At 42.0% G+C, this 72089-nt stretch overlaps 2 protein-coding genes across 2 annotated transcripts in view; one reads left to right on the top strand and one right to left on the bottom strand.

The window, feature by feature from the left end:
* The first annotated feature begins 18856 nt into the window (after positions 1-18856).
* On the top strand, positions 18857-48515 carry SMYD1 (SET and MYND domain containing 1). The gene is made up of 9 exons (XM_075848825.1): positions 18857-19038; positions 29277-29453; positions 30593-30806; positions 32476-32606; positions 40678-40870; positions 41763-41855; positions 43307-43470; positions 44490-44658; positions 48133-48515. The coding sequence occupies exons 1-9, from the start codon at positions 18917-18919 to the stop codon at positions 48289-48291; spliced, it is 1422 nt and encodes a 473-aa protein (XP_075704940.1). The 5' UTR covers positions 18857-18916; the 3' UTR covers positions 48292-48515.
* A 21237-nt stretch (positions 48516-69752) lies between these two features.
* The window catches only part of LOC142744995 (fatty acid-binding protein 1, liver-like), a 6243-nt gene continuing 3906 nt past the window's right edge, over positions 69753-72089 (bottom strand). The window contains exon 4 of the mRNA XM_075854865.1: positions 69753-69803. Coding sequence (XP_075710980.1) covers positions 69753-69803 — 51 coding nt within the window. The remainder of the gene's footprint in view (positions 69804-72089) is intronic.

Below are 72089 nucleotides of genomic sequence, written 5' to 3'. Positions count from 1 at the left end.
GAGAACCGTGGATTAAACCCAAAATTACAGAAAAAGGGGGAGACCCCTGACGAGTTACTGACCCGGTTATTAAGGGAAAATTCGGCGAGGGGAATGAATGAGACCCAATCATATTTACAGTCAGAGATAAAACACCTTAAATTTTGTTCTAGAGACTGATTAGTCCTCTCGGTTTGGCCATTAGTTTCAGGGTGGAAGGCAGAGAAGAAGGACAGATCAATCTCCAACTTTTTACAGAAGGCTCTCCAAAACAAAGAAACAAATTGTACCCCTCTGTCAGAAACAATATTGACAGGGAGCCCATAGAGACGCAGGATGTGTTTGACAAACAAGGTAGCTAACGTCTTAGCATTGGGTAGTTTTTTGAGGGGCACAAAGTGGCACATCTTACTGAAGCAGTCTACTACAACCCACACCACCGACTTGCCTTGAGATGGAGGCAAATCGGTGATAAAATCCATGGAGATATGTGTCCAAGGTCTCTGGGGAATGGGCAAAGAACGTAGTAAGCCCGCTGGTCGGGACCTGGGAGTTTTGGACCTAGCACAAACCTCACAAGCGGCGACGTAGGCCTTAACTTCTTTAGGCAACCCAGGCCACCAATAGTTTCTGGCAATGAGGTGCTTGGTACCCAGGATGCCTGGATGACCAGATAGTGCGGAGTCATGATTTTCCCTAAGTACCCTTAGCCGGAATTGCAGGGGAACAAACAGCTTGTTCTCAGGAAGGTTCCCGGGGAGCTGAACCTTGATCAGCAGCAATTTCAGAGACTAAATCAGACTCAATAGAGGAAATGATTATACCTGGAGGCAAAATACAAGCAGGATCTTCCTCCGAAGGAGGGCTGGCCATGAAGCTACGCGACAGTGCATCAGCCTTAATATTTTTAGACTCAGCCCTATAGGTAACCAAAAAATTGAATCTGGTAAAAAATAACGCCCATCGAGCTTGTCTCAGGTTTAGCCTCTGGGCCAATTCTAGGAAAACCAGATTCTTGTGGTCGGTAAGGACCATTACCTGGTGCCTAGCCCCCTCCAGGAAGTGGCGGCGCTCTTCAAATGCCCATTTAATGGCTAAGAGTTCGCGGTTGCCAATATCATAGTTACTCTCAGTGGGCGAAAACTTCCTGGAGAAGTAGGCACAGGGACGGAGATGGGTGAGGGACCTGGTACCATGGGACAAGACAGCCCCCACTCCCACCTCGGACGCGTCAACCTCCACTATAAATGGCTCCATTTGGTTGGGCTGAACCAACACCGGGGCCGAAATAAAGCACTTCTTAAGGACCTCAAAAGCCTGGACAGCCTCAGGAGGCCAGCGGAGGAGATCAGCACCCTTGCGAGTGAGGTCCGTAAGAGGCTTAGCGATGACCGAGAAGTTAGCAATAAATCTCCTGTAATAATTAGCGAACCCCAAGAAGCACTGTAACGCCTTCAGGGAGGCAGGTTGGACCCATTCCGCCACAGCCTGGAGCTTGGCGGGGTCCATGCGGAATTCATGAGGAGTGAGGATTTGACCCAAAAATGGTATCTCCTGCACCCCAAACACACATTTTTCGGTCTTCGCAAACAGTTTGTTTTCCCGAAGGACCTGGAGCACCTTCCTGACATGCTCAATGTGGGAGGACCAGTCCTTGGAAAACACTAGTATGTCATCAAGGTACACTACAAGAAATACCCCCAGGTAATCTCTTAAAATCTCATTTATGAAATTCTGGAAGACCGCGGGAGCATTACACAACCCAAAGGGCATGACGAGGTATTCAAAATGACCTTCGGGCGTGTTAAACGCAGTCTTCCACTCATCCCCCTCTTTGATGCGGATAAGGTTATCCGCCCCCCGTAGATCAAACTTAGAGAACCATTGGGCCCCCTGAACCTGATTAAAGAGAATCAAAGGAAGGGGACACTGGTTCCTTACAGTGACCTTATTCAAGTTACGGTAGTCAATGCATGGCCTAAGACCACCATCCTTCTTCCCTACGAAGAAGAAGCCAGCACCTACCGGAGAAGTAGAGGGGCGAATGTGACCCTTGGCCAGGTATTCCTGGATATACTCTCTCATGGCTTCACGTTCGGGACAAGAGAGATGAAATATCCTACCCTTAGGGAGCTTAGCTCCTGGTACCAAATCGATAGCGCAATCGTATTCTCTATGAGGAGGTAACATTTCGGAGGCCTCCTTAGAGAAAACATCAGCGAAGTCCTGAACTAACTCAGGTAGCGTGTTCACCTCAGGGGGAGAAATAGAATTAACAGAAAAACATGACGTCAAGCATTCATTACCCCATTTGGTAAGATCCCCAGTATTCCAGTCAAACGTGGGATTATGCAACTGCAACCAGGGAAGGCCTAAAACCAAATCGGACGATAATCCCTGCATCAACAGTACAGAGCACTGCTCCAAATGCATGGAGCCAACAAGGAGTTCAAAAACAGGGGTATGCTGTGTAAAATAACCATTAGCAAGAGGAGTGGAGTCGATACCCACTACCGGGACAGGTTTAGGCAAATCAATCAAAGGCATAGCTAGAGACATAGCAAATTCCACAGACATGATATTAGCAGACGACCCTGAATCCACGAAGGCACTGCCGGTAGCAGACCTACCACCAAAAGAGACCTGAAAGGGAAGCAAGATTTTATTACGTTTCATATTTACGGGAAATACCTGTGCGCCCAAGTGACCTCCCCGATGATCACTTAGGCGCGGAAGTTTTCCGGCTGCTTATTCTTACGCCTAAGACAGGTGTTCACTTGATGCTTGTCATCCCCACAATAGAAGCAGAGACCATTCTTCCTGCGGAACTCTCTACGTTGTTGGGGGGACACGGAGGCCCCGAGTTGCATAGGTACCTCCGAGTCTTCCGTGGAAGAACGAAGCAACGGAACCTCGGGAGGCATCATGGGGGAGTCAGAGGAGAAAACACATAAACGTTCACGTTGTCGTTCCCTGAGACGTCGGTCAAGTCGTACCGCTAAAGCCATAACCTGGTCTTGGGAGTCAGAAGCGGGATAGCTAACTAGCAGGTCTTTCAGGGCGTTCGACAGACCCAACCTAAACTGGCACCTTAAGGCAGGGTCATTCCACCGAGAAGCTACGCACCACTTCCTAAAGTCAGAGCAATACTCCTCAACAGGTCTCTTACCCTGACGTAAGGTCACCAGCTGACTCTCGGCAAAGGCAGTCCTGTCAGAACCTGAGGAGTGGGGCTTTAAACGGAAATAGAGCCTAAAACTCTACCGAAAGGAGAGAAAAGTCTTCCGGTCCCCTGAGAACCGGTCAGGCAACTTGAGGTGGGGTTCAAGAGGTGAGGTGAGGGGTACTACCATGGTAGCATCAGGCTGGTTGACCTTCTGAGCCAGGGCCTGGACCTGTAGGGAGAGACCCTGCATTTGCTGAACCAGGGTCTCAAGGGGGTCCATAGTGGTGTGAGGGACCAGGGTAGAGTAGGTATATGGGCTTGTGATTATGTGATGACAGGGATAGGGAAACAGACAAGTGAGCCCTAATCTACCCGCCACTCAGTCCCTGCCTACTTGCAATGACCCGCCCTAGGCGACGGGGTACAACTGGGCGACGGTCCCTACACTCAATAAGTGCACGACAGACAACAGACAAGTAAACACAGAACAAAGGGAAACGGGGCAGTTGTCCACGGCAACACCGTGAGCAACAAGAGTAGTAAACGAGCCGATTCAAACCAGGAGAGTACGAGGTGCCAAACGTAGAGCAGAAGAGTAGTGAACAAGCCGAGTCAAACCAGGAGTGTACGAGGTACCAAACGCAGAGCAGAAGAGTAGTCAGTAAGCCAGGGTCAATACGAAGCAGGGACAAGTAGTTCAAGAAGCTGCAGCAGGGCCAGGAAACCAACAGAGAAGAATCACAAGCAAGGAGGAACAGGAGAGGCAGGTATAAATAGACATAGGGCGGGAGCTAGCTCCGTCTGGCCAGGCTGTGATAGGCTCTCCCACTCCTAAGCCTGCCATCCTGAGTGGTGGAAGATGGAGTCAGTCTCACAGACATAGAAGCAGGTGCAGACTGATTACCTATGGGCGTGGATACAGAAGCTGTGCCTGGCAGATCCTTAACAGTATGTTGGAATAAAATTCTGGCCAAGGCGATTTATTAATTACAACCTCTCTCTGTACATCCGTACAGAGACCCCAAAAATCTTAGCTTGCCATATAACATAACCTGTTATCCAAACCAATCATAAATGAACATAAATTAACATAAAATTAAACATTTTACCTGGAAGTGGATGGTCTTCATGCCCCACCCAGTTTACAACTGAGTGAGCATGCGCTCAGACACCCTTATTTCAGCCTACCACCCCCCCCCCATGCTGACTAACCCCCGCCAAGAGCTAGCCCTATGACACCTCATGCCGGCTGCGCTCCCCCAACCATCACCAAGGCCTCTTCCAGGCCGTTCTGCAGCCCTACATTGAATATGTCCAAGCCAACATCCGTCAGATGGACCCCATACGGACGGAACAAACCAGTCGTCCCACCTTCCAACAGACGGTGACGTACCACCACACCCCCAAGGAGACGCACAAAAGACCCCATCTCCTTGTTAACCTTGCTGTGGGACCAGCATAATGACCCAAAGTCCCTGGCGTATATCTCCACACCTTCCGAGGCACCATCGCTGACCATACTAATCGAACTCCAGGCAACATTCCCTGCAGGCAGACCACATCCCTCTTCATGGTTTGAAGCAGATCCCTCTAAGTCCGCTGTCCCAGATCGTTGCCTCCAACGTGTAACAGCAATATCTTCGGATGACCAACCATTCTCTCCAGACGAATCACTTCGTTCACGACGTCGTCCCACCGAAGGCCCCTGTAGCCAAACCAACTTAAATCCAACTTTTCCCTTGGAAAACCAAGCCTCTCTCTGTTCAGTTGTACTACAGCCCTCCAGTGAGCCCAGTAGATAAAAGAGTGACCAACCATCCACGCCACAGCCGGAGAGGAGCCTGTGAACAAAAGCCACCGCCAGCAAGCATAATGCCCCCAGAATCACACAACATACGCCACTAGACCACAGGAGTCCACACTCGCGCAGGACGAACATAACGTTTGTATGCCCCGGACTTCCATCTACCCACTCGTTTTACCCCTAGCACTCCCAGCCCCGGGCGAGCCGTTTCAGTAGCTGCCCCCATCCTCAATTAATGTGTGCCAAATTCTGTTTCCTCGCCCCCAAATTTACCAATACCTTTCCTGAGTACCGCTAAAAATTGGTAACGCGAAAGAGGGGAACCATCGTCATGAACGAACAGCGTACCCGGAGGAGCAGCCCCACGGGACCGTATGAAGCCCTCAAAATTGGCCACTGGGCAGATCCGGGAATCAGAAATGGCCGACAGGACCACCGCCACCCCTTTGTGGAGTTGATCCATTTTTGACCCCCGTAACCATATTCTGACAACCCCCACGCCCCTTGACACGTTCTCCATCCGTATACTCCCAGGGCGGGTCCTACTGTCGCTCACCAACTCCCCTACCCGAAAAGGCCCAAGAAAAAACTACCAAAAACAACCCCACCTCATACCCCGACAGACAAATCCCATTCAAGCCGCCAATCAATCTTCCCAAGAGATCCGCCGTAATCGGCCGCCTGGTGTCCACCAACTTCTTTTTTCACCTCAACCCATTCAGGGCCTGCCGTATCCGAAAATCTTTGGTTACGTCATCCCATCCCACCAATTTAAAGTGGAAGGCCGGGGCTGATAAATTTCGTTCCACGCCAGCCGCCGACACCCCCAATTCGACCAAGTGCACCGCAAAGGACTCAAGAGCATCCACTAGACACTCCGGCCGTCCTTCCGAACTCCAACACTCCTTTCGCCAAGCCGTAAATGCACCCCAGGCCTTGTCATAAAATTTCCAAGTAGAAGGCGCCAAGGAATTCCGCAGCAGTTCGTCCATCACGGAATGACCACGGACCACAGGCAGGGAGGGCAGGAGCATCCGACTTCCTCGGCCTCTGGCACCTCCTCCCGGAAGCGCACCCACTGAAAACGTGAAAGGTCGTCAGCTGCAACATTCAACACCCCGGGCACATGTTTAGCCCGGAACAGCACATTCAAACGTAAACATTGCAACACCGACACCCTAAACAAACGAACCACCGGGTCAGAACCAGAAGACAAATTATTAATCGCATGTACTACTCCCATGTTGTCTGACAGAAACCCCACCCGCCTATTCCTGAATTCCTCCTCCCAAACATGCACCGCCACTAGAATCGGAAACAGCTCCAAAAAGGTAAAATTCTTCAGCAGAAAAGAACCAGACCAGGAAGAAGGCCATTTTGACGTGCACCATCTAGCGCCTAGCAGAGCTCCAAAGCCCACAATACCGGACGCATAAGTCTGAAGACCCAACTCCACTGAGCCCACGAAACTCGATTGAAAGACCAAAACCCCATTGAAGGATACCAAAAAATTGTCCCAAACTCGAAGATCCTCCCAGTGATCCTTGGTGATTCGTACATAATGATGGGGAGCCGCCACTCCCGAGGTCGCCTTACACAAACGTCTGCTACAAATCCTCCCCATCGGAATGACTCGGCAAAGCAAAATTCAACTTACCCAAAACAGATTGAAGTGACTGCAGCTTCACATTCTTGAGGCCTTGAAGATTTGCTGTCGCGGATCTTTGATATGACAATTTATTGTCCGGTAAATGACAAACTCCTGCCACCGAATTCAATTCCAACCCCAGAAAGGTCAGACACGAAACAGCACCCACCATCTTGTCCTTTGCCATCGGAACGCCAAACTTCCGAGCAACAGTTATCAGCGTGTCCAGAATGTGACGACAAATGCCGGACCCACGCATAAGACATCATCAAGGTAATGAATGATGCTATCACAACCCGACGATTCCTTAACCACCCACTCCACGAATGTGCTAGAAGCCTCAAAGTAGGAGCATGACAACGAGCAACCCATCGGAAGGCACACATCCACAAAATAAGCCCCATCAAAGAAACACCCTTAAAGATGGTGACTCTCGGGATGAATCGGGAGAAGGCGTAAAGCAGACGCCACGTCGGCCTTTACCAACAAAGCCCCCTGGCCAGTCTCCCGAACCAAATTAACGGCCCGATCAAAGGACGCATACAATACTGAATATAGTTCCCTATCTATGTCATCGTTGACTGAAGACACACTAGGGAAGGAAAGACGATGAATCATCCTAAACTTCCCTGGTTCCTTCTTTAGAACCACCCCCAAAGGGGACACCCTCAAATCTACCAAAGGAGGGCATAAAAAAGGGCCCACCATCCGACCCAAAGCCACTTCCGCGCTCAGTTTGGCTCTGACCAAATCCGGTAATTGAACCGCCAACTTGAGATTACCCGAACCACCCGAATCCACGCGCCCCCCACTACCAGGAATTCGAAAACCCGTCCTGCAATGACGTTGCATGCCATCTGTTACCGTACCGGCCTAACCACGGCAGCATCGTGCCAAGGTTCACCAGAGTCCTTCCCATTCCCAAACTCCCACGGACGTTTATCGGTGAGCTTAAAGCATTTTGAGAAGGGGTGCAAACCCCCACAACCAGAGTATTCGTGACGGAATTTATACGACACCCTTGACTTTCATTGGCCGTTGTTAAACGGCCAACATACTCCTTTCTTGTTAACAGCCGCCTGGCCGGAGGGCTTTCCTCCGGCCCCGGGCTGAAAGGGGGCCGGGCGCTGACCCATCATCAACCGCATCCACAACAGCAGGCCCAATTGGTCCCACCTCATAGACGGGCAAGACACCAAACGTTGACTAAATTGTTCATCATACTGCCACCACGCTAACCCCCCCCATAAGCCTTACAAGCATCCCAAATACCCTCCACATAGCAAAACTAGGATGCGCACCTCTCCGGGAATTTCTACCCCCATACACTCTCAAAAACACAAAAAGCCCGCAACCAATTCCCAAAAGTTGTTGGAATCTTCCGGTAACTACGTTTTAGCTCCTCCTCCCATTTCTTCTGCTTTTCCGCTCCGTCAGCTTCCTTGGTTTTCGGGAATTCGTCCAGTGGCAATAGCGAAAAAAATTCCACGTACTCCCCCTTCTCAATCTTCTCCCGGAACTCGTTCTTCAGATGAGCTCTCAAAGGACCTAAGAAAGCAAAATAAAAACCCCTCTGGGCCACGTCTGCCACGGGTCCCACACCCAAGGCCTGGATATCCACAGCCTTCACTAACGAAGATTCCCTGAACTGATACAAGCACTCCTCCTGATCCGCCCCACTACCCACCAGGGAAAAAACACAGAACCCGGGACCGGCCTCCTTGCCCCCACCAGGATCAACTGCCGCGGCTGGGCGGGCACCCTGAGATGATAACAAATCCCTCACTTCACTTAATACCTTAACTAAGTCCCCAGATGCGCTACAGCACTCACCTCCTCCTCCTGAAGCCCGACCCAATTGTCCATTGCCGCTCTCCGACATCTGAAGATCCGTCTGCCTCCCCAAGATCCCTTGACCCGGATCGCCATGACTCTCCCCATCGGTGTCCATCTACGCTGAGCGACCACCCTGCTGCACAGCTTATAAGGTCTCTCGACCATACACCGAAGACCTCCTCCCCGGGCCCTCCCCGGCAGTCACAGAAACCACTTGCCTGTCTCTGATGGGCGACGTACCACTCCTCCCAAGACCACGTCCGGATGCCGGCCTTGACTCCGGCCGCACCTCTCTGCCCGCCATTCTTCGTCTCCTCCCGTCAGCCCGCTTCTCTGGGCTCACGCTCCTGCGCTTCCTGGTAGGCCGCACGAGTCTAGGGCTCAAACGAACAGGCGGCCTGGAAATCCTCACCGGTCACCCCAAATCCACCGCTGCGGACCTCATCCCGGACACCTGCATCACCATCCAGACAGACCCACGATTCGCCACCAACACCCACACACACTCCATCAATTCCTCCATCGAATTCCTCACAGCATCTCCAAACACTCCTTCACTTTCCCTTCGTCCGGAGCTTCTGCCGGACTCCACCTCTTGGCACATCCGCAGCGTCTCCCAACCCGGTCAAGCCGCTCCTCCCCCGACGTGCCACGGCTTTGTAGCTTCCAATGCCTACTGCATTACACTGGCACCTCACTTACTGCATTACACGGGTACCTCACTTACTGCATTGCACCGGCACCCCACTTACTGCATTAAACTGGCACCTCACTTACTGCATTACATCGGCACCTCACTTACTGCATTACATCGTCACCTCACTTACTGCATTACATCGGCACCTCACGTACTGCATTACACTGGCACCTCACTTACTGCATTATATCGGCACCTCACCGTGTGGCCGGGGATTCCTCTTCTGGATTGCTCCGCTTGATGTCTCTGTCCATATAATCCCTGGTCACAGAGTTGGCAACGCTGTGGACGGAGATTCCGCTTCAGGAGTTACCCCTGATGACACTGTCCATATATGGACAGAGACATCAAGCGGAGCACTCCAGGAGCGGAATCATTGTCCACACGGGGATTCCGCTCCTTCAGGGAGCTAAAGTGGCGCTATCTACAGGAAGGGGGGTGCTATCTACAAGGGGGCTGTGGGCTGTGTGGCACTACCTACAAGGGGGCTGTGTGGCACTACCTATAAGTGGGCTGTGTGGCACTACCTACAAGGGGGCTGTGTGGCACTACCTACAAGGGAGATGTGTGTCACTACCTACAAGGGGGCTGTGTGTCACTACCTACAAGGGGGCTGTGTGGCACTATCTACAGGGGGAATCAGTGGCGGGCTGATGGTTATTTTACTGTGAGTGGCGGGCTAATGGTTATTTTACTGTGAGTGGGGGGCTGATGGTTATTTTACTGCGAATGGGGGGCTGAGAGTCTTCAAGTGGTTTCCAATTGAAATTAATTGGAGGCAGAAAATACCTGCGGCGCTCGTTTGGTGCTTTTCTGCCTGCATTTTGCATTAGCTTCAACGGCTTAAAAAAACCGCAAAAAAAAAGGTATCCTTACTGCATTACATCAGCACCTCACTTACTACATTACATCAGCACCTCACTTACTGCATTACATCAGCACCTCACTTACTGCATTACATCAGCACCTCACTTACTACATTACATCAGCACCTTACTTACTGCATTACATCAGCACCTCACTTACTACATTATACTGGCACCTCATTTACTGCATTACATCAGCACCTTACTTACTGCATTACATCAGCACCTCACTTACTGCATTACATCAGCACCTCACTTACTGCATTACATCAGCACCTCACTTACTGCATTATACTGGCACCTCACTTACTGCATTACATCAGCACCTAAATTACTGCATTACATCAGCCCCTCACTTACTGCATTACATCAGCACCTCACTTACTGCATTATACTGGCACCTCACTTACTGCATTACATCAGCACCTAAATTACGGCATTACATCAGCACCTTACTTACTGCATTACATCAGCACCTCACTTACTGCATTACACTGGCACCTCATTTACTGCATTACATCAGCACCTCACTTACTGCATTACATCAGCACCTTACTTACTGCATTACATCAGCACCTCACTTACTGCATTATACTGGCACCTCATTTACTGCATTACATCGGCACCTCACTTACTGCATTACATCAGCACCTCACTTACTGCATTACATCAGCACCTCACTTACTGCATTACATCAGCACCTCACTTACTGCATTACATCAGCACCTCACTTACTGCATTACATCAGCACCTCACTTACTGCATTACATCAGCACCTTACTTACTGCATTACATCAGCACCTCTTTTACTGCATTACATCGGCACCTCACTTACTACATTAGACTGGCACCTCATTTACTGCATTACATCAGCACCTCACTTACTGCATTACATCAGCACCTCACTTACTGCATTATACTGGCACCTCATTTACTGCATTACATCAGCACCTCACTTACTGCATTACATCAGCACCTCACTTACTGCATTACATCAGCACCTCACTTACTGCATTACATCAGCACCTCACTTACTGCATTACATCAGCACCTCACTTACTGCATTACATCAGCACCTCACTTACTGCATTACATCAGCACCTCACTTACTGCATTACATCAGCACCTTACTTACTGCATTACATCAGCACCTCACTTACTGCATTACATCAGCACCTCACTTACTGCATTACATCAGCACCTCACTTACTGCATTACATCAGCACCTCACTTACTACATTAGACTGGCACCTCACTTACTGCATTACATTAGCACCTCACTTACTGCATTACATCAGCACCTCACTTACTGCATTACATCAGCACCTCACTTACTGCATTATACTGGCACCTCACTTACTACATTACATCAGCACCTCACTTACTGCATTACATTAGCACCTCACTTACTGCATTACACTGGCACCTCACGGCATTACACTGGCACCTCACTTACTGCAAAACACTGGCACCTCACTTACTGCATTATACTGGCACCTCACTTAATGCATTACATCAGCACCTCACTTACTGCATTACACTGGCACCTCACTTACTGCATTACACTGGCACCTCACGGCATTACACTGGCACCTCACTTACTGCATTACACTGACACCTCACTTACTGCATTACATCAGCACCTCACTTACTGCATTACATCAGCACCTCACTTACTGCATTACATCAGCACCTCACTTACTGCATTACATCAGCACCTCACTTACTGCATTACATCAGCACCTCACTTACTGCATTACATCAGCACCTCACTTACTGCATTACATCAGCACCTCACTTACTGCATTACATCAGCACCTCACTTACTGCATTACATCAGCACCTCACTTACTGCATTACATCAGCACCTTACTTACTGCATTACATCAGCACCTCTTTTACTGCATTACATCGGCACCTCACTTACTACATTAGACTGGCACCTCATTTACTGCATTACATCAGCACCTCACTTACTGCATTACATCAGCACCTCACTTACTGCATTATACTGGCACCTCATTTACTGCATTACATCAGCACCTCACTTACTGCATTACATCAGCACCTCACTTACTGCATTACATCAGCACCTCACTTACTGCATTACATCAGCACCTCACTTACTGCATTACATCAGCACCTCACTTACTGCATTACATCAGCACCTCACTTACTGCATTACATCAGCACCTCACTTACTGCATTACATCAGCACCTTACTTACTGCATTACATCAGCACCTCACTTACTGCATTACATCAGCACCTCACTTACTGCATTACATCAGCACCTCACTTACTGCATTACATCAGCACCTCACTTACTACATTAGACTGGCACCTCACTTACTGCATTACATTAGCACCTCACTTACTGCATTATACTGGCACCTCACTTACTACATTACATCAGCACCTCACTTACTGCATTACATTAGCACCTCACTTACTGCATTACACTGGCACCTCACGGCATTACACTGGCACCTCACTTACTGCAAAACACTGGCACCTCACTTACTGCATTATACTGGCACCTCACTTAATGCATTACATCAGCACCTCACTTACTGCATTACACTGGCACCTCACTTACTGCATTACACTGGCACCTCACGGCATTACACTGGCACCTCACTTACTGCATTACACTGACACCTCACTTACTGCATTACACTGGCACCTCACTTACTGCATTACACTGACACCTCACTTACTGCATTACACTGACACCTCACTTACTGCATTACACTGGCACCTCACGGCATTACACTGGCACCTCACTTACTACATTACATCAGCACCTCACTTACTACATTACATCAGCACCTCACTTACTGCATTACACTGGCACCTCACTTACTGCATTATACTGGCACCTCACTTACTCCCTCACCCTGGAACTTCACTTACTGCTAGAGATGAGCGAAATTCCCAAAATTCATTTAGACTCCGATTTGGTCGAACTGGCCATCAAAAAATTTGATTTGATCTGAATAAATTTGCCTCGAATAGAAAGTGCCCCGTTTATCCTGAAAAGTCGTGTATGACACGCTGAGGTCCTCTAGTACTGTGTCCAACCCCTTTCAAGCTCTTTAATGCCAAGACAGCATTAGTAATGTCACATTGACAGCAACATATATGGTTATGGATAACCGGAAGATAGCCGGTGATAACTAGCAGCCTGTTTAAAGATACACTGCACTGTCTGATATTTTATGCTTTTTAAATTTAAAAATTGGTTGAAAAATTATCCCTTTTTAGTGGCAGATGCCTGTTGGTATTTATACACACATGGTCGTATTGGAAGAAGAAATGGCTTTTTAACCAAAATCATCCCTTTTTAGGGAGTAGGAACAGGGTTGGTGTTATTTTAAAGAAAAAAAAATGGTAAATATATATATTATCCACCACTTCCACCATCCCAACTACATGTGCCTGATCCTCCTGGACGGTGAAGAAGCGATGGCTTTTTACTTTATTTGTTTGAAAAAAAATGGTAAATGTCCCTTGGACAGAGACTGATGTATGACGGTGCTATATAACTGCTTGACGCGCAATCATACACCAATTTTTGGTGGCACTATTACTAGAAATTAGACATATGCAAAACAATTAATGACGTCACAACTGTGACATCTGTATCAGCAGGCAGTGACCCGCTATCAGCACCAGAATTAACATTAAAATCTATTTAACTGGTTGCCGACTCATCCTGAGCGGCGGGTACTTGGCGCATTAGGACAAGTATTCTCATCTTGTGTGCCAGCCAGTATCCGTGCGTCAGGATGAGCGGGGCAACGGCTGTAATACACAGCCGCAGCCCCGCTCTAACGGCGGAGAGAAGAGAAACCTCTTCTCTCGGTCATTAACCCCTTGAATGCCGCGATCAAAGCTGATCGCGACATTCAAAGCTAAAGTGAGAAGGGGTCTCCCCTTTGATCGCGTCACAGGAAATCCATGTGACACGATCAATGGCTATACCTGGTATGGGCAGACAGCCCAGGGGCCATTGAAAGACCCCAGGGCTGTCTGAACACATTTTCTGTTGTTAGGGCATACTGAGGTATGTCCTAACAACTGCCTGTGTACAATCAGTATATAGATACACTACCGTTCAAAAGTTTAGGATCACTTAGAAATTTCCTTATTTTTGCAAGAAAAGCACAGTTTTTCTCAATGAAGATAACATTAAATTAATCAGAAATACACTCTATACATTGTTAATGTTCTAAATGACTATTCTAGCTGCAAACGTCTGTTTTTTAATGCAATATCTACATAGGTGTATAGAGGCCCATTTCCAGCAACCATCACTCCAGTGTTCTAATGGTATATTGTGTTTGCTAACTGTGTTAGAAGGCTAATGGATGATTAGAAAACACTTGAAAACCCTTGTGCAATTATGTTAGCACCGCTGTAAACAGTTTTGCTGTTTAGAGGAGCTATAAAACTGACCTTCCTTTGAGCTAGTTGAGAATCTGGAGCATTACATTTGTGGGTTCGATTAAACTCTCAAAATGGCTAGAAAAAGAGAGCTTTCATGTGAAACTCGACAGTCTATTCTTGTTCTTAGAAATGAAGGCTATTCCATGCGAGAAATTGCCAAGAAACTGATGATTTCCTACAACGGTGTGTACTACTCCCTTCAGAGGACAGCACAAACAGGCTCTAACCAGAGTAGAAAGAGAAGTGGGAGGCCCCGCTGCACAACTGAGCAACAAGACAAGTACATTAGAGTCTCTAGTTTGAGAAATACAGGTCCTCAACTGGCAGCTTCATTAAATAGTACCCGCAAAACGCCAGTGTCAATGTCTACAGTGAAGAGGCTGGCCTTTAGGGCAGAGTGGCAAAGAAAAAGCCATATCTGAGACTGGCTAATAAAAGGAAAAGGTTAATATGGGCAAAAGCATACAGACATTGGACAGATGAAGATTGGAAAAAAGTGTTATGGACAGACGAATCGAAGTTTGAGGTGTTTGGATAAAACAGAAGAACAACTGAAAAGATGCTGGAAGAGTGCCTGACGCCATCTGTCAAGCATGGTGGAGGTAATGTGATGGTCTGGGGTTGCTTTGGTACTGGTAAAGTGGGAGATTTGTACAAGGTAAAAGGGATTTTGAATAAGGAAGGCTATCACTCCATTTTGCAACGCCATGCCATACCCTGTGGACAGCGCTTGATTGGAGCCAATTTCATCCTAGAACAGGACAATGACCCAAAGCACACCTGCAAATTATGCAAGAACTATTTAGGGAAGAAGCAGGCAGCCGGTATTCTATCTGTAATGGAGTGGCCAGCGCAGTCACCAGATCTCAACCCCATAGAGCTGTTGTGGGAGCAGCTTGACCGTATGGTACGCAAGAAGTGCCCATCAAGCCAATCCAACTTGTGGGAGGGGCTTCTGGAATCATGGGGTGAAATTTCTACCGATTACCTCAGCAAATTAACAGCTAGAATGCCAAAGGTCTGCAATGCTGTAATTGCTGCAAATGGAGCATTCCAAGACGAAAGCAAAGTTTGAAGGAGAAAATTATTATTTGAAATAAAAATCATTATTTCTAACCTTGTCAATGTCTTGACTATATTTTCTAGTCATTTTGCAACTCATTTGATAAATATAAGTGTGAGTTTTCATGGAAAACAGAAAATTGTCTGGGTGACCCTAAACTTTTGAACGGTAGTGTATATCCCAGTACATTATTGTTCAAAAATCAAAATGAAAAATCCCTCTATGGGAATAAAAAAAAAAGTTTTGTTAATAAAAAAAAATAGTAAAAATATACACAGAAATACACATTTTTTACAATAACTAAACTTTTCTAAATATAAGTCCCAAAACATGAAATAATATACACATATTTGGTATCGACACATCCGAAACAACCTGTAAAATAAATGTATAATGTTATTTATGATGATCGATGTATGGTGTAAAAAAAATAAAGAAAACTACAATTGGATCTGCTTTTTTTTCTACATTTTTGCCAAAATATAAATTTATAGAAATTAAACGATAAGGTAAATGTACCAAAAAATGGTACCTACATAAATTACAACTCGTCCTGTAAAACTCAATGTCTCATACAGCTTCTGCGAACAAAAAATGAAAAAGTCATGAGCGCCAGGATGCAAAGAGGGAAATATAAAAAAATTGTTCGGTCCTCAAGGCCAAAATTGGCTATGTCCTTAAGAGGTTAAAAAAAAAAATGGCACTGGACACAGATTTAAGTATAATGGCGCTGTATAAATGCTTGACCCAGAAAAATACACCACTTTTTGGTTACGTTAGATAAATGCAAAACAGTGAGTGACGTCTGTTTCAGAAGGCAGCGCACACTATCAGCACCATGATTAATATTATTGAAGAAGATTTGTGAATTATGTGATCAATATTGGTTATTCACAAATTAATGTAAGAATTGTATAGCTGCAGCAGCACACACTCACAGCAATGGCTGCCTGTACTGCCTAACACACTGACTGACTAAGAGGGGATTCCCCCTCTATTATGTCCATAGGGCGTATGGACAGTGGTTGTCTTCATAAGACAACCCCTTTAACCCCTCTGCTGCCAGCCCATTTATATGACACTAGCAATCAAACCCTTCATTCTATGTTTCTCAGTATCAGAAATTGACCTTGATAGTGAGAGATACAGTGACCGCTTGGACTGTGTCCTACCAATGCCCAAGGAAGGTGCCTCATGCCTCGGGGTTGTCTGCTTACTTGTGAATCCATACTATGAAAATCAAAACCGTTAGTGCTCCTTTTTTCCCAGACGCTAACAATTAGAAATGATGAACAATTTTAAGGACCTCACATAATATATACAAATACCTCATATGATTTTAGGTTTAAAATAACTGGCCTGTGTTTACTTTCCTATCAGATGATTTGGCCTCTGCACTGAATCAGAAATGACTTCTGAGAACATCAGACAATTACAGGATATTTACACGAGACACTAAGGAAAGTATTTGCATACACTGAGAATTAATCTACCTCTTCCATCCGGACACTGCAGCTGACTCTATACCAAGATATGATAGAGTAATGTATATCGTCCCGCTACATCAACGTCCACACATATCCACCATTATTCTAGTCAGGCAGGATGTAGATATTGATGTAGATGGTGATTTGTATCAACACAATGTTTCCATGGCAACACTGTGTCTGAGTGTACCATGCAACATGTACTGCAAATACTATATTATATTTATTCTACAGGTCGATACGATTATGGTAACACCATAAACTATATGTATTTTTTTTAAATAGTTAACTTTTTTTTTTTACTAAATAAAATAATATTTAATGTTAAAAAGGTTTATTTATTTATTTTTATTTAGGAATTTTGAAATTTATTTTTTTAAACGTTAACATTTTTTTGTGTCCCACTATGGGACTTGATGCTAAACTTGCATCTGATCCCTTCTATAATGCTTTGGTATATTCAGTGGCCGCTGAAGGGTTAAATGGCCAAGATTGGAGTTATCTCCGATCCTCACCATTAGAACAGAATGTCGGCTGCATTATATAGCTGGCAGACGCGGGTGATGGCGCAGGCAAAGCTCTTGTGCCCGCTCCATCACTTTGACATAACAGAACAGTGGTTCGTGAAAATGACCCACGAACCGTCACATGCTATTATTTCCTAGGGCAGGAAGAGGTTAAATAAAATCTATATTTCCTTTACATTTTTCACAGTGGTGCACGCTGCATGATAAAGTTGGCGCACCTTGCCAGAGATCCTAGTTACTTTTCTCTTCCTTACGCCACCTCTTGTTTGGGTTACTTTAGACCAATATATAGCAGTTTTGGCACATTTTAAGACACCGCCCATTTTGTTAAGCCACACCCTTTTCAAGACACAGTCTAGTGAGGTGCAAAACTTGTGTGAAACACATAATAAATTTGACGCAAAGCATATATGCCAGTTTTGTGTGTGCAAATTAAGCCATAATTGTAGTGCATTTTGCTTAGTAAATTTCCCCCATTGTGTGGACTGCAATAAATCTGAACGGGCAACTTCCTAGACGCCCTTCTTGTATATTGGAGGACAACGATCCCAACGTGGTTCGGAGTCTCATTGAAGTTGCATGCCCAAATAAATGTTTTGCTTTAGGTGCAACAATGGAGATGTGACAGGAACCGTAGAGTTGGCCATGGTCTTCTAAGCACAATGACACTCAGTGGGTGACACCAACCAAGTGCCGAGAATTGTGAGGAAACCTGGAGAAACTTCCAGAACGTCTTAAATTCCTCCTGACAGTTCCTTCAGGATATTCTATTACACCCGTTTCTATTTTAAGCATTATTACATTACATGGACTCTGCTGGATGTTTCTAGATATCCCTCGTATGTGTCTGATGCCTAAACTACTACTAACGCTGATCCTTTTATTGAAGCTGCCAAATAACAGCTGACACAAAAACTTTTATTTTCCTTTTATTATTTAATTAGAAGTTCAGAGACAGACCCAAGAGGGTGATGGACGGGGCCCACACTCCACCTGTTGTGACAGCTGTTGTCACTTCATATGGCCGAGCAACTGGTCTCCAGAAATAGATTGCAGAGAAAAGGTTTCATGGAGCTTTTGTATAAATGGAATATTGTATTATATAATTACGGGTGCAAGAGACTTGGCGGCGGATACAATATATGAAATAGTGTTCAGGCTCTTTGGAAGGTATTTCAGCCTGGTGCAGGGTGGTGGGACGGAGTAGCGAGGGAGGCTAGAACCTCTGAGCTGCGGGACAGGCAGAGAAGGAGGGGAGGGGTGATTTTCCTTTTATAGGACTGTTCTTTGGGAATGTGAAGGTGCTGAAATAACAGACGTGACTGAGGATTGGGGATGTCATTAGCACGGCCAGGCTGACTTCACTTGCTCTGGGTTGTGACACTTGCAGGGATGGAGAACGTAGAGGTGTTCAATTCTGAAGGTAAAGGACGGGGTCTCAAAGCCACTAGGGACTTATGGGCCGGAGATGTCATCTTTGCAGAACCGGCTTATGCTGCCGTAGTGTTTGACAAGTAAGTCATTATGGTTTTTTTCTTGCACGGGGTTTACACGTACAAAATTGGGTCTCAGATGGACATCCCGATAAACCATTATGGAGTTGATCATGTACGGTGGCTATTTCGACACAGGGATATTTTTCTAGCTATATAAATCCCTGATATTCCCCATAATTGGGTTTTCCACTTTGATCACCATCTACAGTCATCGGGAAAGCAGTGATGGGGTCACAAACTTTTTTTTTATATTTATGTATACAGTATATACTATCATTTTATCCATTTAAAAAAATAAATTATGGACATGTAAATCCTGCACCTATAAATTGAGTCATTTATTTCTTGTGGCTCATATAGCGCCAACATATTCAGCAGCGCTGTACAGAGACTGAATGTTATCACATCAGTCCCTCTACTCAGTGGGGTTTGCAATCTAACCTTCCTATGCACAATGCAAAGTAGGGCCAGTTTCATAGAAAGGCAATTAACTTATTTGTATGTTTTTGGACTGTGAGGAAACTAGAGAAATCCCACTGGGCATGGGGAGAAGACACATCTGTAAGAAACAAATTATAAATACTAATGTGTTTTCATGAATGTGTTGATAACTAATTACAAAAATAAGATGGAAAATGGAGCTCACTAAATTTAGCTGGTTTATATAGAAAATGGGGCCATGGGCAATCGGCAAATTAGCTCCTCTCTCTAATTTTTTTCACAGTTTTTTCGTAATTTAAAAATTTAGAGTAGTAAAAGGGTTGCAAATTCCCCGGTGGTCAAAGGCTTTGAAGGGGTTAATTTGCCATTCCTTAACAGTCTGGGGACAGTTAAGCGGACAAATGTAAAATTGAGGTTACTTCTGGGGGTCACGTCTTCGGGGGGCTCCCTAGGAGATGAGGGTCCTGGGCAATTGCCCAGTTTGACACCCCGTAAATTCGTCCCTACACTAGATAAACCACTTGTTTCCTCCATGTTTCTTTCAATCAAGATTTGGCCAGTGAAACTTACAATATAATTACCTCCCACAACCGCATAGATTTTAGGATCAACCCTTTAGGCATTAGGAAACCCATGCAAACAGAGGGAGAACACACCACCACCGATAAGATCTGGATTGGAATATTCCAAGAGTCCCAATAACATAATGCCACAATGAATGGCTTTGTGCTACAATAACAGGCATTCTCAAAAACATAGTCAAAAACATCAGGACAATCCCTTTCCCTAAAGCTGCTGATGAGCTGATCGCTGGGGGTCAAGGTGCTGGGAGCCCCAGCAATCAGATATTATTAATGGGGAAGCTGCTGGCACATACTGTACACATTGCCGAGCTCTCCAAAACTAAATTCGCTCCCAGCTCTGTCTAATAGAGGGGCTTTCCTAGTGAGGGATCCCTTGATGAAGCCCATATGCTTTAGTTGTACATATGGACAAAAGTTGTCCTAATGGGATAATCCCTTTAAATACTGGTGATGATGAGTCCAATGTATTACCTGTAATAGGGTAGTTTTAGTTTTGTGCCATATTTTTACTGTACTGGGTATGGCCCACCATAGCGATTGCATAGTCACTGGAGCAGCTTTGGCAAGATCTATATTGGAGCCCAATGTCCCTGTGGTCATTACTCTGTGATCTTGTTCTCTAAGTGCAGTGCAAGCTTAGGATATGCAAGCATGAGAATAACTGTCCCCTTAAATTATAGGAGTTAGTTAAGCTGTTAGGGGGCGTGTCTGACTACAATCTTGTTGACTGTTTCCAACGACATCCAGAAGAATTGTAATACAGTTCTTGAGTATAATATGGGCTGCAACTCCGGAATAGAGAAGAATAAGTAATGCAAAGTTACTCAAATGGTGGACATACCCTCTAAAAGTTGTCAGGTTTGAAGACATTATTAGGATTATGTTATATAAAGGAATCAATAGTCCAGCATAGTGTTTCGACCCTCAACTGTTGTCCTACTGGCTTCATATAGATTCTGTCAATGTGCTGCCGATGGATTCCGGTGGATACCGTTACAACAGATTATAACATTGTATTAAGGAATTGCTGGTTATGCGATTGCATAATATAATCATTAAACAGCTTGAACGAATATTATGTCTGAATACCTTTTTTATTGATCATCATTGAGTGAAGTTCTCCTTGTGAATGTATACAGGTCACATGTAATCTGTAGTGACCCAGATCAGCAGACAGTGGACAATGTTAACTGAATAGTCATTTATGGTATACGTCCATTAATATCTACACTCCTCAGCCGGTCATATGTCAGTACAGTAGTTATCTCTCCTATGACCTTGGGTGCTGTGCTATGAGGATGACATGGAAACTGTATACCTTGCACTCTGCTTGGCTTTACTTTGTGTATATGTCATTTTGTAAGACAGATTGTATCAGTCGATGTCACCACAGTCATCCTGCACATGAAGCCCCATGCGACTTCATACTATGGACTACTCCATGCACCTCCTTACCATGCTCCATGCTTCTAAGGAAAAATACCTCTGTAATATGGCATGCGATGAAGAAGGCCACGATTTTATTCCCAGTCACACCCATATGGTGTCTGACCGAAAAAAGTCTCTGTATGCCTCCTTATGAAATTGGAGGAATATGAAGGTACAGTATTGCCTCATTCACCTCTCCAGATTGCCTATTACAGCTCCATGTGCCATAGGCCTTATGAACGTGACCGTTGTAGCTTTGCTTCCGAATGTCATCAGAGTAGACGGATCACAACAAAAAAAATGGATGTCACCAGTTTAGTCCAGCTGCAAATCCAGACTGTAAAATGACTTGTCCTGAGTTTTTGCGGCCCGGATTTGCGGCCCCAGCACAGATCCGTGAAAAGCACGGATGAATGGAAATGAATGGGTCGACAATTTATCTGCAAAAAGTGGATAAATTGTGGACATAAAAGCATGGTTGTGTGCATGAGGCCTTAGGACTTTTTTTGCGGCGGCAGTTAGACGGCATTTTAACATCTGTATTGTGGCCGAAAGACCTGGACCTACCACAGTTCTGCTGAACTTAGATTTTCATAGGATTCTATGATCCTAAGATCAGTTCAGTAGAACTGCCGGGCTCCAGGTCTTCAAATGCATCCAAATTACGGCTATCGTAAGGGACTTTCAATAGAGAATGTTGACCGTGTCCCTTCACACATCTATAAAAACCACACTCCATGATCTGAACTACAGGGAGAAATATGCTGATAGTAACAGACAGTGGGGTCTACCAAACAATGACTAAATATTAGATATGCTCAAGGGCTCGGATATGCTGGATGTTAAGATTGTGCAGGTGCTTGGTGCCCTGAACAAGTTCTGCTCCATTTCCATGTATATTGAAATTCAAGTGTCAGACTTGACCATGGGAGGTCCGTTAACATTAATCTTCCTCACCACCATCCCGCTCCAGTGCCTCTGCTAATCACATTGTATCACTGATCATAGAGGAGTGGCTGTCAAATGACAGCTGCTTTTTTCCCACATTTTTGAGAACACAGAGATCAAGAAGGATTATGCTATAGTATTGGATACCAGTTATTGACTGGTGTAAATCAACTGGCACCAACAAATAGGACATCTGGGGTGACGGCACACCTACCAGAAAAATCTACCCCTTATAAAGGCACCAGTAGTGAGGCATAATGGAGGTGTGATATGGTGAGTGCCTTACTCAGGTCTGGTTGCACAGGGCGCAGGGCCTTCTGAAGGGGGCGCTTCAGATGTCCTGGATCTTAATATTTTTTGTGTAGCAGTATTATTTAGACATTGTATAGATCTTTTATTAGATTATTATGTATTTATGGAGCTGTTATTTGGTAACCATATGCAGGGGCGGACACAGGTAATAGAGGACCACTGTGCATGAACTGTGTACGGGTCCCATGTTCTCCAGTAGCTTGGCATTAAGCACCCTACCATGTCTCTTTCACAATCCACCAGTAATTTTGAGCAGTAAAAGTTATTATCTCAGGTCGTTACATGAAATATAATAGACAGTACAAACATTCTCCCTGCTTTTTAGTTGGCAGTGGTGCCCCTTACCTACTGGGACCCTTTGTAGCTGCACAGGTTGTCCATATGGCATGTCCGCCACTTACTGTATGTTGGCATTACTTCAGTAGGTATATTGCAGTATTTAGATTGTGTGGCACTGCTACTTTAGCACTGTATTGTATATTATTTTTGGACTATAGGATGGTATCGGTGGCACTTACTGTTATTAACCCCTTAAAGGGGGTTTTCAGAGTGATTAAAAAAATTGGCCACGGTGGGAGGGATGCAAAAAAAAAAAAAGAGCTATTGCTCACCTCACAGATCTCCAGCATTCTAGCACTCTGGCTTTGTATTGACATAGCTGCAGCGACGATGTGCTTGTATACCCACATGATCGCTGCAGTCAATCACTGGCCTCAGTGGGTATACGGCACAGGATCGCTGAGGCAAATTATTGAACTAACTCGGAAAACCCTTTTAAGGCTGAGGGTCATTTTAACCTTCAGGACGTAGCTAATTTTTTAGTTTTTTTCTCACTGCATTCCGAGAGACATAACTTTTTTCATTTTTTTGCTACTGTTGCTCTGTGAGGTCTTGTTTTTTTTTTCATTTCGTGGGGAGTTGTTTTTAGCATATAATGTCTTGGTAAATAAAAATTAGCATTTCATTTCTATAATTTTTCTCTTAAAACTGACCTTGCAAAAAAATGTATTCTTTTAAACTGTCGACCCCGGCGATCGCTATTGCCATGGCTGATGATCTGGTTTCAAAGGGAGTCCCCCTCCTTTGCAATCGCTATTGATTGAAGCATCACAAGGGTTAAACGAACGTGGGGTGGCAATGTCAATCAAAGCCGTCCACCCCTTCCCCACGAGTGATCACGCAGGCACAACTGTTATCCTGTGATCAGAGTGCTGTAAATCTACAGCACAGGGAGTTGACATTAAGGCCCTATTCACATGGAGTATTTTGCAGGCGGATTTTGACCTGCCTGCACGCTGTTTGCCGCGTTTTTCCGCCACGTCCTTCGAGCGGCGCAGGCAAAAACGCAGCGAAAACCGCTTTCTCTGCTTCCCATTGATGTCAATGGGAGGTCAGAGACCTAAACGCCTGAAGATAGGGCATGTCACTTCTTTTTCCCGTGAGCGGTTTTTACTGCTCGCGGGAAAAAAACGCCTCTGCCTCCCATTGAAATCAATGGGAGGCGTTTTCTGACTTTTTTGGCACAGGTTCCGCTGCGGTTTGCGCGTCAAAAAAGTGACAAAAAACTCTGTGTGAACTTCCCCTTACGCCGTAAGGAGGGAACGCCACAAGGAGGGAAGGTGTTAAGGCAACTGTTCTGAAGTGTTATTTGGCCAATGTACAGTATAGCACCGTACTGTATGCCGCTTATAATTAGACACTGTTGAGTATAATTATTTGTGCACTGTATGACAGTCCACTGTATGACAGTCCATCATATGTGGTGCCAACAGAAAGTACTGTACAGGGCATCGTCTAAGGAAAGACAGGCCCTGGCCTTTCTCATGCTGAATCAGCTGAATCGGCTCCCGGAGAGTAAGGGGCTCGAATACTGTGCTTTCACATGATTCCCACCCCCCATGAATATAGCAGTGAATGTTTGATGATTGAGCAGGACTCCATAAACACTTCACTAAGAGGAGACTCTGGTTCTAAATGTTACTATAGATATGGTTAATACAACCAAGGACATAAAATACTCTAGTTTTGGTGGCTTGGGTTAGAAATAGTTCAGCTGATTTTATGAATTGTGGCTGCAGGGTTTAGGGGAGAATTTTCGCTGTTGCATGTCCATATAGGCTGCCCTATGGACACACGATATATAAGGGTATGTTCACACGCTGTGTTTTCAAGCATATAACGGGTGTTAGCCCCCCCCCCCCCCAAATATGCCCAAAAAATGGTAGCTGAATGCCTACAAACATCTACCCATTGAATTAAATGGGAAAAACTGCGTTTGGTTAATGCCCGTTATATGCTTGAAAACACAGCGTGTGAAAATCAGAGGTAGTTTCATCTGAAAACAGCTCGGTAATTTCCAGCCGTTCTTGACTCAGCGTGTGAACATATCCTAATAATTATAGCATTTACTGATAGAATTTTGAAGCATGTATCATACATTTCCATGGCTCAGAACCAATTGTTTTTAGTGCCACAGACATAACATTATCGTCAATCGTTGGGTCGATAATGACAATTCTGACACTTTCAATTATTCGAAGTTCTAGATTTGAGGTGATATATTCAGGATGTTACATCTACACCGGGAGTATTGTCCACATTCAGACACCAGTTTACATACAGAATGAACAGTTGAGAAGCGTTATATATACTTATCTTGTACTGATCCTAAATTACAGTCCGTATTATAGTCCAGAGAGTTCTTCAGGCTTCAGAGCTGAAATCTCGCAGCATTCCCTGCTTGCTTAATGCTTGCACAGAACTTGTTCTGGTGATTTGCATTCTAGAAAGTGTAATTTTTACACCAGACACTGTGAACTGATGTAAAGGATAATAACTGTCTAAGGCCCTGTTCACACAAATTAAATTTCAGGTGGAAAAATCTGCCTCAAAATTCCTTCAGGAATTTTGAGGCAGATTTTGACCTGCTTGCCTGCTCTTTTTTGTGGCATTTTTCGCTGCGTTTTTTCGTCTGCGGCCATTGAGCGCCGTGGGCAAAAAACGCAGCGAAAACCGATTTCTCTGCCTCCCATTGTGAATGGGAGGTCAGAGACGGAAACGCCCAAAGAAAGGGCATGACGCTTCTTTTTCCCCATGAGTGTTTACTTCCACTCGCAGGAAAAAAACACCTCCGCCTCCCATTGAAATCAATGGGAGGCTTTTTCGGACGGTTTTTGGCACAGTTTCCGAGTCAAAAAATGCACCAACTCTGTGTGTACAAGGCCTAACAGTATTATTAAAGCTCAGCTAAGATGTTAGGGGAGTGTTCAACAACAGGCGTGTTGACTGTTTCCAATAACAACCAGCAGAATTATGAATGCAGCTCTGGAGTGTAAAACAAGTTGTAACTTAGGATCAGTAATGCATTGTATGTTCACAGTTGCACTTTTTTTTTTATATAGAATACATACTGTACTTAAATATATAATTTTAACATAAACATTAGTAACATCATAACGTTGTTAAACTCTTTAGACAGATATACGCAAATTATAGCCTAATAGTTTAACCAATAGTGTCCAAAATTACGGTATATTTAAATGAACACTCAGAACAATCCTGAAGCAATGGTTTATGTCTAGAACATGACCTGACATGACATGACACAGGGATTTAAACACTAAAGTAAGAATTCCTTTGTCATGCTCCGCCCCCACAGGCCCTGCAACAGGCATAACACAATGTATCAACTTGCCTGGAATGTTCCTTTAACAAGCGTTACGAAAGACGAATAAATAGTCAAGTGTTAAACAATTTGGACATGTGAAGGGAGAAAGAACAAAGAGGTTTATTATGAATGTGTTACAGAGAAGGTTAAAGAAAAGTAACGTTTTTGTCCTTTATAAATCTGTCACTGGTTCATTCACTATGAAGCCAGACTGTCTATGTTTGACCTCAGAAAAATCCAGGGAAGAAGTCTTCCAAGTTTTAGCTGTGGTCTGTTTAGCATTCAAATATGAGAACAGATTCGTTCTCTGTTTTGTATGGGGATGTGTTACTTCTCTGTGTAGCCAGACTAAACATTACAACTTACACTTCTAGTTCTCTAAATTTGACAGTTTTGCATACTGGACACAACATTTTACATTGAAATTATACCTAAAGTTCCAGACAACATTGCCTTTAAAGGGCTGTTCCAACCTCCATTATTTTTTACCTATCCACTGGATTGGTAAAAAATGCTAGATTGTTGGTGGTCTGATCTCTGGGACCCCACCGTTCAGAATAGGGGACCCTGATCTTCTATTCCCCCCAGGTGTTTGAATGGAGCGGAACTCCCCTTTAAGGGGTTTTTTGGTTTAACAAAAAAAATATTCTAATACCCTATCAAGAAATAGAGGGAGAGTCCTCATTTAGAACCTTCATCTTTAAGCTGAGTAGAGAGCAGTTACAAAGAGTATTTTTGATTTCAATAAACACCATGCAATACTTTATTTCCCCTACGGTGGTGCTGCAGGGTAATTTAGTAATTGCTGATCGAATCTTTTATACCGCCCATAAAATCATTGTTGTCTGTATCAAATCTTTCCGTGTAAACATGAGATGTGCTGCCGACATTGACGCAAACTGTATGGGGACAGATTGTATAATCGATCGTTCGTCCTCTATACAGTTTGCATCTGGACATATAAAGGGCTTTTTAGCGAGTGCCGATTGACTTGTTATATCGGCGATCGGTACTCCTTATGGGCAGAAATCTGGCCATGTAAACCTTTATTCTAGCCCTTACCGTGTAAGAAAATTCTTGTGGGTCATTTTATCAGACTTTTACTTTCTTATGTACTGATAACACTTCTATCTACATCTTGGATTTATATTGGGTGACTACCACATGGCTTTATTACATTTTAATTGCTGACTGCTATGCAAATGTTCCAAAGTGCACAATCCCTGAAGGGCCTTTTACACCTGCCGACAATAGGCCGGTGCAGCTAGCGCCTATCAACGAGACATAGTTGACCGGCGCTCATTTGCTCCTGTCACACGGAGCTTTGGATGGGGACGAGCGGTCGTTACTCCGATCACTCGTCCCCATACATTATTATCATGTCGGCAGCGCGTCTCCCTGTTTACACAAGGAGATGTGCTGCCGACAACGATAATCTTTTAGTTTTTTAAAACGATACGACCAGCAGACGATCGAGCGTTTGCTCATTCATCTGCTGATCGCTGCCCTGTTTACACAGGGCAATTATCGGCAACAAGCATTCTATGAACGCGCCTCTGCATGATAATTGCCTTAAGGCTTCGTTCACATCTGCGCTAGGGCTCCGTTCCGACGTTCCGTAGTTGACTACGCTATTGATTCCATCAAAAGGACGGAACCCTTGCACAACGGAGACAAACGGAAACCATTGGCACCGGATCCGTCACCATTGAAATCAATGGTGATGGAAACGGAAACCTATGGTTTCCGTTCGTGTCTATCAGGGCTCCGCTCTGACGGAAAGCTCAGACGGAATGTCGGAACGGAGCCCTAGCGCAGATGTGAACGAAGCCTAAAGGGACTTCTCTTATTATATGCTGTATATATCAACTCTCTTCATGTAGAGATGTCCCATAGGCAGGGCCGGTTTTATAGAAAATGGGGACCGCAATAATAGGCAATTTAAGGCTAACCACTCACCATTTTCAAACAGTTTGTCTCTTTTTCAAAAACTTGATATATATCATGGGCCTCTTAGAAAACATTGGCCCTGGGCAATTGACCAGTTTGCCACTCCTTAAAAGAAACCTTGTCCGTAGGCCACAAGTGCACTGCCTTAAAGGAGTTATCTCATGGAGACAATCCCTGTCGATATATGAAGTAGGGCTTATGGATGTCATGGACGGAGGTCCCTCATCTGGGACCTCCCTCTATGAGCCAGAATGGATATCCTCTCTGGAGGTGCAGCTCATGTTTGGCGGACTCCAGCCGTTCAAGTATTACATGGACGGCAACTTATGTAAATCCCCGCCCTGCAATACTACATTTCCCCTGCAGCAGCCACTACAGGGAGAATACTTTGCTGGCCACGATTTACCCTGGGGAGGGCTTACCCTCTGAAAAAGGTTTGCCGGGGTTGCAGGGAGCCCTGTTTTGACTTGGGATGCCTTTGATGGGACCACCTCTTTTAGGGATTCCTGCAGCAGTTACATTCACCTGTCCAAATGGATGAATAGATCCATATCCCATGTCAGAATGATCAAGGCAATGTATAAAATTTAACTGCTAATGAGGTTTCATGCTTACACTAAGAGCAGGTCCTTCTACTGTTTATCAGTTGTGGGTGTTTGAGGAAGATCTGTTACCGGATAGGAATTGTTGACTTGGATGTTCCATAATATCATATGAAAGTGAGAGGTATAATACACATCTACATTCACAGATAACTTCATAAAGCTCTCACTGACAGCTGTAGATCAGATACAAGCAACATCCAAGAGACAAGGTAACAGGGGACATTTTAAGGAGACATGACAGTTGAAGTCAAGTAGCCGGTTAAGGTGTTGATGGCACTTTGGGTATTTATAGAAAATGTCATGTTACAATTGTCTTTCCAGTCTCACACATTGTGTGTGCCATTCATGCTTCAAGAGGCAAGAAAAGCTCCAGCGCTGTGGACAGTGTAAATTCGCTCATTACTGTGACCGCACCTGTCAGAAGGACTCCTGGGTAAACCACAAACATGAGTGCGCAGCTATCAAGAAACTCGGCAAAGCTCCGAGTGACAACATCAGGTAGGGTGACCGTTTTTATAAATTGTGTTTATAATGAAAACTGTCTGAAGAAACCTGTGGTCCATCAAAGTCATACATGCTATTCTAGCCTTCGAATTGCCTCTTCTGTAGTTTTCCTGATATTTGCCATTCATGGGCCAATCCTACCCCTTCAACTGAGAATTCCAATGGTAATGTTCAGTATACACGTAAACATGAGTGGACAAAACCAGAGGACTTACGTGGCAACATAGTCGGACCTCCATCTACCCCATAGACCAAAGTTGTTGGTATTTTTTGGATCCATTTTTGAGTCAATGTTGAAGCCATTTGTCCATCATTGTGTGCAGAATATAATACATGTCTGCAGTTGATATAATGTCCTTTCATAGGTGAGATGAATTGCTCTAAGACTGGAGATACATGGATCATATGCCACCTGAAACCCCAATGGGAAAATGCCCCTTGCTTTGGTCCTGATCAACACTTGGCCTTGTTGGATATAAATTGCCTTGATCTGTTAACTAAGGCAATTAAAGAAACAATGAGGCTTGATGGAATTAAATGTCCCATTGCCAACCCAATGGGGCATTGCCCCTAGATTTTGTTTGCACCTGAACAACTCAGCCTTGTCTTAGCACATTGTCTTGAATTGTTAACTGAGGCAATTAAAAAGACATTGGGGCTTGATGGCATTTAATATCCTATTACAATGTGCTGCATATGTCACTAAGTAGCCCCTGCCAAACTTGAGTGTCATCTTAGAAGACTTGCTTTTGAGAAATGTATTGTATATTATTATTTCAAAGGAATACAAAGCGTATGGGTGAGATGGGGCAATATTTTCAACACCCATCGAATTTTTGGGTCATTTAGTTATGACATTTACATCTTAAATTTTAATATGATAGGGCATTTGGAAGATGTCCTGTAAGGAGTACTTTTATGGAGGCACATTATATGTTAATATGTATAAGTATTTTGCTCGTTTAAATAAGAAGAAGTGCTGGTTTTCCATAATGGATTCGAATTGTCTATAATGCAGGGCCGGTAAACAGTTAAGCTATGATTACTTGGCACGGTTGAAGCGAATGGGTATCGTGCATTATACATTTAGAATTCCTGCCCTAAATAATGAATTATATCTGCTGTGTAACCAGGCTTGCGGCTAGAATCATGTGGAGGATAGAGAGAGAAGGAAGTGGCCTGACAGAAGGATGCTTAGTCTCCGTTGATGATCTACAAAACCACATAGAAGACTTTGATTCGGAAGAGAACAGTGGACTGATGGAGGACGTTCAGACTTTTCTGGATTATTGGCCCAATCAGAATACACATTATGGCATGCAGTATATTTCACACATCTTTGGAGTGGTAAGTCTTAATTGTGGAGACCAAAAGTATTGTTTATCTCAGGGCTGAACTTGGACCTTGGGCAAAAAAAGACAGCGGAAGGTCCTGAGTAAGAACAACTAGTGGACCTCTTGCTCTCTAGCAGCTGATTTGCTGAAATAAAGATATCGATCATATTACTTCTCCTTCAAGACTCCATATCAGCACTTGAGACCCTTCTTCTCAGTACGGGCATCTTTGACTGGGGACCTGTCTTAGATCTCATGCACATGACCATATTATGAATCCATGTGGTTCAGATCCATATTATGGTGCCCCTAGAATTCTACAAGCTTATAAGTATTTTTGTAATTCATCTTTTTGTTATCAATCTCAGTCTTTAAAAAAAAAAAAAATTGATGCATTCTCCATCATATGCCATGTTTCGACAATCTCCCCTTGATTCATTGCAAGTATATAGCGCCACATAGAGTGCCAACAGGTCACCAATGGACCTGTAGGGAGAGACTGCATGTGCTTTCTAATGACCATTGACACCTTTACAATCAAGGTGCTTGGATCTTGGATGTTTAAGTAGGTCAGATAATGAGATGCATTAGATCCAGTCATTATGACTATGAACACATTGTTACTGGGATCCAACATCCCCAGTTATGGTCCTTTTACAATGACCAATTTTAGCCATAAAAAAGAGCGCCGATCAACGAGACAGCTTGTCGATTGGCGCTCGTTTGCTCCTTTCACACGGAGCTATGATCAGTAATGTTTGGGGACTAGCGATTGTAGTCATCACGCATTTCCATCATGTTGGCAGCACATCTCCCTGTGCTGCCGACAACGATAATATTTTCTGCTGCATAAATGGTACAAACAGCATCGGCTGATCGTTGCCCTGTTTACACAGGGCAGTAATCGGGAGAGTGCGTTCATGTGAACGCTTGTTTGCCCAAAAATTGGCCATTGTAAAAGGGTCTTTACATTGACAATAACTACAAGCTAACCTAATCGAATTTAGGCCATTAAAATGTTATCAAGGGATCAGTATGGGGGTCATCAGACTACAATGCAATGACCTCATACTTCAGTATTTGGAAGGGAGTATAGAGGTAATTTTACATAGGCCGATGATCAAACTGGCGTTCATGTGTAAACACGGCAACGATCAGTCGATGAATGGATAATGCTCGTTCATTGGCTGATCGCATCTTTTAGGCAGCTAAAAAAATTATCGCTAGTCGGCAGCACATCTCTCTGTGTAAAGAGGGAGATATGCTGCTGACATGATGAAAATGCATGTGGACGAGTAATCATAGCAACGATTGTTCATCCCCATACTAAACGATCATTGCTCCGTTTAAAGGGAACGGTGAGCACCGATCGACAAGCTGTTTTGTCAATCGGCACTCGTTTCAAAAGTGGTAAACACGGGCGATATATGTCTGTGTAAAACCAACCTTAAGTTTATCTCTGTATTTCTCCTTGAATAAACGCCATGAGATGCCAGTAAGTGTTGGCATTGAGTGTTTGGATGCTTGCATGAATATTTCTGGCCTGAATTGTTGGTGGGTATGTCATTCAGCTTAAACATTTCGTTTATTAGACAAGATGCAGTATTAGTTCACACGTTTGCTCACTGACGGTTTCCCTTTTGTGTCTTCTTACCTCCCCCCTGGTGTTTTTACATGGAAAGATAAGCTGTAACGGATTTACTTTAAGTGATCAAAGAGGTCTTCAAGCTGTTGGAGTTGGAATTTTCCCAAATCTCTGCCTTGTTAACCATAACTGCTGGCCAAACTGCACGGTGATATTCAACAATGGCAAGTAAGTCAAATATTTCCTGGTAAAGCGTTAGAAAAGACATATTGTAGTGTTGGAAATTGTAGACAAGAAACTGGATACGGAGGAGCCTTGGGGTCATATATAGAAAACCAATATATGTCATGGCTAAAAATAGTTGCTTTATTATAGGTTTTAGCTTCCAAAATAAGAGCAGGGAAGTAATACCTTGCTATGGACAACACCAGAATATTCCTTTGCGCTTTGTAACATTGAGGCTCTGTTCACATCTGCGTTGTGAAACCAGAGGTTTCCGTTTCTATCACCATTGATTTCAATGGTGACGGAGCCGGTGCCTGTGGTTTCCGTTTGTCTCTTTTGTGCACCGGATCCGTAGTTTTGCCGGAAACAATAGCGTAGTCCACTACGCACAACAGACACAAACGGAAACCACGGACACTGGCTCCGTCACCATTAAAATCAATGATGATGGAAAGGTGTCAGCTCAGGGTCCCGCTCTGACGGAAACCTCCGACGGAACGTCAGAACGGGACCCCAACACAGATGTGAACAGAGCCTTACTTTGACTCCTAGACCCACTTTCTATTTACACAATTCTTTTCTGTTCTTTTCCATTTGAATTTATATCTTTTACTTTTTTTCTTTTTCTTTTTTTGTTCTGTTTACATACGCCAAATGTATCCATAGGGCCCCATTCACCCGTAGGATGCCAAAAGATCGTTCTTTTGCCATATCAGTACGTGATAAACATTTTTTCAACTGTATGGAATACAGTGGTTAACTACACTATTCCATATAGAGACATCCAATAAAAAACGTGTACCACAAGGTATATGGTTTTTTTTAACATGGAATCCTTGGGCGACATATGCCACTGTATACCGATACAGTGGCATATGTTGTAGTCTTCCGTCTGAGGTATAGGCCCAGTGTATATTCCGATGTATACCTCTGATGTAATGTGAAAGTGCAGCATGAATAGGCCCTAAATTGTTCCCATTTTAACATTGATTCAGATAATTCTTAGAGTGAAAATTGACATTCAGACAATTTTTTCCCAAATACTTTTTCTCAATATTTTATTAATTGAAAAATCCTAGTTTTTGTAGACTTAGAGTTGATGCACAAGGCAATGCCGTGTATGTGGTCTCTGTACGGTGGCGCCTGTAATTCGTAGTGTAGACCCCAAATGCACTTTGTTCGCCATATTGTCCTATATAATACCTTTGTAACACTGCAGGCAATAGAGCATGACACTTTTTTTTCCACTGATTGTGTAAAAAAAAAATAAGAGGTACTGTACACAGAAGTACAGTATGGGCTCCATAATATTCTATGGGTGCCATATTATGGATCACATAATCTTTAATATATCCATGTCCGTGTGCATGAGCCTTTACAGCTTGATTTAATCCCAAGAATTAAAATGATATAGAGTCCATTCTTGGATAAACTTTACCTCTCACATACTTTAGCTGGCTCAATATAATGACGGGGTTAATGGATATTTAATAAGTACAACTTTTTAAAGATACTCTGAGTAGCAATAAAAATCTAAAATCGCTTTCAATGAAAAGTAAGGGCTGACAGACATTTCTTCAAGATTACTCCTGTTTTCTTCGACTTTGTTTACAGATCAAAGAGATATTGTGTAATATTAAAGCTGCCCATACACATTAGATCTATGTCTGCCGAACCTGCTGATTTCGGCAAGACCGGCGGACCATGTGATGTGTATGGTGGTGTCCTGACTCTCCCCATACAGCAGATGTTGGGGGGAGAGAAGGATCGGGCATGTTGAATTTCAACATGCCCGATCCAATTATTTGTTATCAGATAAGCGGCTTCCAAACAAGTCTGGCAGCGGCTTTCTCCCTGAGAATACACTCCCCCATTAACATGCACACTCCTGTCGGCCAAGCTTGCATGTTTATTTCAATGGGGCAGCCACTTTTTCAAACTCCCCCATTAACATGCACACTCCTGTCGGCCAGGCTTGCAGGTTTATTTCAATAGGGCAGCTACTTTTCCAAACTCCCCCATTAACATGCACACTCCTGTCGGCCAGGTTGCATGTTTATTTCCATGGGGCAGCTACTTTTCCAAATTCCCACATTAACATGCATTTTCCTGTCGGCCAGGCTTGCATGTTTATTTCAATAGGGAGAGGGGTATGGGGCACCGCCAGACACCTCGGGAAGCAACTTATCTCCTGATGGCAGATGTCTCGGAAAAGTCAGGCTGCCCCCATATACACAAGATCACTGCCAAGTCCCGCTTAAGGCACCAAAGCCACCAGACATGAGGGACATCAGGGACTGTGTTTCCAAATCATTAAACTTTAGGTACCAGGGCACCAATGCAAGCTAACAATATGAGCACCATACCAATGAACATAAGGAATTTATTTGGTTTCAATACTACTAGACACCTGGCACTCGGCACTAAACCACTAGAAACCAAACCACTGAGCATCAGGAATTAGGAGACAAAACCACTAGAGCCACCACTGAGAATCTGGGACATGGGGAGGGGTGCTCTAGTTTGCGAGGGGGTCTTCTGGTTTAGCTTTTTAAGGCTTCAATATATGGACCGCCAGTCTTCATAATTTCCCCCTTAATGTGGAGATGGCATTTGTTATGGTAGCAGCTAAATTGGAAACAAGCCCTATATGAAACATATATATCCCAGTTAACACCCAATGTAAGACCTCATCATACAGTTCTTGCCAGTGGAGTGTACAGTGGGGCGATGTTCTGTAATACTATCACACCTATCATTAGCCAGTTCTTTTTTGGCTTGGTTCACTGTACTGGGCTGTGATATAGAAATATCTGTTCCTCTCTATTAGCGAGTTAGTTCAGCACATGGAGATAAAGCCAATTTACGAGGTGTATCGTCTGTGCTCTTATCCCTTGACATTTATATGACATTTCATTCATAGAGATGCCATCGCCCCCGCTTAACCTAGCTGCACTAAGAGACGACCCCTGTTACTAGCTGATAGGAGAAAGCAGGTGGGGATGAACAGAGTCTTATCTTGCACTGACCCTACCTTACATCATGCTTTATACTCCATTCACATCTAAAGCTGCATTTAGCATTATAGTGGTTTCCTGTTAGATCTCAGGCTACAGGACCTCATATCTCACTGTTGTTTCCTTTTTAGGGTATAGGGGGGGGGGGCAGAGGTAGCTATTGCACCCGACCTTGGCAAATGAGATGGCCCAAAAGCCCTCTGCTACATAAGAAGACAAGATGTTGAAGGAGCTTCATGTTACCCCTCTGTTACTGTTGCAAAGTATCTTTGTAGCTCTGCTGTGGTGTATTGTGGGAGTACTAGTGTTTACACCAGGCACTGTATAGTGGAAATGCTAAATATTTTAGAATATAATTTAACAAAGTGTGTCTGTCAGCAGAAGTCTGAATGCAGCTCTGAAGGTGAATGAAAAGTAAGACATGATATAACTGAAAATCAGTTCAAGATATCTCAGCTCCACCTCCCTCTACAATGACTACTGCATGTCACAGAGCATGCCCACTACACTTTTCCTTAGAAGTCAATGAGATGTTTTCTTTATCATTTTCATATGTCCAGTTGCCTGCTGTAAAGCAAATCTCTGCATCAGCTGTTTACAAGTGTTCCAATAATGGGGTAAAGAAAAGACAATTCCTTACAAAGTCCCCTTCCCCAACCAATCATCTATTCTAGTTCTGAGTAATGCACTTTGTTCGACCTGCAAAGAAGAGTGGGGGATGGGAAGTAACAATCTTTTTCTGAGGCAGGCATGTTCTTAGAGCAATTGTGACTGCCTTCCCATTATTCTGAATGTATTCATACTAAGGTAATGTACAAATATGGCATCCAATGATTTTAATGCACACTCTAATTATTCTTTGGGGATGTAAATATTGAAATGTCACCGGCTATGTATCAAAATCTTAATGATTTGGTAATTGTTACCCACACATCCAGATTTAATATATGAAAAAGTGAATGAATGGCAATAAAGCCATGTCTAAGTTCATACTCCAGTGCATTAACATAATGAAATTCTGCTCTTCTTGTGCCCAACCTGGAAATTGATGCATAGCCCCCATTTATATTGTGTTCCCAGAATATCCCACCCTTTAAATTGAAATTCTTGTACCCATTGTAGACTCTTGTTTTGTTTTTCAGTCATGAGGCTGTTAAATCAATGTATCATACACAGATGAGGTGGGTCGGTGTCACAAGCATCATTGTGAAATCCCTCACTCCTTCCCCCTCGTTTCTCATGGAATCAGTAACCCACACAACGTCTCCACTCCCATATCCCATTGAATTCTGCCAATACCTTCCTCCACGTATAACCGCACAATGTATGAGACCTCCACTAATACTGACCATCCCGTTCTAATCCCATCCCCTGTTCTGTATTCCACCTCCCACCTCAATGAATAGATGGTGCACAATAAATCCTATGTGGTCCTCTGAAAGCATGGAGCATTGTCAATGAAGTTTGGAAGTCATCCTACGATAACTTTTTAGTAGTTTGCTTCTGACCGACTAATTATATCTAACAAGAATAAAAATACTAAAGCCCATAAGAGTTGTTTTCCCCACATTTTAATGATGCCAAATTTAATAGCTATATATGGTGGCAATTTTAAAATGATGAAGGTAGACAAGACCTATTGTGGTCAATGTTAATGAGCCCACCGATTTAGAGGAGATATGGCATGTCAATGGACATGAACTGATTGCATTTTACTTTAATTGGCATTGAATTAGACCATAAAATGGTCATTGTTATTGTGAGTAGATGACCAGTGCCATGTGATTTTATGGGATGTATGTACAGTATGTCGAATGTACGATATATTTTTTTATTTAGGAATTGCCTATCCTACCACTTTTTAAAGCTGTGATCTCTAAGACTGTGCTTGCCATCGAAATATATGGAAACCCAAAGATAATGAGTTTGCATTGCTAGCTCCTCTTGGTTGTATATGAGTATTCCTACCACAGTCTAGCAAGCCTGTCCCACCAATGTGTATTAATCCAAGTAGGTCTAGAAGGCACAGTGGTGTAACTATAGGAATGACAGACAGATTGAAAGACTTGCAGGAGGAGAAATCAGGGAAGTCCCGGTATACTTGAGTGTAGATGGGTGACTGAGTGACTAAAAGGAACAGCTCTTTAACTCTGGAATGGCTAACAATTTCCTGTCTACATTTACAACAGGAAGAGCAGCCCTGAAGCACGAACTTCTGCTCTAGCAAATTATATACTGTTTAGACTAAGGGAACAGGAACAGTCATGAGCACATGTCTAGTTCTGTCATCTGGGCAGAGAGGAATATCAAAGTCTTGTATCACAGGAAGCCTGGGTCCAAACTTTTTGTTTTTTGACAGATATACTCAGTGCATCTGCAGCTTTGAGTTAAAGTCATTTGGTTGGTAGGGATATATTGCCTAAGAGCTACAGTCTTTTCTATGAAGTTGATTATTCTTCAGTCACTGGCTATATTAACCTCAAGTTAAGAGAATGGAGAAGTAAGAAGCCCCAACAATATTCAAAACACACTTTTCTTGACCTCTTATGTAAAGAACATCTTCAAATGATTTTTTTCCACCAATATCATGTATCACCTATTCATTGGATAGGTAATAAATGTTAGATCCATGGGGGTCAGACCGCACTCCCTCAGCTATTTCCGTATTTCCCATAGGCTTGTCTGGACATGCTTGCCCATTGCTCTATACTCCTCATTAAGCTTAACATCCTGGGGAGGAGGGACTGTCAACTCCCATTCTAGTGATCGGTGAGGATCCGACTGGTCAGAAAATTCTTGTGCATTCTGTAATATGTGGTATGTTTGTGTATTGGATAACAGGCTTGTTAGTAGCTTGGGTTAAAATTCTGGATGTTGTCCAATCTCTCACACACCGTTATGATAGAATTAGACATTTATCCTCTTGTACAATCCTCAGATCAAGAGGGAGATTAGGAATAACCTATAAAAAGAAAATTTAATGAGTGATGACTAAACGGACAGGGTTATCAGGTACTTAAATAGGTTGCCCGGTTTTGGAAACCTGTTTTCAAATGCCTTTTACGGGTATGCTTGGTTATAGGGAGATAATAGGAATCCCAAACCCTATGCAAAGTAAAGATAAACCCATATTAACATGATGTGGTGGCTGATTTTTCCTTTTTTGACTGGAATATTTCTTTAAGCTCATTACTTTGTATTTATTTCCATTTTATTTTTTCATATATTTGGCATCATAAAATAAATAGTTGTCTTGCAGGATAAATAAAGTCGACTAGCCATACAATATAAATTGGAATCTAATGAATGACTATTATTAACATTCATATATATATATATATATATATATATATATATATCTCTTCCACCAATCACGATGTCTGAGATGGAGTTGTGGTTACGGGAAGAAAATTTTTTACTACACACATTTAAGTTCCTGTCTAGGTATTCTTGTAAAAAACGTCAGAGATGTCGGACTTTGTCTAGTTGGAAGGAAATGGTCACCCATATATTGCATTCTACTTTACACAGAAAATATATATATTTGTTAATGTTATTAATGACTTCTTAATATACAGCAATTTGTATTTGGGGTTTAGTGGTCCTTTAAATGCATGGTTCCTAGAAACAGAAGTCATGATTTGCCTATATCAGGCCAACCCAATGACGACAACATGCAGTGGAGAATTTTATGGAATGATACTATGCCTCAATTCACAATATTACTAGCGATTGGTGCATATGTTATCCTGGATCGGAACTTCTCAACCAGGGTTCACTAGGACTTTGATGTTCCTTGGAACCTGGTCAAAGGTTCCCTAGAGGATATCAACAGCAAGAGTGGCCACTCATTTTAGTCTGCTTAAAGATACTTGGCATGGGGTCAGACAAAGTAGTTAACAAATCTTGACCAAAATATAGTATTATAAAAAGCTTTACCAGCCTCTATGCCAAGCTTTTTTGAAGTGGGAATAGGAGTAAGGGTTCCTTAGGAGCAGAAACACTTTGAGGCCTTGCTATTGGTAGGTTGAGGATCAATATCCTAAATTATTTAGCAGGGTGCCTCCATTGTATGTGATGGAAAGTTGTCCTTTGATTATCACATTCCTTCAATTACCAGTTGTTTCAATAGCTGTTGACTTGGCAGAGTCAGAAGATCCCCAGTGATCAGAGTGATCTCTCCATGTCACAGGGACAGCTACAATGTGAGGACCTCATCAAACATCTCCTTATGTCTGCCAGGACCTCAGTTAATGTGACATAGTGGTAATTACACCTTATGTTTAAAGTTAGGCATTAATGCTGACGAATAAACTTATCATGGAGATAGTTGACCGTAATAATGTCAAAATAAAAATCAGAAACAAAAAATACATATTTAGAGGTTGTAAGTAGAAGGCCATACACAAGAGGTATACATGTGGCAAATCTAGCCCTTCATTAAGCTATTGTATTGAAGGAACGTATTCCCATATGTACAATTAACTCCATAATAATATTAATATATTATAATAATAATAACATTGGTAACATTTGTTTTAATGAGAACTTTTTGTTAAAATAGTGAAACTAGCACTAATTGTCTCGCACTTTTTCTTCTTTTTGCTAATACTCTTTATTTCAAGTCTGTTCTCAAATGATATAAGAATGAATGTATTTTTATCCATATCCTACGCTTTTGAGCATGGTTTATTTATACATTTAAAAAAATATATATATTCTGTAGCACAAAAGAAAATATACATTTTATAAAATAGTTCTTGTAATAAAAGCTCTAACCTATGCAATGACATGGAGATGATAAATGATGACTGGGATGATAATTGTTATGGTTTGGTCACATCGATGATGCATGAGTATTAAAGCATCAAACTAATACTCATTCACGTAACTCAGAGAAACGTTGGTGTATGGCCAGGCAAACTTCAGCTCTTTCACAGTTATTAAAAGGTCAAGGACCGGACAGCTGGAGTGTCAAACATTACCTGACCTACACTGAAGTCTTCTCACAACCTCTTATTGCAATATTAATTGGTTTCCTGCCTATCCAATGACAGAATCGAGCTTCGATCCCTTGGAAAGATCAACAAAGGAGAGGAGTTTAGCGTCTCGTATGTGGACTTCCTTAATCTCAGTGAAGAGAGAAGAAAACAGTTAAAGAAACAGTACTATTTTGACTGCACGTGTGAACACTGCACAAAGGGAACCAAGGATGATCTGTTAATAGCTGTCAATGATGGAGAGACTAAGGTAAAGATGCAATCTTAACTGTTTCTTAATAGTTCCTAGCAACATTATCACCCGATGAAGGTTCATCGTAGTGTTGGGGCAGAAGTTGCCGTCACACTTGGTACCCGAGGTAATCTAAGGTTCATTCTGCGACATGAGAGGACAGTGGTTAAGGGCGTACATAACATAGGGGTAGCCCATGTGGCTTCTATTGGGGCCCTAGGAGAGGGGCTTCCCATTCCAGTTTGGTCTTGTCCCGTTTGAATGGAGTGATGAGAACCTTAACAGAGATGTGGTCTCCGCTTGTGCTGCAATGTTAGCAAACAAGTGGAAAATGTACTCAAGTTATGAAGTTGTAGGTGGTTAGAAGTTTGATGGTATAAAGCAGCACCTAGAAGAAACTGTAATTTTTATCTTTGCTATGGGGCCACTGGACTTCTATATACACCACTGATAGTGATAGTATTTTTAACATTAAGTAGTAACATAGTCATTGCCAGTGGTGGTTGGAGGTTTGTGATAAAGGTCTTGTCTAGGGGCTCAGGAGCTTCAAGCTACATCTCTACGTAGCTTTATTTACCCCTCTGTAAATAACATAGTGGATTTTTCCCATGCTACAGAAGTTTTTTCATTGGGGTTGTCGACATGTATCCCAAGCTTGAAGTGGACCATTTTCACATACAGGAACCCTTTTTGGACCTGAATGCCATATACTGGCCGAGAAGGCCTATTCTGGAGCATTCATTCTTTATGCTAGAAGGGTGGAGATGTTCCATAGGAAGACAAGATCATTTTACAAAATAACTACTATATAATGGCTGCCCAGTTGGGGAGATTTTCAAAAATCGAATATTCTTTCTTGTGTCACATTCACTCATATATAAAAGCTTGCTTATCTAATTTGATTTTACAGCCTGCAGAAAATGTGGTCAAAGAAGTCGTGCAATTCTCAAAAAGTACCCTGGAAAAAATAGACAAAGCTCGGGCTGAAGGATCATACCATGAGGTATGTATGTTTTTCTTTATCCCGACTAATGTTAACTTCATTACAAAAATAACCCTTACATGGAAATTTCCATAAAGATTAGTAAATGCAATTTAGTTCTCAAAATAAGTTCAGACAGTTGCCTTACAACCTGTGCCAACTGCAGTGGAGGACTCCATTTTATCTTCTTCGTACTGGTGGAGTTTAGGAGTGTCACTCAGCATAAAGCAGAAGGGCTGGTGCCATGTCTTGCCACCAGTGCTTCCATCACTTCATAAGTTGGAGATGGCCACCTGTGCCCATCATTGGTGCATACTTTTAGTACTGTGGTTGGCTAGAGGAAGGATGAGGGAATTTCTTTTGATTTGAATTTTTCTTACATTTTGCTTAAAAGTCTGACCCAAACAGAAAATTAGACAGACAACACCTCATAAAAATAGAAGTTCAGAATGTATATGGGTTCCTATATGGCACTTATGTCTACATTCAAATATTTTCACAAAATCATCAGAACTGAAGAAAATAGAAATCTGGTTTTAAGCTTGAAATGCAAAAAAAGTTAAAACTTATAAAATACAGGAATTACACCCTAACCAATATATTTCCTGAATGTACTAGTCCTACTTAGTAGTTTATAGTCATGAACATTTTCATGCAATTATGCGATACACAGCAATTTTAAAAGCGTCTGACTAAAAAGCTAATACCCGTAGGCCCTTCATCATACAAACTACACATGTCTGCATCTATATGCACGTCTTTAAATAAAAATAGTAGGAGTGCAAAGTCTGATGTGATCGATTCCAGGTGGATCCTGCGTGTACCCCGGACCTGACGGGTACAGGATTCAGTGCAAGATACAGCTGCTCTATATACTGAATACAGAGCAGCTGGAAGGTTTGCATAGTCTTTAATAAGGGGGTTAATAATATGAACATTCATTAATTTTATTCCCGTCCCAAGAGTCATCTAAAGACATACAGGGACAGGAGGAGGATCACATCTTGGTCTTCTTTTAAAGCCAAATCAAAGCAAGAGCCGTTTGTTGCAAGGATATTTTAGTTAGGTCCATGGCTACAGAAGTACTTCCTTGCCAGGACATATGAGATAAGCCCTTGGCAGGGCAAGGGTTAATTTCAATAAATCTTATTGACATTGTTTATTTGTAGAACTCACTGTAATTCAAAGCTGGCCATAGACACAAAGGCAACTTTACCAAATTATCCCAAAAATGGTATTGTACTAATATGCTGTAAATGTTCTCAATAGCCATAATGTTGGCCAAGAATCTAATAAAGGGCATTGGAAATTTCAAAAAAAAATTATATTTCAATGCAATTCTCCATTGGACAATGTATGTAATTGATGTTCTGATAATGAAATAGGTCTAGGTCTTTCAGACCATGGCTAGCTAAAGTTTACTCAGTTTTTCCTTGAAATATAGTTACAAGTTTTACTAAATTTGATGACAGGTGGTGAAACTTTGCCGTGAATGTCTCAAGAGACAAGAACCCATCTTGGCAGACACCAATATTTACATGCTGCAGATCCTAAGCATAGCCTCTGAGGTGCTGTCCTACCTCCAGATGTTTGAGGAAGCTGCCGAGAACGCCAAGAAAATGGTGGACGGTTACTTGTAAGTAGTTAAAGTTGATAAATGATTGAGGGGTAATACAAAATAAGTGGATACATTCATATTAAAGGGTTATTACCATCACACAAACTAATGGCAAATCGCTAGACTATGCCATTACTCATTGATCGGTGGTGGTCTGACTGCCGAGACCCCCATCAATTCTAAGTATGAATGGGCTGCAATGCTGCGTCCCCTTTAAAGTTGCAGCATGGCCATATTCATTTTAATAAGTCCTTGCTGCAGTTTCATGCATAGCCGGGTCTCCAGGAGTGCTGCGGTATAGAGAAACCGGTGATGGGGCCGCAGCACTTAAACAGAGTTACAGCTCAGAATTGGTGTGGACTCTTAGACACCGTTCACAGTATGGCAGCTTTATCCCATTCACTTGAATGGAAGAAAGAAGTAATACCGTGAACTGCCGCTTCAAATGTATCTGCGTTTTACAGTATTAGGGCTTATTCACACGAACGTTGAATACGTCTGTTGGATGGCCGTTAAAACAACGGCCGTCACACGGACGCATGTATTTCAATGGGGCCGTTTACGCGGCCTTTGTTTCAACAAACTGTGTGAAGGGTCCGTTGAAAAACCTAACATGTCCTATTTTCTCTTGTTTTCATGGATCCCTTCATAGACTCAAGTTATTGGGGATCCGTGAAAACGGGACACGCACGGGTGAAACTCGGACGTGAAAAATGTCAGTTTTTCATGTCCGAGTTTCCACACGTTTGTGTGAGTAAGCCCTTAAGCTGTATACGCGATAAAAAAGAAGCAGCGCCATGCCCCCTTCAAACAAGTGATCGGCAGGGGTGCCAAGAGCAGGGCCACCACCGAGGATAGGCAATCAATTTTCTGTGACCAAACTGCCCCTTTAATTCTAGATACTATGATGAATACACAATAGAAACAAAATTTGTATATAGGGAACAAAATTAATAATGTGATATGGGGTGTGAGGAAAATATAAGAAATAGAAACAAAAGACTAACTTAGATTTAATGATGCCCTATTTCCAACAGGAAAATATACCATCCAAACAATGCCCAGCTTGGAATGGCGATAATGAGGGCTGGAGTCACACACTGGCATGCTGGAATAATTGATGTTGGTCATGGGATGATCTGCAAGGCTTTTGCTATCCTCCTAATTACTCACGGACCCACTCACCCTATTACCAAAGATCTGGAAGTGAGTACATGATGTTCGTCACTGAGCTTTATATCCAAATTACAGATCAAATTAAATATTAGAGTAGCTACATTATTGTACATAGGGAGATGTATTATAGTAGTTATATTATTGTATATAGGGGGCAGTATTATAGTAGTTATATTCTTGTACATAGGGGGCAGTATTATAGTAGTTATATTCTTGTATATAGGGGGCAGTATTATAGTAGTTATATTCTTGTATATAGGAGCAGTATTATAGTAGTTATATTCTTGTATATGGGGGCAGTATTATAGTAGTTATATTCTTGTATATAGGACCAGTATTAAAGTAGTTATATTCTTGTATATAGGGGGCAGTATTATAGTAGTTATATTCTTGTATATAGGAGCAGTATTATAGTAGTTATATTCTTGTATATGGGGGCAGTATTATAGTAGTTATATTCTTGTATATAGGACCAGTATTAAAGTAGTTATATTCTTGTATATAGGGGGTAGTATTATAGTAGTTATATTCTTGTATATAGGAGCAGTATTATAGTAGTTATATTCTTGTATATAGGGGCGGTATTATAGTAGTTATATTCTTGTATATAGGGGCAGTATTATAGTAGTTATATTCTTGTATATAGGAGGCAGTAATATAGTAGTTATATTCTTGTATATAGGGGCAGTATAATAGTAGTTATATTATTGTATATAGGGGGCAGTATTATAGTAGTTATATTCTTGTATATAGGGGCAGTATTATAGTAGTTATATTCTTGTATATAGGGGCAGTATTATAGTAGTTATATTCTTGTATATAGGGGAAGTATTATAGTAGTTATATTCTTGTATATAGGGGCAGTATTATAGTAGTTATATTCTTGTATATAGGGGCAGTATTATAGTAGTTAGATTCTTGTATATAGGGGCAGTATTATAGTAGTTATATTCTTGAACATAGTGGGCAGTATTATAGTAGTTATATTCTTGTATATAGGGGCAGTATTATAGCAGTTATATTCTTGTATATAGGGGGCAGTATTATAGTAGTTATATTCTTGTATATAGGGGCAGTATTATAGCAGTTATATTCTTGTATATAGGGAGCAGTATTATAGTAGTTATATTCTTGTACTTAGGGGGCAGTATTATAGTAGTTATATTCTTGTATATAGAGGGCAGTATTATAGTAGTTATATTCTTGTATATAGGGGCAGTATTATAGCAGTTATATTCTTGTATATAGGGGCAGTATTATAGAAGTTATATTCTTGTATATAGGGGGCAGTATTATAGTAGTTATATTCTTGTATATAGGGGCAGTATTATAGCAGTTATATTCTTGTATATAGGGAGCAGTATTATAGTAGTTATATTCTTGTACTTAGGGGGCAGTATTATAGTAGTTATATTCTTGTATATAGAGGGCAGTATTATAGTAGTTATATTCTTGTATATAGGGGCAGTATTATAGCAGTTATATTCTTGTATATAGGGGCAGTATTATAGTAGTTATATTCTTGTATATAGGGGGCAGTATAATAGTAGTTATATTCTTGTACATAGGGGGCAGTATTATAGTAGTTATATTCTTGTATATAGGAGCAGTATTATAGTAGTTATATTCTTGTATATAGGAGCAGTATTATATTAGTTATATTCTTGTATATAGGGGCAGTATTATAGTAGTTATATTCTTGTACATAGGAGGCAGTATTATAGTAGTTTTGTTCTTGTATATAGGGGCAGTATTATAGTAGTTCTATTCTTGTACATAGGAGCAGTATTATAGTAGTTATATTCTTGTATATAGGAGCAGTATTATAGTAATTATATTTTTGTACATAGGGGGAAGTATTATAGTAGTTATATTCTTGTATATAGGAGCAGTATTATAGTAGTTATATTCTTGTATATAGAGGCAGTATTATAGTAGTTATATTCTTGTACATAGGGGGCAGTATTATAGTAGTTATATTCTTGTATATAGGGGGCAGTATTATAGTAGTTATATTCTTGTACATAGGAGCAGTATTATATTAGTTATATTCTTGTATATAGGGGCAGTATTATAGTAGTTATATTCTTGTACATAGGAGGCAGTATTATAGTAGTTTTGTTCTTGTATATAGGGGCAGTATTATAGTAGTTCTATTCTTGTACATAGGAGCAGTATTATAGTAGTTATATTCTTGTATATAGGAGCAGTATTATAGTAATTATATTTTTGTACATAGGGGGAAGTATTATAGTAGTTATATTCTTGTATATAGGGGCAGTATTATAGTAGTTATATTCTTGTATATAGGGGTCAGTATTATAGTAGTTATATTCTTGTATATAGGAGCAGTATTATAGTAGTTATATTCTTGTATATAGGGGGCAGTATTATAGTAGTTATATTCTTGTATATAGAGGGCAGTATTATAGTAGTTATATTCTTGTATATAGGGGCAGTATTATAGCAGTTATATTCTTGTATATAGGGGCAGTTTTATAGTAGTTATATTCTTGTATATAGAAGCAGTATTATAGTAGTTATATTCTTGTACATAGGGGGCAGTATTATAGTAGTTATATTCTTGTATATAGGAGTAGTATTATAGTAGTTATATTCTTGTATATAGGAGCAGTATAATAGTAATTATATTTTTGTACATAGGGGGAAGTATTATAGTAGTTATATTCTTGTATATAGGAGCAGTATTATAGTAGTTATATTCTTGTATATAGGGGGCAGTATTATAGTAGTTATATTCTTGTATATAGAGGGCAGTATTATAGTAGTTATATTCTTGTATATAGGGGCAGTATTATAGCAGTTATATTCTTGTATATAGGGGCAGTTTTATAGTAGTTATATTCTTGTATATAGAAGCAGTATTATAGTAGTTATATTCTTGTACATAGGGGGCAGTATTATAGTAGTTATATTCTTGTATATAGGAGTAGTATTATAGTAGTTATATTCTTGTATATAGGAGCAGTATAATAGTAATTATATTTTTGTACATAGGGGGAAGTATTATAGTAGTTATAGTCTTGCACTTTAAGGTCACTATTATAGTAGTTTTATCTAATTAAGAGTGGGATTGGGGAAGAATTTTAGAAATATTATATATCAGATAGAACTACCAATGGAACGGGTTTATACCTGTTTTGCGTGGTATTAGATCTACCAATGAACAGGTATTAAAAAAAAATAGCAATAACAGGAATATTATGTATAGCGAGAAAGATGATACTGCAGGATTGACTCTCAAGTACAGCTTGAATAATTAATAATTGGAGAAAAGCGGTTGATAATAAAGTACAGATGGATAAAATAGCTTATAATAATGGGGATAGATCACAGGATTACCACTTGGTATGGGTGGAGTGGATAGGGAATGGGAGGGAACAAGAGAATTGTGTATGTTTTTATACTGTGATAAAGAAATAAAACTTTTAGAAATAAAATACATAATTTAGGAATGGTAATATCTGGTGCGTGTCTTTACAGGCGATGCGTGGGCAGACAGAGATGGAGCTGAGGATGTTCCAGGAGAATGAATTTGTCTATTACAAGATGAGAGAAGCCGCTCTGTCGAACAAACCCTTCCAAGTTATGGAAGAGCCAAGTAATGAGGCAGCAACAAACGTCTTCCACAAGAAACCATAGGCAGGCATGGGTCGTCATCAGTATTGTGATCCTTCCATCTCCCGACCAGTGCCAAGAAGTGCCCAGTCCACAGGGCAGATCCTAGAAGGCTTTTTTACAATGGGAAGACTTTCTATGGCACCAGTATATATATATATATATATATATATATATAGGGTTGATTTACTTTGAGTGTTATATGATACCTGGAGCCATTGCCTGTAAATGATGAATTTAGGTTCTCATCTTCCAATAAAAACTGCGTAATAACTCAAAAGAGGCTTTATTTTAGTTTATAACGTGGGTTGACACGAGGGTCGACCACAGCTTTATTAAATATTTTTTTTCGATTTTTTTCCTTATTTTCTTACAATAATAAACGTTTGCAAAATATATATATCAACCATATCTTATTACCCGAATGCCAGCCCGCCTATGGAAGAGCATGTAGGTCAGACCTTTATTAACCCCTTCCCGCACATGGGCGTGACTGTACGTCCAAATAGCAAGTGATTTCCTGCACTCGGGCGTACAGTTACGCCCGGCAGATAAAGCGAGCACAGGAGCTGTGCGCGCTTTATCTTCAGCGGCTGTCAGCTGTTATACACAGCTGACATGCCGCTGCAATGGCTGCGATGGCTGTTACCGCCGATCGCAGCCATTTAACCCCTTCAATGCGGCTGTCAATGACGTCCGCCGCATTGAAGTGGTTTACAGAGGGAGGGAGCTCCCTCTGTACCCCTCGCGCCCCCCCCCCGCGATGGATCGCGGGTGGCGATAGTTGCTATGGCAACCAGGAAGCCGTTACTAGGCTTCCTGGTTGCCCAGGTACGGTAGCCTATTAGGTCCTGCCCGAGGCAGGACCTAATACGCTAACTGTCAAATGAAAAATGACAGTTGCGATGCACTGCACTACATAAGTAGTGCAATGCATCGTACCGGGGATCAGAAGACCAGATCTTCAAGTCCCCAGGTCAGTGTAAAAAAAAAAGTAAAAAATGTAAAAAAAAAAATGTGAAAGAAAAATAAATAAATAAAAGTTAATAAATAATAAATAAATAATAAAAATAACAATCTTTATTATTAGAAAAAACATGAAAATATGAAAAAAAAACTATACATAATAGGTATCGCCGCGTTCGGAACGGCCTGATCTATAAAAATAGCACATTATTTTTACCGCACGGTGAACACCGTAAACATTTTTAATAAGAAACAATGACAGTATTTTATTTTTTGGTCATCTTGTCTCAAATTTTTTTTAATAAGAAGTGATCAAAAAGTTGCAAGTAATGCAAAATGCTACGAATAGAAACTACAGTTCGTCACGCATAAAACAAGCCGTCCCGCAGCGATATCCATGAAAAAATAAAAAAGTTACGGCTGTCAGAAGATGGCGACACTAAAACATGATTTTTTTTAAAAGAGTATTTTTATTGTGGGAACGCAGGGAAACGTAAAAAAAACAATATCAATTTGGTGTCGCTGTAATCGTAACGACCCGCAGAATAAAGTTAACATGTTGTTTATACTGCACGGTGAACATTGTAAAAAATAAAAAACAAAACGTCCTAGAATTGCTGTTTTTTGGTTTCCTCATCTCCCAAAAAATGGAATAAATAGTGATAAAAAAATTGCATGCACCCCAAAATGGAACCAATAAAAATGACAGCTCGTTCCACAAAAAACGCGCCCTCACACAGCTCCGTCACCGGAAAAATAACACGTTATGACTCTCAAAACGCAATGATGCAAAATGATTCTAAATGACGGCCCAGACTAATATTTAGGTCCAGTAGAATTTCACTAAATACCCCACATCGTCATTTGCTGGACCCCACAGGTGGACCCTGTAGATGCAGCGGAGATGAAGAAACTTTAGGGCCTTGTGCGGCTTATAGGGCTAGTGAAGAAGTCAAAGATTAGGCAATACGGGAGCGCAGATATTCTGTATAATACCCAAAAAACCCGGCCTGTGCATAAAGGATTGGTTCAAAGCGACCACACCAATCCTTGGATTATTCATTCACCCCATTATTACATCATCCTATTATGTCCTGATGCACTCCGCCCAGATTACATATACCCTGATGTACTCCTCACAGATTATATATACCCTGATGTACTCCGCACAGATTACATATACCCTGATGTACTCCGCACAGATTACATATACCCTGATGTACTCCTCACATATTACATATACCCTGATGTACTCCTCACAGCTTACATATACCCTGATGTACTCCGCACATATTACATATACCCTGATGTACTCCGCCCAGCTCACATATACCCTGATGTACTCCGCCCAGCTCACATATACCCTGATGTACTCCTCACATATTACATATACCCTGATGTACTCCGCACAGCTTACATATACCCTGATGTACTCCGCCCAGATTACATATACCCTGATGTACTCCGCACAGATTACATATACCCTGATGTACTCCTCACAGCTTACATATACCCTGATGTACTCCGCACAGCTTACATATACCCTGATGTACTCTGCATAGCTTACATATACCCTGATGTACTCCTCACAGATTACATATACCCTGATGTACTCCGCACAGTTTACATATACCCTGATATACTCCGCCCAGCTTACATATACCCTGATGTACTCCTCACATATTACATATACCCTGATGTACTCTGCCCAGCTTACATATACCCTGATCTACTCCGCACAGTTTACATATACCTTGATGTACTCCGCCCAGATAACATATACCCTGATGTACTCCGCACAGATTACATATATCCTGATGTACTCCGCCCAGATTACATATACCCTGATGTACTCCACACAGATTACATATACCCTGATGTACTCCTCACATATTACATATACCCTGATGTACTCTGCCCAGCTTACATATACCCTGATCTACTCCGCACAGTTTACATATACCCTGATGTACTCCACACAGCTTACATATACCCTGATGTACTCCGCACAGCTTACATATACCCTGATGTACGCCGCACAGCTTACATATACCCTGATGTACTCCGCACAGATTACATATACCCTGATGTACTCCGCACAGCTTACATATACCCTGATGTACTCCGCACAGCTTACATATACCCTGATGTACCCCGCACATATTACATATACCCTGATGTCCTCCGCACAGATTACATATACCCTGATGTACTCCGCACAGTTTACATATATCCTGATGTACTCCGCACAGATTACATATACCCTGATGTACTCCGCGCAGATTACATATACCCTGATGTACTCCGCACAGATTACATATACCCTGATGTACTCCTTACAGATTACATATACCCTGATGTACTCCGCACAGATTACATATACCCTGATGTACTCTGCCCAGCTTACATATACCCTGATGTACTCCGCACAGATTACATATACCCTGATGTACTCCGCGCAGATTACATATACCCTGATGTACTCCGCACATATTACATATACCCTGATGTACTCCTCACATATTACATATACCCTGATGTACTCCTCACATATTACATATACCCTGATGTACTCCTCACATATTACATATACCCTGATGTACTCCTCACATATTACATATACCCTGATGTACTCTGCACAGCTTACATATACCCTGATGTGCTCCGCACAGATTACATATACCCTGATGTACTCCTCACAGTTTACATATACCCTGATGTACTCCTCACATATTACATATACTCTGATGTACGCCTCACATATTACATATACCCTGATGTACTCCACACAGATTACATATACCCTGATATACTCCTCACAGATTACATATACCCTGATGTACTCCGCACAGATTACATATACCCTGATGTACTCCTCACAGATTACATATACCCTGATGTACTCCACACAGATTACATATACCCTGATGCACTCCGCCCAGATTACATATACCCTGATGTACTCCGCCCAGCTCACATATACCCTGATGTACTCCGCACAGTTTACATATACCCTGATGTACTCTGCACAGCTTACATATACCCTGATGTACTCCGCACAGATTACATATACCCTGATGTACTCTGCACAGCTTACATATACCCTGATGTACTCTGCCCAGTTTACATATACCCTGATGTACTCCTCACAGATTACATATACCCTGATGTACCCCGCACAGATTACATATACCCTGATGTACTCCTCACAGATTACATATACCCTGATGTACTCCTCACAGATTACATATACCCTGATGTACTCCGCATAGATTACATATACCCTGATGTACTCCGCACAGTTTACATATACCCTGATGTACTCCGCACAGATTACATATACCCTGATGTACTCCGCACAGATTACATATACCCTGATGTACTCCGCACAGATTACATATACCCTGATGTACTCCGCACAGATTACATATACCCTGATGTACTCCGCACAGATTACATATACCCTGATGTAATCCGCATAGATTACATATACCCTGATGTACTCTGCCCAGCTTACATATACCCTGATGTACTCCGCACAGATTACATATACCCTGATGTACTCCGCGCAGATTACATATACCCTGATGTACTCCGCCCAGCTTACATATACCCTGATGTACTCCGCCCAGCTTACATATGCCCCCACATTATAAGCTGAAATACCACTAATACACCAAGCAAAATCTGCGCTTCAAAAGCCAAATGGTGGTCCAACTGAGCCTGGCAGTGTACCCAAACGGCAATTTATGACCACATATGGGGAACTACTGTATTCTGGAGAACCCGCTTAACAATTTATGGGATGTGTGTCTATGGTGGTACAAGCTGGGCACAACACATTGGGCACTGAAATGGCATATCTGTGGAAAACGCCAATTTTCAATCTGCAACATCTATAGTTTACTCATTTTTGCAAAACACTTGTGCGGTGAAAATGCTCACTACACCCCTAGATCAATTCTTTGAGGGATCTAGTTTCCAAAATGGAGTAATTTATCGGGGGGTACCACTGTACTGGTACTATAGCTGAATGCAACATGGTGTCAAAAAGCGAATCTTGTAAAATCTCCACGCCAAATACTAAATGGCACTCCTTCCCTTTAGAGCGATGCTGTGTGTCCAAATAGCAGTTTATGACCACATGTGGGGTATTTCCGTACTCCGGAGAAGTTGCTTTTCAAATGTTATGGGGCTTTTTCTCTTTTATTTGTTGAGAAAATGAAAAATTTTGAACTAATGCTTCGTGTTATTGGAAAATAATGTAATTTTTCATTTTCATTGCCCATTTGTAATAAAATCTATGAGACACCTGTACGGTCAAAATGCTCACTACACCCCTAGATGAATTCCTTAATGGGTGTAGTTTGCCAAATGGAGTCACTTTTGGGTAGTTTCCACTGTATTGGTACCTAAGGGGCTTTGCAAAAGCGACATGGCGCAGAAAAACCAATCCAGCAAAATCTGCTCGCCAAATGGCGCTCCTTCCCTTCTGATACCTGATGTGTATTCATACAGTGGTTTATTACCACATATGGGGTATTGCCGTACTCTGGAGAAGTTGCTCTGCAAATGTTACAGTGCTTTTTCTCCTTTATTTGATGAGAAAATGAAACATTTTGACCTAAAGCTACATCTTAGTGGAAAAATTTTTTATTTTAAATGTTTACTGCACAATTCTAATGAAATCTATGAAACACCTGGGGGGGTCAAAATGCTCACTACACCCCTAGATGAATTCCTCTAGGGGTGTAGTTTCCCAAATGGAGTCACTTTTGGTGTTTACCACTGTACTGGTACCTTAGGAGCTTTACAAATGTGACATGGTGCCGAGAAATTAATCCAGCAAAATCTGTACTCCAAAAGCTAAATGGCGCTCCTTCCCTTCTGAGCCCTGATGTGTATTCATACCGTGGTTTATTACCACATATGGGGTATTTTCGTACTCTGGAGAAGTTGCTTTACAAATGTTGGGGTGCTTTTCATCATTTATTTGTTGAAAAAAATAAATTCTGAGGTAAAGCTACATCTTATTGAAAAATAATGTCATTTTTCATTTTCACTGCCCAATTCTAATGAAATCTATGAAACACCTGTGTGGTCAAAATGATCATGACACCCCTAGATTAATTCCTCTAGGGGTGTAGTTTCCCAAATGGGGTCAATTTTAGGGGGTTTCCTTTGTTTTTGCACCACAAGACCTCTTCTAACCTGACATGGTGCCTGAAATATAATTTAAGAAAAGGAAGGCCGAAAAATCCACTAGGTGCTCCTTTGCTTCTGGCGCCTTTGTTTCAGGCCCGTAGCGCACTGGGGCCACATGTGGGATATTTCTAAAAACTGCAGAATCAGGGCAATAAATATTCAGTTGTGTTTCTCTTGTAAAAACCTTCGGTATTACAGGGAAAATGGATTAAGATGGAATTTCTGCAAAAAAAAATGAAATTTGCAAATTTCCCTTCCACTTTGCTTTAATTGCTGTGACACGCATAAAGGGTTAAGAAACTTTCTAAATGCTGTTTTGAATACTTTAAGTGGTCAGTTTTTAAAATGGGGTGATTTGTGGGGGTTCTAATATATAAGGCCCTCAAAGCTACTTCAGATCTGAACTGTTCCCTAAAAAAATAGCCTTTTCAAATTTTCAAATTGATGCAAACATAAAGAAGACATATGGAAAATGTTAACTAGTCACTATTTTGTGTGGTATTACCATCTGTCTTAGGCCTCATTTACACGAGCGTAATATACGCGCGTGCGACGCGCGTGCTTTTCACGCGTGTCGTACGCACCTATATTACTCTATGGGGCAGTTTAGACGATGCGTGAATTTTGCGCAGCGTGAGTGCGTTGCGTAAAACTCACGACATGTTCTATAATCGTGCGTTTTTCACGCAACACGCACCCATTGAAGTCAATGGGTGCGTGAAAACAACGCATGCCACACTGACGGTCCTGCGTTGCATGCGCGAAAATCACGCAAGAGCTGTCAAAAGGATGAATGTAAACAGAAAAGCACCACGTGCTTTTCTGTTTACAAACATCCAAACGGAGTGTCAAATTAGAGATGAGCGCACCGAACTTCACCGGGTTCGGCCGAACTCGTTTTGACCGAACCCGGCAAAAAATGTTCGGGTACGCGACGTCAGGAGACAGTCACTGCCCACGGTGCTGAAAGACTTAAACTGTTTCAGCACCATGGACAGTGACTTTCGATCGCCATATACATATACGTGTAAAAAAAAACAGAAGTTCGGACTTACCGATAAGTCCCGGCTCCTTCCTCCAGTCCGACCTCCCGGGATGACAATTCAGGCCAAGTGACAGCTGCAGCCAATCACAGGCCAAGCACAGGCTGCAGCCAATCACAGGCTGCAGCGGTCTCATGGACTGCCGCGTCATCCTGGGAGGTGGGGCCGGATGACAAGAGAGGGACGCGTCACCAAGGCAACGGCCGGGAGACCGGACTGGAGGAAGCAGGCAGTTCCTGGTAAGTTTGAACGTCTTTTTTTATTCACAGGTTGGTGTATATTGTGTTCGGCATTCACTGTCGAGGGTGCTGAAAGAGTTACTGCCGATCAGTTAGCTCTTTCAGCACCTTGGACAGTGACGGGCGTCGACTAGCCTCATCTCTATGATGGCGGCTGCGCGAAAATCACGCAGCCGCGCATCATACACGGATGACACACGGAGCTGTCAAATGCCTTTTGCGCGCGCAAAACGCAGCGTTTTTTGCGCGCGCAAAACGCACACGCTCGTGTAAATCAGGCCTTACAAGCAGATACATTTGAATTTAGAAAAATGCTAATTTTTGCAAATTTTCTCTAAATTTTGGTGTTTTTCACAAATAAATATTGAATTTATCGACCAAATTTTTTCACTAACATAAAGTACAATATGTCACGAGAAAACAATCTCAGAATCGCTTGGATAGGTAAAAGCATTCCGGAGTTATTACAACATAAAGTGACACATGTCAGATTTAAAAAATGAGGCTGTGTCATAAGGTCCAAAAGTGGCTGCGTCCTTAAGGGGTTAAACACCGCCTGCTGTGACATAGAAATTGCAATACAGAAAATGTAAGACAGACAAAACAGTAAATAAACAGACCAAATCGTCCAAGTACAAATACAATAGAAAAGGATGTACAGATATACCATTCCACCATATGTTATGTTTTGGATCTGGTCTTTCCTTACTCATTTTTTTTTTTTTTGGTATCTATATAATGTATGTATTTATAATGTATGTATTAATTTTTTTTTATAATACTTTTCTTTGTCGTGTTTTTTGTTTTGATATACTTTCTTTTTTTTTTTAAAGAAAATAACGGGATAAACAGCCAACAGGGAGGGACGGTGGGACAAGTGATGGCCAAAAGAGGGAGACGTCCTCCCGCCCTTGCCTTATAAATCCAGGCAGGGAGGAGGGGGTAAACCCGCCCATTCTCCTCCTAAGAACGCCCTGTAGGTGGGGACCCTATAGCCCTATATGCCACCCTGCTAAAAAGGGAAAAGGGGGGGGGAGTAAGTAGACACCTTGCCCTAGCCCTAATGGACCCAGATTAATCCCTTACATGCCCACAGTCATAGGCCCAGCGGCCAATAAGCTTGAGGGCCTGCAAGTCATATCTGAGTTTGAAAAGAGTCATATCTTCAAGCCTTACCGAGTTACCCCGCCTCCTTACTTTTGATTGACAGCTCCTCGTCTCCCCCCAGCACACACAAAATCCCACACTTACACATTGATGTCCTGTTCTGGTGCGTGCGCACAACAGGACACCACAGCGGCGCATGCGCAGTAACTAGATTTGAGGCCTGGACGAGGCAGGGAAGGGTGTCGGACCATGTAAGACGGGTGCAGCTGCACTTTCTCAGACGAAATTTCGGTATTCAGGGCGGGCCAGTTTTTGGTGGTGGGCGGGCATAAGAAGAGGTAGGAAGGAGACTGCCGGATTATTACCATAAGGCCTCATTTACACAAGCGTAATATACGCGCGTGCGACGCGCGTGCTTTTCACGCGTGTCGTACGCACCTATATTACTCTATGGGGCAGTGCAGACGATGCGTGAATTTTGCGCAGCACGAGTGCGTTGCGTAAAACTCACGACATGTTCTATAATCGTGCGTTTTTCGCGCATCACGCACCCATTGAAGTCAATGGGTGCGTGAAAACCACGAAGGTCGCACGGAAGCACTTCCGTGCGAACTGCGTGATTCGCGCAAGAGCTGTCAAACTGAATGTAAACAGAAAAGCACCACGTGCTTTTCTGTTTACAAACATCCGAACGGAGTGTCTTAGACATGAGCGAACCGAACTTTACCGGGTTCGGCCGAACTCGTTTTGACCGAACCCGGCAGGAGACAGTCACTGTGCAGGGTGCTGAAAGAGTTAAACTGTTTCAGCACCCTGGACAGTGACTTCCGATCCCAATATACGTGAACGTGTAAAAAAAAAAAAAGTTCTGACTTACCGATAACTCCCGGCTTCTTCCTCCAGTCTGACCTCCCGGGATGACAATTCAGTCCAAGTGACAGCTGCAGCCAATCACAAGCCAAGCACAGGCTGCAGCGGTCACATGGACTGCCGCGTCATCCAGGGAGGTGGGGCCAGATGTCAAGAGAGACGCGTCACCAAGGACGCGTCACCAAGGATGCGTCACCAAGGCAACGGCCGGGAAGTTCTCGGTAAGTACGAACCTCTTTTTTTTTAAACAGGTTACTCTATATGGTGATCGGAATGCACTGTCGAGGGTGCTGAAAGAGTTTCTGCCGATCAGTTAACTCTTTCAGCACCATGGACAGTGACTGACGTCGACTAGCCTCATCTCTATGATGGCGGCTGCGCGAAAATCACGCAGCCGCGCATCATACACGGATGACACACGGAGCTGTCAAGTGCCTTTTGCGCACGCAAAACGCTGCGTTTTTTGCGCGCGCAAATGCACACGCTCGTGTAAATGAGGCCTCAAAGGTGCATAATGTTTGCAGACCGTTATTTACGGTCAGAGGAGGAGTTTAGGAGAGGGGATAACGACAATGAAGTTTTGACATCAACGGCCAGCGAGGGATGAGGAGAGTTCAATAGGTGAAATACTGGTCACAGGTTCCCTTCAGTTTTCCTGCAGCGCGACCCAAGTTAAAATTGAACATTACACAGTGTCCATTCTTATCAATGTGTTGTCTGTGTAATTCAGGTCAGTGCAGGTCCTCCAGACCTCTCCATTCTAACCAACAGATGAGGATCCTAAACAGTTTTTTTTTTTTTAACTAGAAATCCCCTTTAAAGGGTCTTTTTTTGGATGGTGCTTGGCCGCATGCTCCTCTTAATAAATTGGTTGTATTCTACTCCACTGGAGCAGAAAGCTAAGACATATGAAATGCCAGCCTTTGTAAATCTGCCCTATTATGTTCAGTGAAAGTTCAGTGTGCAGTTGTTTCAGTAATGTACTATTAGGCCTTGTTCACACAGTGCATATTTGATGCAGATTTTGCCTGTATGTGTTAAGCTAAAACCAGGAACGGAACCTAAACAGAAGAAATATATAAAGCAAAGCCTTATAGATCTGCTCTTCTGCCTCCAATTCTGGTTTTGTCTTAAGAAATGCATGCAAAATCTGCCTCAAATCTGCACTGTGTGAACAAGGCCTTCATCTGAATGTGGTTGCTTGTGCAGCAGGTGCATGGATTTCAGTAAATTCAATTCGGATGTATGGAACTGATTTTCATTTGCAGATAATTTCTGCAACAAAAACTGCCGCGTGTGACTGCACCCTTAGTTTGTATGGCTGGTCATTACTAAAAATTGCCAGCAGGTGGCAGAAATTCCGCCTTGGATTTCCGTTTTCTCTCTTGGTACAGTAGCCCGTAGTTCATGTTCTAGAGTAAAGCCCCTGCTATGTAATTTATAAAGGAAGAAAACGACCATTCTTGCTAACATGCCTCTTGTGAAAACAGCTTCTGTGCCTATGTCCCCATGACAGTTCTTCCTGCCCCTACGCTATGGCAGGTTAGTGTAATCATAGGCTTTTGCAATCATTCAGACTCCAGCTTTCAGATAATTAAAGAATGAATTTGATTGGCACTGAGCTCCAGGAGAACAGGATCATTACGTGGCGTGGAGTGGTCACAGGGAGAGAAGCTCTTCTCACATGAGCGCTGTAACTTCAACACATGAAAACTCAGCAACAAAGCAATAAAATAGTTTTTTTTTCCTACGTTTTACTTTTTGACATTTTAAAACTCTTGGCAGTCCTGAATTACGCTCAGCTATTCCAGCTCTATCAAATGCCAGACTTGCTAAGCCGCCATTCAGGACCTAGAATCTATGAGCCCATCACCTGTCACTACCAAAGGTGGCACCACTGGCAATGATAGTATAAGTACCTAAAGCTTCTATAGTTTATTAACCATCCAGGACTTGGAAAACGTGGTTGTGTTCTTCCATAAATAGCGCCACATCTGTCCACAGGTTATATGTGGAATTGCAGTTCAGTCCCATTCTCTTAATTGAAGCTGAGCTGCAATACCAAACCCAGCTCAGGGACAGATGTGGCGCTGTTTCTGGAAGAAAGCAGCCATGTTATTCAAATCCTTGAAAACCCTTTTCAAGGGGTTATCCGGGTTCTGAATATTTTAGGGGTAATGGCTACAAATGAGATAAATAAGCAAAAAAAAAAAGCAGTACTTACCTATTCTTTTCCCCGGTAATTAAGCACTGATGCTCCGGTGGCACTCCTGGTGATTATTTACATGCAGGTAGCATGTGACCACCGCAGCCAATCAGAGGGCTCAGTGGGGCTTAGCGGTTATGCGTTGTATTTCTGGCATTATGCCTGATATAAGATTCGTCCTCTGATTGGCTGCGGCAGTCACATGCTATGTGCATGTAAATAATCACCGGGAATGCAGCCGGACCGTCAGTGCTGGATCGCCGTGAAGAGGATAGGTAAGTACTGCTTGTTTTTTTCTTATTTATCTCATTTGCAGCCATTACTCCCAAATGTTAAGAACCCGGATAACCCCTTTAAACTTGAGCGCCTTATGGCAATATTATTTGGGCATTGTATGGTACATCATATGGGAAGGATTTCATTGTAGTGTACTGCAAAGAGCACCAACCAAAAATCATCATCATAATAATAATAATAATAATATAATTTTTATTATTATTATTATTATTATTACTACAGTAGCTTCTATTGGGACCCTTCCTTTATTTTGTGACCACCATAGTGCCCAAATAATACAACTATACAGTGCTCAAATAATACAACTATACAGTGCTCAAATAATACAACTATACAGTGCTCAAATAATACAACTATACAGTGCTCAAATAATACAACCATACAGTGCTCAAATAATACAACTATACAGTGCTCAAATAATACAACTATGCAGTGCTCAAATAATACAACTATGCAGTGCTCAAATAATACAACCATACAGTGCTCAAATAATACAACTATACAGTGCCCAAATAATACAACTATACAGTGCTCAAATAATACAACTATACAGTGCTCAAATAATACAACTATGCAGTGCTCAAATAATACAACTATACAGTGCTCAAATAATACAACTATACAGTGCTCAATTAATACAACTATACAGTGCCCAAATAATACAACTATACAGTGCCCAAATAATACAACTATACAGTGCTCAAATAATACAACTATACAGTGCTCAAATAATACAACTACACAGTGCTCAAATAATACAACTATACAGTGCTCAAATAATACAACCATACAGTGCTCAAATAATACAACTATACAGTGCCCAAATAATATCAACTATGCAGTGCTCAAATAATACAACTATACAGTGCTCAAATAATACAACTATACAGTGCTCAAATAATACAACTATACAGTGCTCAAATAATACAACCATACAGTGCTCAAATAACACAACTATACAGTGCTCAAATAATACAACTATGCAGTGCTCAAATAATACAACTATACAGTGCTCAAATAATACAACCATACAGTGCTCAAATAATACAACTATACAGTGCCCAAATAATACAACTATACAGTGCCCAAATAATACAACTATACAGTGCTCAAATAATACAACTATACAGTGCTCAAATAATACAACTATACAGTGCTCAAATAATACAACTATACAGTGCTCAAATAATACAACTATACAGTGCTCAAATAATACAACCATACAGTGCTCAAATAATACAACTATGCAGTGCTCAAATAATACAACTATGCAGTGCTCAAATAATACAACTATACAGTGCTCAAATAATACAACTATACAGTGCTCAAATAATACAACTATACAGTGCTCAAATAATACAACTATACAGTGCTCAAATAATACAACTATACAGTGCTCAAATAATACAACTATACAGTGCTCAAATAATACAACCATACAGTGCTCAAATAATACAACCATACAGTGCCCAAATAATACAACTATGCAGTGCTCAAATAATACAACTATACAGTGCTCAAATAATACAACTATACAGTGCTCAAATAATACAACTATACAGTGCCCAAATAATACAACTATACAGTGCTCAAATAATACAACTATACAGTGCTCAAATAATACAACTATACAGTGCTCAAATAATACAACTATGCAGTGCTCAAATAATACAACTATACAGTGCTCAAATAATACAACTATACAGTGCTCAAATAATACAACCATACAGTGCTCAAATAATACAACTATACAGTGCCCAAATAATACAACTATACAGTGCTCAAATAATACAACTATACAGTGCTCAAATAATACAACCATACAGTGCTCAAATAATACAACTATACAGTGCTCAAATAATACAACTATACAGTGCTCAAATAATACAACTATACAGTGCTCAAATAATACAACTATACAGTGCTCAAATAATACAACTATACAGTGCTCAAATAATACAACTATACAGTGCTCAAATAATACAACTATACAGTGCTCAAATAATACAACCATACAGTGCTCAAATAATACAACTATACAGTGCTCAAATAATACAACTATGCAGTGCTCAAATAATACAACTATACAGTGCTCAAATAATACAACCATACAGTGCTCAAATAATACAACTATACAGTGCTCAAATAATACAACTATACAGTGCCCAAATAATACAACTATACAGTGCTCAAATAATACAACTATACAGTGCTCAAATAATACAACTATGCAGTGCTCAAATAATACAACTATACAGTGCTCAAATAATACAACTATACAGTGCTCAATTAATACAACTATACAGTGCTCAAATAATACAACTATACAGTGCCCAAATAATACAACTATACAGTGCCCAAATAATACAACTATACAGTGCTCAAATAATACAACTATACAGTGCTCAAATAATACAACTACACAGTGCTCAAATAATACAACTACACAGTGCTCAAATAATACAACCATACAGTGCTCAAATAATACAACTATGCAGTGCCCAAATAATACAACTATGCAGTGCTCAAATAATACAACTATACAGTGCTCAAATAATACAACTATACAGTGCTCAAATAATACAACTATACAGTGCTCAAATAATACAACCATACAGTGCTCAAATAATACAACTATACAGTGCTCAAATAATACAACTATACAGTGCCCAAATAATACAACTATACAGTGCTCAAATAATACAACTATACAGTGCTCAAATAATACAACCATACAGTGCTCAAATAATACAACTATACAGTGCTCAAATAATACAACCATACAGTGCTCAAATAATACAACTATACAGTGCCCAAATAATACAACTATACAGTGCTCAAATAATACAACCATACAGTGCTCAAATAATACAACTATACAGTGCTCAAATAATACAACTATACAGTGCTCAAATAATACAACTATGCAGTGCTCAAATAATACAACTATACAGTGCTCAAATAATACAACTATACAGTGCTCAAATAATACAACTATACAGTGCTCAAATAATACAACTATACAGTGCCCAAATAATACAACTATACAGTGCCCAAATAATACAACTATACAGTGCTCAAATAATACAACTATACAGTGCTCAAATAATACAACTATACAGTGCTCAAATAATACAACTATACAGTGCTCAAATAATACAACCATACAGTGCTCAAATAATACAACTATACAGTGCCCAAATAATACAACTATGCAGTGCTCAAATAATACAACTATACAGTGCTCAAATAATACAACTATACAGTGCTCAAATAATACAACTATACATTGCCCAAATAATACAACTATACAGTGCTCAAATAATAGTGCCATAAGGTGCCCATGTAACACTGCTCAATTAATAAAATATGAAAGCTTGGGGTATTCAGGCCATCGGGCCAGTGGTGCCCGGGTCCAGCCTGTGTAAAAGCCTGAGGACACCGTATACTTTATTCTATAGTGTGGGAGATCTATAGGGTTCAGGCACAGGACACATTCGCCAGGTGTCAGTGTGTTGCATTATGGGCCCTGTATGGTACATTAAGGGTATGTTCACACGGCTTATTTTCAGACGTTTTTGGTTAAGCATGTGCACATACCCTCATAGTGATTATAACAATGATACAGATGTAGCCGTCTTTATCTTGACTTTTAACGCATTAAATACACAGTGACAAGAAACTTTAACTTGACTTTTTCAATGACTTTTCAATGGCTTTTGTTGTGTGATATCACGCTGCAGCAAGTTATCACAGTCAAGATAAACTTGGCTACATCTGTATATATGCTATTTTCTACAGTCCTATGTAAAACCACAGATGTGATATGAGCTGCAGTACCAGGCACGTCCTCTGTGCCCGGTACACAATGAAGGAGTCGCGGCATTAGCTGGAGCGCTGCAGCCCTTTTAATCAGCGGATCAGTGGATAGGTCATCAATATCAAAGTATCAAAAAAAAAAATACTTTCATTTGATTAGGGTAAAGACTTTAATTTACTAAGCCCCTATAGATTTCTGATCACCAGGACTGTCACTGTTATGAGGGCACTCTGGCTGTCACTGTTGTGGGGGCATTGCAACTGTCACTGATATGAGGGCACTGTGGCTGTCACTGTACTCTGGGCACTGTGACCGTCACTATTATGAGTGCACAGTGGCTGTCACTGTTATGGGGGCATAGTTATAGAGGTTGTAAAGGTAGCAGTCACACTGGGGCAGGCTCCTCTGCTGCATAAAAGTACAACAGTGTTATTACCGGCACGTGATAGGTGGGGGACCCTGTTACAAAATTTTGCATTGGGGCCCAAGAACTTCAAGTTACTCCTCTGTGGAAGACATAGGTATAAAACCAGAATCCGGGACATTCAAGCGATCCCTCTGCTCAGCTCTGCTACATCTGTCACCTGTTCACTCCTTTGACCTTTTGCTCAGAGTGATTATAAAAAGTTTGTATCATAATCCGATACAATATAAAATAAAACTGGATGCAACTTGTCAAACCTGAAGTTACGAGGAACGGATTTTGTGAGTGAAGTTTATAATCTGTTGTAGATAAAGAATGTTGTATAATCAAAGAAATGGGAAGGACAATGTTTAATGTCCCCTGTTGTTTTAAAACATATATTATTGAGCCACTACTCTAAGTACCCAGCTATATGACCAGCACATTGAACTTTACTATGAAAGAGGCACTGAACCATCTGTCAATTGACTTCAATGTAAACTAAAAAAATATGTATGCAGTAAGCGCCCCCTAGTGGCAGCAGCAGGCAGTCATACTATTATCATGTACCTCTATTGCTGTGTAGGGAGGAGGGGGGTTTGGCCCCTATAATGTATATTACAAAATGAATTAGCATTGAATTTTGGAGCCTATAAGTCACTAAACTGGCACTGTTTATAAGGGGTCACTTTGCTAGTGCTGTTGTTTATGTGGCACTCTTGGCCATAATGTTGCTTTTAATGGGGGCCTTCTGATGGGGCTGTTAATGCAGGGGCGTAGCTAGGGGGGGCAAGCGGGGTATGTGCCCCGGGCGCAGTTCAGAGGGGGGCGCCAGCGCCACCTCCTCCTGCACTATAATTGTACCTGTGTCGCAAGGACACAGGTACAATTAGAAGCAATGAATGACCGGGCACCTTCCGTGCCCGGCCATTCAGCGCCTTTCCACGAATGAAGCGACTGGTACCTTTTGTACCAGTGACGCTTCCGTCGATGAAAGACGCTGACTGATTGACAGGGAAAGTCATCCTGCCCAGCCAATCAGCGCCTTTCATAGACGCTGTGTTCAACCCCCTGGAGACCTGCGCAGAAGAGAGCAGGTCACCATGGCTGCCGGACGGCGTGGGAGCGGGAATAAGGTGAGTTTGAATAGTTTTGTTTTTTTTTCTTTTAATTGTAATAGAAGCGTGCGGCTGTATCTGCGCGGGGGGGGGGGACGGGACTTTGTCTACAAGGGGGACTTTATCTACGGAGGGGGGGCTTTATCTACGGGGGGTGTCTATCTACAGGGGGACTGTATCTACAGGGGGTGGGCTATATACAGGGGGACTAGATCTACAGGGGGGCTATATACTGGGGTGGGCTATCTATGGAGCACCATATACAGGGGTGGGCTATAGCTACAGGGGGGGCTATATAGTATATAGCTCCCTGTAGATATAGCCCACCCCTGTATATGGTGCTCCATAGATAGCCCACCCCAGTATATAGCCCCCCTGTAGATATAGCCCCCCTGTAGATATAGTCCCCCTGTATATAGCCCAGCCCTGTATATAGCCCAGCCCTCTATATAGCCCAGCCCTGTAGATATAGCCCACCCCTGTATATGGTGCTCCATAGATAGCCCACCCCAGTATATAGCCCCCCCTGTAGATATAGTCCCCCTGTATATAGCCCAGCCCTGTATATAGCCGAGCCCTGTATATAGCCCAGCCCTGTAGATATGGTCCCCCTGTAGATATGGTCCCCCTGTAGATATGGTCCCCCTGTAGATAGCCCACCCCTGTATATAGTATCCCACAAATAGCTCCCCCTATAGTGCTCCACAGAAAGCCCACCCCTCTATATAGCCCCCTTGTACATATAGTCCACCCCTGTATATAGTGCTCCACAGACAGCCCACCCTTGTATATAGTATATACAGGGGTGGGCTATCTGTGGAGCACTATATACAGGGGTGGACTATCTAGTGGAGCACTATATACAGGGGTGGACTATATGTACAAGGGGGGCTATATACAGGGGTGGGCTATCTGTGAAACACTATATACAGGGGTGGACTATATGTGGAGAACTATATACAGGGGTGGGCTATATCTACAGGGGGGCTACATACATGGTTTGGCTATCTGTAGAGCACTATATACAGGGGTGGGCTATATCTACAGGGGGCTATATACAGGGGTGGGCTATCTGTAGAGCACTATAGGGGGAGTTATTTGTGGGACACTATATACAGGGGTGGTCTATATGGGGGCACTATCTACAGGGGCTCTATGGCAGGCACTATCTACAGGGGGCTCTATGGCAGGCACTATCTAAAGGGGGCACAGTGTGTGTGTGTGTGTGTGTGTGTGTGTGTGTGTGTGTGTGTGTGTGTGTGTGTGTGTGTGTGTGACACTGTGTATGGTGCTATTATAATTAGAGGTGCAGTGTATGGCGCTATTATATTTAGGGGCGTGGTGTGTGGTATAATGATAACTTTATATTTATTTATAGGTGCAGAAATGTTGGAAAAGTGAGAAGCTGAAGACATCTGAGCGGCAAACTGCAGAAATGGTCTGTGACCGGGAGAAGCCACCATAGAGGTCTGGACCGGATGAAGAAAAAGAACTAGAATCTGAGACGTCACCGGTGAGTCACTTAATGTAAATGTTTATTCTGCCTCTAATCAGCACTGTAGTCACTGTATGATCTGCAGCGAGATGATGGGTGGTATGATTATGATTGGATTTATTTTTTGTGAAACAGCGTCTCCCAGCATATCCTTATCATTGTTCGGGCCATGCTGGGAGCTGTAGTTTTACGCCGTACATACCTATACGGCAGGGGTTGCACTAAATTGAGCTGTATTTGTGCTGGTGTTGTATATATGTAGTGAGCTTGGTTCTGGGGCTGTATATATGTACTGAGCTTGGTTCTGGTGTTGTGTATAGAACCATATTGCTTGTAAAATGTACAAATGTTTATATGCTCGCGTTACACAAAAATAAATGACACGTCGATTGGTAGAGAAAACAAACACGGCGAGGGGGAAGGAGATGTCGGGAAAGAGGTTGGTGGGGGGGGGGGGCGCCAAACTGAATCTTTGCCCCGGGTGCTGGAGAACCTAGCTACGCCTCTGGTTAATGGGGGCACTCTTGCTGTCGTTATATTGGCGCATTATTTCTTTAGTTAGGTGTATAGTGTGGCAGTACTATTTATGTGTACTGTATGCTGGTATTAGGTCAACAATGTGGCAGCATTATTTTTGTGCACTGTTCAGTAGTATTAGTTATGTGTACTGTATGGCAGCATTTTTCATGTGCATTGAATGGTGCTATTTGTTATGTCTGCAGTATGGCAGCATTATTTCTGTTGCATTTCACATTTTTCTTTGCATTTGTCATTTGTGCACTTTCAAATTGTGTTAAAAAAGCTGTTTATGTAATAAAGGTTTGTTCTTAAACAGCATCCTCCACCAGCTGATAAGGAAATCTTAAACTGTGTTCCCTGAATATCAGACCGCTGGCCTCCTTACCAGGACTTCAAGGCCTTTCTGATATAAGAATGCCAGGTTTACTGGAGACAGACATGATATTCTAGACAACGAAAGGCGAATACATAGAATGATGTATTATTAGTACGCATTTCTTGTGTGGCCAATAGCTTTAGGTCTTCTGTGTAACACTTCGTTCACATCTGCGTCTGTGCTGTGTATGCTATTGATTCCGTCAAAACGACGGAACCCTTGCACAACGGAGACAAACGGAAACCATTGGCACCGTATCCGTCACCATTGAAATCAATGGTGATGGAAACGGAATCCTATGGTTTACGTTTGTGTCAGTCAGGGCTCCGTTCTGATGGAAACCTCTGATGGAACGTCGGAATGGAGCCCTCACGCAGATGTGAACGAAGCCTAACTCTTAAGGTCTCAAAAACGTCTGAAAATACGGAGCTGTTTTCAAGAGAAAACAGCACCTGATTTTCAGACATTTTTTTAAGCCACTCGCGATTTTCGCTGCGTTTTTCGCTGAGTTTTTTACGCCCGTTTTTGGAGCTGTTTTCTATAGAGTCTATGAAAAACAGCTCCAAAAACGTCCCAAGAAGTGACCTGTACTTCTTTTCTGTGGCCGTTTTTTACGCAGCCTAAAAAAACGGCCCGTCGGAACAGAACGCCGTTTTTCCCATTGTAATCAATGGGCAGATATTTGGAGGCGTTCTGCTTCCAATTTTTCAGCCGTTTTTCTGGCATTTGCGGGCCAAAAAACGTCCGAAAATAGGCCGTGTGAACATACCCTTAAGAGGACTTCCGTGGCCATGTCTTTCTTATTTCTTACTTCTCTCTTAACTTCTTATTGTAACTTTTCTTTCTAATAAAGCTTTCTTTTAATTTCACCTAAGACTAGAGAGTTTGTTTAAGATTTCCTTATCAATACTGTACAGTAGAATTAGTTATGCGTACTCTATGGCTATGTTCACACGGGGTATTTTGCCGAGTTTTTGGACGCGGAAACCGCGTCTCAAAACTTGGCGGAAACGGCCCGAGAACGCCTCCCATTGATTTCAATGGGAGGCGTCGGCGTCTTTTTCCCGCGAGCAGTAAAACTGCCTCGCGGGAAAAAGAAGCGACATGCCCTATCTTCGGGCGCTTCCGCCTCTGACCTCCCATTGGAGAAAGTGTATTTCTCGCTGTTTTATGCCCGCGGCGCTCAATGGCCGCAGGCAAAAAACGGCGCGATAATTGCCGCGAAAATCGGCGTGCAGGGAGAGGAATATCTGCCTCAAAGTTCCAAACGGAATTTTGAGGCAGATATTCCTCCCCCAAAATACTCCGTGTGAACATAGCCTATGGCAGTTTTACTTATCTGTACTTTACAGTGGGATTAGTTATGTGTACTGTATGGAAACATTATTTTTGTGTACTGTACAGCTGAACTAGCTATGTGTACTGTATGGCAGCGTTATTTATGTGCGCAGCATGGTGGTATTAGTTATGTCTACAGTATGGCAGCATTGTTTATGTAGACTGTACAGTGGGATTAGTTATATGCACGGTATCTAATATACATACCATGCGAGGTGACATTATTTACAATGAGGAAACTGACTGTGTCTATCAAGTATGTGGGCACCTATACATAAGTGTGTGCCCTGCATTTGCATAACTATACCTGTGAACCCACCCCTTGAGAAAATCATGCGTAGCAATATGTCATTAACCAAATATGTCTTTTATGGCAACATTAATGACAGCATTCTCTTGTTTAAACATGTCTTCATTTTAATGAAATACAATTTTCAGCTTTTTACTGCACAATTTGACCAAAATAAGTCATTGTCATTCCTCTCATTTTCTCTTACTGATTCTCTTGTAGACAATGTCGTTCAGAGTCAAAATCTGAAAAAATAAAGTGATATGAAGATGTGAAAATTAGAGGAGAACTCCACATCTTAACAACATTTCACAGCTTGAATCTACACAACATGTTCTCTGTTTTATGTTTATTGTACAGATCTAGTTACAGTAAGTCTTTGTCCAGACACACCCAGAGCTGCATTCAGAATTCTTCAGGTGTCCTGTTACCAGACTACAGTTCATTGTGGGAGGAGCTTACAGTTCTACCTAAGTCATTTGTTTAGAAAAACAACTGTCTATTTCTAAGGGAAACCAGAAGGGAGAACGACAATGTGAACGAAGTCAATACCAGTATAACAGAAATACAATCACTCCACTTTTTTTGTAGATTTGTTGAAATGTGAATAGTTAATATATTTTATGTAAAAACAACAACATGCGAAATATAATTTAGGGCACTTAGATCAGATCTCTCAGGCCTTGGTACCAATTTAATATGTTCAGACTGCAATGCCTTTTATTTTCAGAACGAGTGATGTCATCATACAGGAAAATAATTATTTTGTATTTTAGTGCATTTCTTAAAATAAATAGCTTTTTTGTGACTTTAAGTAAAAGCGTTGAGAGCTAAATTTTTCTGATACAAAGCTCAAAATGACCAGCTTCCCTTCGAATAGCTATAGAGTTAAAGAGGCTCTGTCACCAGATTTTGCAACCCCTATCTGCTATTGCAGCAGATCGGCGCTGCAATGTAGATTACAGTAACGTTTTTATTTTTAAAAAACGAGCATTTTTGGCCAAGTTATGACCATTTTTGTAGTTATGCAAATGAGGCTTGCAAAAGTCCAAGTGGGTGTGTTTAAAAGTACAAGTCCAAGTGGGTGTGTATTATGTGCGTACATCGGGGCGTTTTTAATACTTTCACTAGCTGGGCGCTCTGATGAGAAGTAACATCCTCTTCTCTTCAGAACGCCCAGCTTCTGGCAGTGCAGATCTGTGACGTCACTCACAGGTCCTGCATCGTGACGGCCACATCGGCAGCAGAGGCTACAGTTGATTCTGCAGCAGCATCAGCGTTTGCAGGTAAGTCGATCTTACCTGCAAACGCTGATGCTGCTGCAGAATCAACTGTAGCCTCTGCTGCCGATGTGGCCGTCACGATGCAGGACCTGTGAGTGACGTCACAGATCTGCACTGTCACAAGCTGGGCGTTCTGAAGAGAAGAGGATGTTACTTCTCTTCACAGCGCCCAGCTAGTGAAAGTATTAAAAACGCCCCGATGTACGCACATAATACACACCCACTTGGACTTGTACTTTTAAACACACCCACTTGGACTTTTGCAAGCCTCATTTGCATAATTACAAAAATGGTCATAACTTGGCCAAAAATGCTCGTTTTTTAAAAATAAAAACGTTACTGTAATCTACATTGCAGCGCCTATCTGCTGCAATAGCAGATAGGGGTTGCAAAATCTGGTGACAGAGCCTCTTTAAAGAGGCTCTGTCATCAGATTATAAGTGCCCTCTCTCCTACCTAATCTGATCAGTGCTGTAATGTAGATAACAGTGGTTTTTATTTCGAAAAATGATAATTTTTGGGCAAGTTATGAACAATTTTAGATTTATGCTAATTAGTTTCTTAATGCCCAACTGGGCATTTTTTTAATTTTTGCCAAGTGGGCGTTGTAAAGAGAAGTGTATGACCAATCAGCGTCATACACTTCTCTTCATTCCAGCCCAGCTTGAGCCACAGCACAGCGTGTTTTGAGAGAGAATAGACACTGCTCCAGCCGACACTTTGGAAAATTTTCTGTGGGACTTACTCACAGCATAGCATATCCTGGCTGGAGGTGATGTGTATTTACTCTCAAGACACTTCGCTAAAATTACTGTGGGCGTATGTGACAGCACAGCATGAGCTCGTGAGATCACGTTGTGCTGTGAGTACAGCTAGACATGAATGAAGAGAAGTGTATGACGCTGATTGGACAGGGTCATACACTTCTCTTTACAACGCCCACTTGGTAAAAACTTAAAAAACGCCCAGTTGGTCATTAAGAAACTAATTAGCATAAATCTAAAATTGTTTATAACTTGCTCAAAAATTATCATTTTTCAAAATAAAAACCACTGTTGTTATCTACATTACAGATTAGGTAGGAGATAAAGCACTTATAAACTGGTGACAGAGCATCTTTAAATGATAAATTTCTGTCTGCTTAAAGACACCACTAGGGGGTGCTTACTACTTACAGCTCCCATTTAAACTCAATAATAAATGTCTATGCTGTAAGCCTCTATGTTCCCCCTAGTGGTGGCTGAAGAC

The sequence above is a fragment of the Rhinoderma darwinii genome, chromosome 1, assembly GCF_050947455.1.
Source record: "Rhinoderma darwinii isolate aRhiDar2 chromosome 1, aRhiDar2.hap1, whole genome shotgun sequence".
NCBI lineage: Eukaryota > Metazoa > Chordata > Amphibia > Anura > Rhinodermatidae > Rhinoderma > Rhinoderma darwinii.
Note: the sequence above shows the minus strand (reverse complement) of the source record. Positions and strands in the feature narration are given on the sequence as shown.

Excerpts from the sequence above, each read along its gene's own strand:
- SMYD1 (XM_075848825.1), top strand. The coding sequence starts at position 18,917 with ATGGAGAACGTAGAGGTGTTCAATTCTGAAGGTAAAGGACGGGGTCTC. Across the intron at positions 43,471-44,489 it reads AAAATGGTGGACGGTTACTT|GAAAATATACCATCCAAACA; the intron begins GTAAGTAGTTAA and ends TATTTCCAACAG. Across the intron at positions 44,659-48,132 it reads CTATTACCAAAGATCTGGAA|GCGATGCGTGGGCAGACAGA; the intron begins GTGAGTACATGA and ends GTGTCTTTACAG.